The sequence below is a fragment of the Pelodiscus sinensis genome, chromosome 1 (assembly GCF_049634645.1).
Source record: "Pelodiscus sinensis isolate JC-2024 chromosome 1, ASM4963464v1, whole genome shotgun sequence".
Taxonomy (NCBI): Eukaryota; Metazoa; Chordata; order Testudines; family Trionychidae; genus Pelodiscus; species Pelodiscus sinensis.
In genome coordinates, this window is record NC_134711.1 from 218084335 (window position 1) to 218156423 (window position 72089).

The following is a 72089-nucleotide window of genomic DNA, read 5'->3' on the forward strand; positions in this document are numbered from 1 at the left end:
AGATCGCTTGCTCATTTTTTGTTCAGTTCACTCCTCTGGGACACCTGGCATTGGCCACTGTTGGTAGACAGGATACTGGGCTGGATGGACCTTTGGTCTGATCCAGTATGGCCATTCTTATGTTCTTATGGCATGCCCATAGGCAGAAACTTAGGGTACATCTACACTGCACACTTATTTCAAAATAAGCTATTCTGGAAGAAATACTCCAAAATAACTTATTTCTAAATGACATGTCTATACTACAGGGAAGCCTCAAAATTAGTCCAAGGCAGGCTTCACTAATGTGGACATGCTACCTCAATTCAGAGCCCCAAGAGACGCTGGGGAGTAATTACTCTGAATGGGGAGAAGCTATTTCAAAATAGCATCAGTGGAGCTACTGCTATTCCAAAATAGCTGTTGCAGAATAAACATTATTCCTTGTGGAATGAGGTTAACAAAAGTTGGAATAAGTTGTCCGTTATTTTGTATTTATTTTGAAATAATGGAATTGCTGTGTAGACGCTCACATTGTTATTCTGAAATAATGGATTTTATTCCAAAATAATGCTGCTGTGTAGATGCACCCTTCCTGAGTGATTTTAGGCACCTCCAGGGTTCAGCCAGGGTTTTGTGGATTTCAGTGGCATCTAAATTTGGGACTGAGGTGCCTAAACCCAGGGAGAAAACATCAAGCAATGACTCACCCGTTGCTATCACCACACTGTTCACGCTGCATCACTGTCACCCTGACTGCTATCATCATTCACTCCCCAGCCATTGGCTGTTGCACCTTCATTTTCTTGCTATCACTGGGCTTTCTACTGCAATCTCTGCTATGCCTTGATGTCTGACCCTTTTATAGAGCTCTTCAAGGAACCTTACAGTTTGTTCTGCCTGTCAGGTACTTTCACTGAAAACCACTATCCCCCAGCCACTCTAGGGGTTATCACTAAGACCTGCTCAGGCCCACTAATGGTGTGTATGTGTGTGTGGTTCCAGCTCTTAAGTACCTTCACAAACCCCACCCTTTGTAACTAATATGGAATGAAATGCAATGTTAGCATGGGGATAGCTTAGCTGACATCTGTGATAAGCCCCTGAGAATGACTAATATGCACAGGATGTTTTCAGAACCCAGAGTAGTCTTATCTTGAGCTGATCAATGTTAGATTAAAATAGAATAATGAAAATATCTAGTGCTGCTCTTATACAGCAGTACTGTGCCTTCTCTCCTGACACATTACATTTCTGATCAGAGTGCCTGCTCAATGTTACTGGCAATGGAATAGAAAATAGAGCAACTGAGATTGGGAAGATACATTAGAGGGAATATGAAGAGGTTTAATTCTACATTCTCCTACCCCTAACTATATTGGTTCTCAATTTTCCCCTCTCTCATAGCTGAGAGAGATAAACGGATGCATTCATTTATTAAACAAGTGCCCCTGGAAAGTGTTTAGTTATTCCTCAAACGATGCAATTTCCTAGTCTGGAAAGAATATATTAAAAATTAGATACCAAAAATGTCATTATGAACTTTTAGGCAGGGACTTACAGAGTACATTGAGAAACGCTGCCTCCCTCACCTCTTCCCCCACTGGCTGTGGCACAGGATCAACTTTTACCGCATATTCACCATACTGCCCTGCAGCTTACTATTGCTATAAGTGTGTCCTGGCTCTCTGGATAGACCATTTTGTGAAGTTCTGCCCCTTCTGGGGTCAGAATCCTTTACCAGAAGTTAACAAATGTAAACCATACTAAAGCATCAGCCTAGCTGGCTATCTACTTCACTTTCATCCAAATACCTTTTCTCCAGGTTCCTGTACCTTCAGCAACTCCCTTGCACAACAGCTAGCACATTCATACACTCAGTGGTGCAGATAACCCACACCTCCTCAAGGCCTCTGATGTTTGGTCAGGTTACCACCCCAGGCCCCGCGCTTCAAGAAGCCTCGCGCATGCACCGTGGCACCACCGCGCATGCGCTGTGGCAAAGGGGAGCCCCGCGAAATTGGGCTGTCCTGGGCCCTGCAAAATGGTCATCTGCCCCTGGGGGTAGGCAATCATTTTTGAAGGGGGGCCACTTCAGAAATTTTTCAAAGTGGTCATGAGCTGCCCCAGAAGGGGCAGGGTCTCAGGTGAAAGGGGCAAAGCCTTGGGTGGAAGGGGCGGAGCCTTTAAATAGCAAGATTTGAAAGGGCTGTGCTTGCCCAACAGCTCCCAGGCAAGGTGTTAGGGCAGTGGTTGTCAACTCGTTTCAGTCCATGGACCACCAGGCCAATCAAAAAATTTTCGTGGGCCACCTCCTTTCTGAGACATGATAAAAAAGAGCAGACAACAAATATTTCGGTTTGAAATTTATTTCTTACTAACAGATTTTTGGATTCTCTTCTCACTGACAAGCTTTTCAATGTTTGGAGTGGTACTTGATAATGCACAACAAATATCTCTTTCCACTGCAAGCCGATTCCTCTGTTTGGACTTAATGTGCAACAAACACAAAAATCTAGTCTCACACATATAAGTTGATACAAATGGCAAAAGAAATCTGACTGCATGTGCTGACAGATTCGGGTAACTCCCGGTCACGCTGGCCCAACATTTCTCTATGGTAGATTCTGGTACGCGTCTTGAGCCGCAAAATCATTTTTCAGAACAAAGAATTCCTCCTGCAGATCCTCTGGAACACTATTAACATCTGTTGTAAATGGATTTCTGATGAAAGATAATCCTTCCCTTGTCCTGTCCACCTCCAAAAAGTATCATTGGAATTCGTCTCGTAGATTCCGTAAATGATCAAGAATTTCTGTCCGAATGGCTTCCTTTTCCCCGAGCATGGCATCCACATATGGAAATTGAACCAAATTATTGCCTTCGACTCTTACAATCCAGAGTTCCAATTTGTCAAGAAAAGCCTTGATGATGCTTTGGTGAGACAACAGATTTGCACCTTTTCCTTGCAGCTGAAGGTTCAGTTTGTTCAAGATTCCAAAAATATCAACAAGATACGTAAGTTCTAAATTTGACTGCGTCAGCACATTTCAGAATTCCTCTTTCCTTTGAGAAATAAATCCAACTCCTCTCTCAATTGAAAAACTCTGTTGAGTATGTTTCCTGCTGACAACCACCATACAGAAGTGTAGAACAGCAACACATCAAAGTCAGAACACATGTTCAGGCAAAATCTTTTGAACAGCCTGGTGTTCAGAGCCGATGATTTGATGTGATTCACCACTTTCACCAACCGTTTGAAAACAGCGTTCAGTTGATCAGACAATGTTTTTGATGCCAAAGCTTCCCTACGAATGAAGCAATGAACTCCGCTTACCATTGGAGCGCACTGTTTCACCAGCGTTTGGAAGCCCGATCTTGAGCTCAGCATGGCAGGTGCACCATCAGTGGTGACACTCACAAGATTTACCCAATCCAGACCATGTACTTCAAAGAAATTGTTAACAATTTCCATCACATCCTGGGCCTTTGTGGTGGTATCAAGAGTCTTACGAAAAAGAAACTTGTCTTTGAAGTCTCCTTCAACCATGTATCGTGCAAACACCAATAGCTGAGAACACAATGCGACGTTGGTTGATTCAACCAATTGTATGACAAACAATGGAGACTTCTTTATTTCATCCACAACTTGTTCACTGATGTTCTATGATATCTCATTTATCAGTCTCAATACTGTGTCGTTAGAGACAGATATATCATTCAGCTTCCTTGCTGCTTCCTCGCCAAGAACAAGCCGCACCATCTCTTTTGCACAGGGGAGTACAAATTGCTCTACAATGGTATGAGGCTTCTTAGCTTGTGCAACTTTGTATGCAACTATGTAGGAAGCGTGCACTGCATTGCTTGTCTTATTGTAGAATGCACTTGTTGAGTCGAGGTGCTGCCATTTCAGACCTGATAACCGCCGCTCAAAATAATCTTCATCCTTTTGCAACAAGTTGGGGTGACCCTTTTTAAGATGGAGTTTCAGCTTAGCCAGCTTCATTGAGTCATTCCCCAAGACTTTGAAACAAATAACACATTGGGGCAAATCCATGCCTTCTTTTTCTTGACAAGTGAAGCCGAATTTGATGTAGTCCTCTGAATACTTGTGCTTGACATTTCTTCTTGTCATTGCCATTATAAACAAACTACACCATACCTGTAAAACAGTACATGTAGCACAGGACGAACGACACAGCAACCGCTCAGCATGACGGCGGCAGCTACACTGACACTCAGAGCCTCAGACTGGCAACACAACGCGGAAGTTACTGGCAACGCAACGCGGTTGCATCCTAGGTGATGCTATGGATGACACGCCACGTGCTTGTGAACACGGCGTAAAACAGCCTAATGGCAGTGCCTGCTCACGCCGTGTGACTTTGGACAATGTTCCTGTGGACCACCGAAAAAGTCACCATGGACCACTAGTGGTCCAAGGACCACCATTTGAGAACCACAGTGTTAGGAAGTGGGGCCGGGAGCCACTGTAGGCTGGATGAAAGGGCTAGGCATGCTGGATCTGGCCCACTGATAACTTCTTGACTAGCCCTGCAATATACTGTGATTCTCAGCCTTCTTTTAACTTGGTCCCCAAATGGAAAAAAAAGAGCTTTGTCTTCCAGGTCTTCTCTCCCCTACCTGGTTTCATCCAGTCTGGTATAGAAAGAAGCTGTGCTCTCTCGCAGCTGGACTTTATTTCTGATTAGGCCTGACCGACACTGCAGGTGGTTAAATGGCTTCTCAGGACAACATTATCCCTTTCCATGGATATATGGGATGAAAATCCCATTACAGACTATACTTGTCCTGAAAATCCTTATGTATCCACAGATTAGGAAGAACTGCAAAGTATGTGGTTCATTCCATATGGCTAGCTGGCTAGTTAGCCAAGGTGGGGAAGAAAGGAAATAACACCTTCTCTCCCAAGTGCACTTACCCACTGGCAGCTTCTTGCGCAAGAACAATAGTTCTTGCACAAAACCCTGCTTGCTACTACACTGCACGTGCGTTCTTATGCAAGTAAATTTACAGTATAGCGTTGTCAAACAGGCCTTCTTCTGGAAGAGTTATTCCTCTCCCCACAAGGAATAAGCCCTCTTGTGCAAGAGCTCTTCCAGAAGAGGGCAGTGTAGACAGGCAACATGAATTTCTTGTGCAAGAATCCCCTATGGTTAAAATGGCCATCAGAGCTTTCTTGCGCAAGAGAGCGTCTACACTGCCTTGGATGCTCTTGTGTAAAAGCACTTGCCAGTGTAGATGCGCTCTTGTGGAAGACTTTTTGCACAAGAACTCTTCTGCAAAACAGTTCTTGCGCAAGAAGCTGCCAGTGTAGATGTAGCCACTATGTCTGCTTGAGCTGAGCCAGATTTATAAAATGCATTTTTTTCTCATGTAGTTAACAACTACACAATAATAAGGTCTTAAAGTATGGAGAAACAGGGTAATGAGGAGAGTGGTAGGATAAGTACAACCACACTCCTTGGCTTGTTCTTACACAATTCCCCCTCCTTTTAGCCATGTATAACTTCTATATCTTGCTTGTAAATAATTGAAAATTGGGGTCTATACTCTCCCATGGGATTTTTTTTCTCATTTTATCACAATAGATTGGGGACAATATTTAATAACTTACAATATTTATAAATGAATTGCTACATATCAATATGTTCTTGTTTTCAAATTCCAGTATATGCATTTTATGGAGGAAGTCTGTTACCTCTGTTTACTGCAACTTCAATATAATTTTCTGTAAACAGGCAAGTATCCTTATGCACACCTTGTACTAGTAGACTTTATTCACTACTCAGTTAAGCAAAGTCAAACCTATTAAATAAATAGTCATTTTGTTCCTGAATTGAATGTTTTAACAATTTCCTTTCCCTGCAGATTTGTTTCTGTTTTCCAAGTTCTAAATTGCTTTCATGCATTTAAGTGGCTAAGCATCACTTTGTGTGGGAAGGCTCCATTATGGCCATAATAATCTCCAGTTAATTGCACATCAAATATTTATTTCTTACACATCAAATTAATGAAGCAAGTTCAGTGTGAGAAAAATAACATTAGCTTGGCGAACAACTATAAGTGCATTCAAGATTTCCAAGACATTATTTGTCAAGAGTCCTTTAATGCAGAATGGCATTGTTTCGTTGGGAATATTATTGTCAATGGGTCCCTTGGAGGCTCTGCCTCCTGCCCTCCCCATAAGTTTTTTTGATGGTTTCACAGGACTCTTTCCTTGGTCCCCTTCTCTTCTCCTGCCTTATCAATGGATAATCTTATCCACAAGCATCACTCCAACTATCATCGCTATACTGATAATTCACAGATCTGCCCTTCTGCTCCAGACTTCGCTGGTATAAGAAGGATTTAAATGAGCACTCCACTGACACCTAGTAATGAGCTGTGGAAGAGGACTTCAGGAACAGATCTCATTTGCATGAGAACACCCATTCTGCTTAGGTGTTCGTTATGATGGAATTGCTTGTCCAAATGATCACTTTTGGCTAGTAATGGAGACATAGTTTCCTTGTTATTGGGGCAGGAATCATAACAGGTTTTTAGCCTTGGTGTGCAAGTAAAGAGCAGAAAAAGCTATACCCTGATTGACGGACTCACTGTGAACTAAATGAAACTCACTAGGCAGGGGACATGGGCTCCAAAGCCATATGTGCTAAAGGAGATGGGATAAGTGTGTGTGTCTTAGGTATGAATAGAGTCTTGTTTTCTTCACTGTGTAAAAGAAAAGAAACTGGTAGTGATGGTCCCCTACTGACTGAAATGGTTGAGAGATACATTAATTAGTGGGATCTCAAGATGTCCTAGTCGATTGGTGATTGGGCAGTTGGATGAGAGGATTGTAGTGAGGATATTAGTAGACGGGAGTGGAGATTGGCCAGCAGGGTAATGAGTGGAGAGGCACAGCAATTGGCTGATAGGGCAGTCAGTGAAGAGGAATGGCAAGTGAATGCCCAGGGCAGTGATCCTATTAGAAACTGGGAGGTGGGTGGACATAAGCCTCCCTCCGCCACACACATCTAAAGGACCCTCCCCCACCCTACAGGGAGGATACACTGAACCCTGGAGTCCAAACAATTCCAGGAGACAAATAAAAAGAAAAACAGGGGTAGCTGTGAATGTCTATGAGCCAAAACAAGAGAACCGGAAGGGGACACCAAGCAGAGAACTCTGGACAGCATCCACTGCTCCCCAGTAGTAAGGAAGGAGCCAGTGGATGCTGCTCAGAGGAACTCTGCCCAGATATGTGAATGAGTGGAAGAATGGAAATAGGCCCCACGATCGCAATCCCCTCCTTTAGCCAACCTCTGCTCCCTGGTTTAGTCAGGAATAGGATGACAAGGCCATCCCATGACTTTGTGGGGCCATAGATGGGTTGTACATAAATCAATGGGTGAGTGGAAAAGTGCAGCCAGAACCTCAACAAGAGATTCTGGAGGAGTTGAAAGTTATTTGATCTGTAACTTAGCACACTCAAGGTAGATGTGCACCAGAGTCTTCTTCAAATCACAGAAGGGGCAAGTGTCAGGGACAGGGATAAACTGTGCCAGGTACATGCTTGTGCTCACAGCACCATGGAGGACCCTCCAATCAATCCCTCCCTCACCCCCCAGCCAGGGCAGTGGTGCTAGTAAGACACCTCTCTCCTCCTTTCCCCTCAGAAGGTGTGGACATGTTAAACTGACTTTTGGTTGCTGGACTTAAGAACCTGAGGCAAAAGGACACTGACCAATGTTCTGTGAGGTGGGGGTTGTGCTCATGGTTTTATGTTTATGAATCTTGCTTGTGGCATTTTCCCAAATTAATACAGTTACGTCCTTCCATTTATAAAAGAAATGTCTACACCCTCACTCTGTGCTTGCAAGAAATATTGCCTCTTAGATAGGCCCGGGGGTGATATGTAATTGATCATAGGGTGGAGGGTTGAGATGATTTTATGTTGTTGAAGAGGAACCCACCTCAGCTCTTGTTGCTATTAATTCCAATGGGAAGAAAGGTTACACTCTTATTCAAACTAAAAATTTTGACATGAGTCTGGCATTGCCTCATGGATATCTATCCACCAGCTTCAACTCCACAGGTCTAAAACAGAGCTCTTAACCCTCACTTCCACCTCAGCCCCCTGGCTACCTTTCTTTCTTGATCACTGTGGACAACACCACTATCCTATTACTTAGGTCTATAAATTGCATGTCATCTTCAGCTCAGCCTGGATGTAAGGACATAGAATCTCTTTCTGAACAGCAGCATTTCTACAATATGATCATTCTTATCCATCCACAAAACTAAAACTCTTAACCATTCTTTCATCATCTTGTATATCAGTTGCTATATCTCTCTCTTTGGCTGTGACAAATGGAATCATGCTCCATTCATATGCATTCAGAATGTTGCTAAACAGTTCATTCTACAAGCCCATGGCTTTGATCCTGTCACCCCTCACTTTGAATCATTCTACTAACTCTCTCTTCTTTTATATGGCATCAAATAAACTTCATGGTCAATCTCCATTCTATCAACTATCATTCAACTGTCATTGCTTGCCTCCCTCAGCCAATGATGCCACCATCTATCTCCCACTTGTTAAACAAACAAGCTCCTTTGTGCTTTCTCTTTTGCTATCTCCGTGCATGGGAGGCATTCCCTGTAAACATTTGTAAAGTTACTTTATGTTCCACCTTCAGATCCTACTTCAAAACAGTCCTTTGCTGTGATGCCTGAAAAATACTTGATAGCCATTGAGATGGTGGCATGCCCATAAACACACTATGCCTCCTAGGATGAGGTTTACCAGGGAGGTTGACAAATGCCTTTGATGTCGACCGTGGAGCATCCAGACTACTGCGCTGAGCTGACAAACAGCTGATCGGCTCAGCGCAGCAGCCATTTAAATTTAAATGAAGCGGCGATTATGTAAATTGCCGCTTCATTTTCCTATGCCGGGTTAACCTAATCTACATGCCTCTGTCGCCAGAGGCATGTAGTCTAGATGTACCCTTAATGTCACAGGCATGTTATAAAAGTCAAATTATGCAAACCTCATCTTGATTATTGAATATGAATTATCATCTACATCTTAATCCACTGAATATTGTTAATTATTATTTAGGGTTACCATACTTGAACTTTCAAAAAAGAAGACGCACCGGAGAGGGAGTGTATCTGTATCAGTATCTACCAACTTACATTGTATTAACGTGTTATATACTATACTGATACTGATATACTGCCTCTCAAGTGTGTCCTCTTTTCTGAAAGTTCAAATACGGTTACATTATTATTATTATTATTATTATTATTATTATTATTATTATTATTATTATGTTATTGTAGTAGTGCATGGGAACCCCAGTCAGGCCCAGAACCCCATTGTGCTGACTTCTGTACAAACACAGAGCCAAAAGATGGTCATGGCCCTGAAAATCTTATGCTCTCATAAGAATTAGTTTTTCAAATCCATCTTTTAATCTCCTGCTTGCAAAGGTAGGGCAAATTCTAGTAATTTTAACAACAAACTAGGATAGGTAAGTGAAATTATGAATGCTAGTTCCTCACGTGTATGTACTCTAACATCCTTTACCTGCAATCAAGATAAACTTTAAAATTGTGTGCAATGAGCTGAAGAAGACCTATTTGTAGCTCAAAAGCTTTTCCTTCCACCAGCAGAAGTTGGTCCAAACAATGTTACCTAACATCTCACTCTAAAAACATAAAATTGTGATTACCTCTCTCTCCTCCCATCACTGTTTACTTTAGCAAACTACAAGGAAAATAAGTGTCAACTAATCTGTCAACTAATCTGTAGATGGACAACCACCAAGAAGTCACATATTTACGCAGCTCTCTATTTCATTCTTCTTCTTCGGGTAGTGTCCCCGTGGGTGTTCCACTGTAGGTGTCAGGCTTGTCCCGGTGCCGCAGATGGGAGATCTTCAAGCTGTTGTCTGCCAGACTGTACATACGTGGTGGCCATCTTGTGGCTTTTCGCGCCGTTTTCGGTCGCACAGTCCGGCCCTACCAGTTCCTCCTAACCGTCTTTAAGACAGCGCTTCAAAATGGTGACACTAGCAACCATCATACCAGCACTGGAGCAACACGACTGGTTTGCATCCCTCAATCTACAGGATGCCTACTTCCATATTACCATTCACCCGTCCCACAGGAGATTCCTGCGCTTTCTAGTAGGCAACAGGCATTACCAATACAATGTCCTTCCATTCGGACTATCATCTGCTCCGAGAGTTTTCTCAAAGACTCTTGCTATAGTAGTGGCATTTCTTCGTCGGCTAGGAATCATCATTTTTCCATATCTGGACGACTGCCTCCTCAGAGCTCCTTCTTTCGAAGAAGCCTTACGAGCCGTCACTAATACGAGGTCCCTGTTTGATATCTTGGAACTCATAATCAACACTCAAAAGTCCTCCCTTCTCCCACAGCAGTCCATAGAGTTTATAGCAGCCCGCCTCAATTCTACCACGGTGCACACCTGCCTGCCTGCTGCCAGATTTTGGGCCATTCAAGATCTTGCACAGGTCATTATGGCAAGTCCCACCGTCACCATTCTTACATGCCTGCAACTCTTGGGGCATATGGCAGCAACTTCATACGCCGTGGCCAATGCAAGACTCCACCTTTGCTGTCTTCAGCACTGGGTATCCAAAATATACTCCCCTGGCAGACACGACGTGCACAGGACAGTGACAGTACCCACCCTGGTCAGGCAATCCCTCATCTGGTGGACTATTCTTCACAACATGTTAACAGGTACCCCTTTTCACAAACCTCAGCCCACGGTTCAGCTCACGACAGATGCCTCCCTCTTGGGATGGGGAGCGCACATACAACACAGTCAAGCTCAAGGCTGCTGGTCACCTCAGGAGTTCCTTCTCAAGTTACGGGTGGTCTTCAATGCTTGCAGACACTTCCTCCCCATTATTAGCAACCAAGTTGTGCGGATACTAATGGACAATATTACAACCGTTTATTATATAAACAGACAGGGAGGAGCTCATTCCCACTCCCTCTGCAGGAAAGTGGTCCAACTGCGGAATTTCTGCAACCAACACAATGTGACCCTCACAGCAACTTACCTCCCAGGAGAGGACAACATTACAGTGATGCACTGAGCATGCAATTTGCCCAACAACAACACCAATGGAAAATACATCAGCACATTCTGCATACTATCTTTGACAAGTGGAGTCACCCAACAGTCGACCTCTTTGCCACCCAGCACAACACCAAATGCGTACACTATTGTTCAAGAGCAGGCATCGGCTTAGCATCCAGAGGTGATGCCTTCCTCTACAATTGGGGCCATCATCTAATGTACTCATTCCCCCCCATTCCACTAATCCCCAGTGTCGTGGAGAAGATTATCAGGGTCAGGGTGTGACGGCGCGTTGCGGTTTTCCCGTCTCCTGCACCCCCGAAATGGCACGAACAGACTCCACCAGCCAGTAGAATAGAGGGAGTTTATTGCTTCTCCAGGATTCAGCACAACATCTGTCATCTGGTTACAGGAACTGCAGCTAAGAGGCCTCAGTGCCCCCCTTTGCAATGGGGGGTGGCTGGGCCCTACAATCCCAGCCACTCCCCAGCTCCTTCCCTAAGCTGTCTCCTCCATGCTCCCAGACAGAAACTAACTAACTCTCTTCCAGCCCTGCCCCCCAGCCAGGGGCGGCATTCCACCTTCCTTTGTTTCTCTCCCTGGGGGGTAGCTGGTCAGACAGGTTTGGAGCCCCCTTTGCATAATGACTCACTGCCTGCCCTGCTGGGTCGTGCTACAGATAGCAGAGGTCGCCCACAGCCCTAGCAAGTTACCCCCACTACGTCACACAGGGCGATGGTGATTTTAATAGTATCATTTAGGCTGCACCCCAGACTTGGTTTCATTACCTGTCCTGAATGTCTCATCTTCTGTTCTGTCTTCCCAATTGACCCGATCGTCTCACTCAGGTTCATGGGCAAACACTCCATCCGCAACCACACCACCTCACTCTCTCCCAGGAAGTAAAAAATGTTCTCCTGCATAGCAGAAAATCTTTGACACGCACTACTTACCTGCACAAATGGCACAGATTCCAACAGTGGTGCTCCTCTTGTAACCTGGATCCCATTGGAAGTCCACTACAAGAAATATTGGGGTATATCTTGCACCTTAAACAAGCTGGACTCACTCTCTCTTCGTTGAAGGTGCACTTAGCTGCCATTACAGCCTTTCAACAGCCTATGGAAGGATTCACTGCCTTCTCTCATCCAACTACAAAAAGATTCTTTAAAGGCCTTACCAACTTTTTTCCTGAACATAGATGGCCTCTGGACACGTGGAATTTAGAGTTACTACTAGATATGCTAATGTGGCCACCGTTTGAGCCGTTGGCTACATGTGACCTCAATATGTTGACTATGAAAGTTGTATTTCTCCTGGCTATCTCTTCCGCCCAGAGAGTAGGGGAATTGGTGGCCCTTGCAGCTAATTCCCCCTACACTATCTTTACACCACAAGTGGTTATCCTGTATTCTCAACCATCATTTCTATCGAAGGTTAATTCCGCCTTTCATATAAATTAACCAATTGTATTACCAGTATTCTATCCTAAACCTCACATCTCAGAGCGCCCTGGACATCCTCAGAGCCCTGACCTTTTACACTGAAAGGACTCGCGAGTTGCGCAAGTCACAGCATTTGCTGATACCCTTGGACTATCAGTCCAAGGGTAGCCCACTTTCCTTGCAACGAACTTCTAAAATAATCATCTCCTGCATAAGTCTGTGTTATGACATACGGCAGATACCACTTCCACACGCCCTCACGGCTCATTCCACTAGAGCAATGGCCTCCTCAGCAGCTTTCCTCAAGGGAGTTCCCCTGAAGGACATTTGCTGAGCGGTCCCCTGGTCGTTGGATTTTACATTCGCAAAACACTATGCGTTACAAAACATTCTTATGACTGACGCAGCCATAGCCACCGCAGTGCTACCCATGGTGGCAACCCACTGACTCCGAACCCGCTACCTTATTACGGCTACTGCTGTGAAGTCACCCACAGTGGAGCCTCCATGGGGACACTACCCAAAGAAGTTACTCACCTTGTGCAGTAACGATGGTTCTTCAAGGTGTGTGTCCCCATGGGTGCTCTACTACCCACCCTCCTCCCCTCTTCGGAGTCTGTTCTTTCTGTCTTTCAGACCCTGATGATGAGGAGGAACTGGAGGGACTGGACTGTGCTACCGAAAATGGCGCAAAAAGCCACAAGATGGCCGCCATGCATGCGCGGTGTGGTAGACAACAGCTTGAAGATCTCTGATCTACAGAGCCAGGACGAGCCTGACACCCGCAGTGGAGTACCAATGGGGACACACACCTCGAAGAACCATCGTTACTGCACAAGGTGAGTAACTTCTTGCAGAACAAAGTTTCTAAGTGATGCTTTGAGACAATGGTGCTTTGGATAGCGGTTTGCAGCCGTGGAGATGAAAGTAGTTGGCAGACAGTGATATGGTTGCTTGTGCAGAGCACGCAGGAGTGTTATTTCTATCTCTCACCAGTAATGGCTTCTTTCATACCTACTTAAGAATTTATGAACCCCTCCTTGCCATAGTATCTGAGCATTTATCCTCACATGTACAAACCTTTGCTTCCCATCCTATTTGCTTCTGCTATGAGTACAGCTTGGCAAGACCAGAATATCTGTCCCAGAAGTATTCTAGGTAACACACAATGCCAAATATAAAAGTTTTCTGCTCTGTAATTTAAAATGGCACCTTAATAGTTAGAAGTATAACATTATTATTTAATGAAATTTGTTGCTAGCCATATTGAGCCAATTTTACCATATATGTCTGTGTAGCCCCTCATTTGGGATGACACTTTTTTTTCTTTGCACTTGAACAACTTTAAAAAAAGTCAGTAGTTGTCCAGGAAATGACTTTGCTCTCATTGTTTGGAAACATTCAGCTAATACTTATAAAGCCTGATAAGAGCTTATTCCACTTGATCCTTAGATGAAATCTATAGATTTCTTCTGAAATACTGTTTGTTCACCTACTTGCTAAGTGAATATAAGAATGATTATACGCAGTCAGACCAAAGGTCCAGATAGCCCAGTATCCAGTCTTCTAAATGTATTAGAGATTCTCAAAAAGAGGTTGCAAGAATCATTTATAACAGCAAGTAGTAGGGAAGCTAGAGATAGAGGTCACTACCAGTTGCTCCTATAATACATAGCATTATGCATTTCTCAGATTTCCAAATAGTGGAAAGTACTTTATCACTGTATTTAGAAACTTCTGAATAGCCATAATATTACCTGAATGGGAGGTTGATACTGACATCTTCTGCAACAATTTAATTACATTACAATAGGCTCTTCAGTGCATGAACATTAAAAAGGGGAAACTCTGGCAGAAAGATGCCTAGCGGCTAGAAAAAAGTCTTGAGAAATTATAGTCAAGTTAAAATCTCCCACAGGCAATGGAACTGTTCGGGACTCAAATTAAGAAAAACATCTAACTTTGCAGCAATATTCAAGTCATCATCCTTTACTGTATACCACAACAACAAAAATCTACCTTAAAAACATTAAGGTTGCCAAGTCAAATACTCACACATTAGGAAATGCCAGTATTAAAGAACTTGTACATCCTTAATTTGGTCCCTTTTTACATATGCATTGAGATTATGATCATACTTTTTCCAAGAGTGCTAAAAGTTCCTATAATTAAAATCACAGTTAAATTGCGGCAAGCTATACATAAGGACAATAACGCTAGTCTTGTAAACAAAACCAAGGAAATTTAATGGATGTTGGGCCAAGTCCTACTCCCATTGAATTCAATGGCAAGTGTCCTTTAGACTTCAATGAGGCAGACTCAGACCATGGATAAAATTTCTAAAAGAACCTAAGTAATTGAAGTGCCTAAGTGTTTATCAAGTATCAGAGGGGTAGCCATGTTAGTCTGAATCTGCAAAAGCGGTGAGGAGTCCTGTGGCACCTTATAGACTAACTGAAGTGTTGGAGCATAAGCTTTCGTGGGCAAAGACCCACTTCATTAGATGCATGTAATGGAAATTTCCAGCGGCAGGTATAAATATGCAGGCCAGAATCAGGCTGCAGAGTGTTTATCAATACTGTGCACACTAGCTGTCCATGAGGAGGACTGGGCAGGATGGAAGCAGCATACAACCTGGAACAAAGAAGAATTTACATCTCAGGATTGAGTAGACAAGACTTTTTTTCGCACATGGTTTAGGCTCTTATGGCTAGTTTTTTAAAGATGCCTAAATATGTAGACAGGAGCCTAGTGGTTTTTCTAAAGAATCTAGGTGCTGACAGTGGGATTCACAAGAGGGACTTACATGCCAGCCTGACTCATATTTAATTATTTAATACATATATCTTTAATGAGTGATAGAGAGATACTCAGTCCCTCAGAATATCCCCTGGTCCAGTGGCTAGGGGATTCACCTGAAAGGTGAAGATTTGAAAAGGGGTGCCCACTCCTTCTCAGGCAGATGGGGAGGGTGATTGAAATGGGATCTCCTATGTCCTGGGCAATGTTCCCTCTAATCTTTTTCCACCCTTACTGAGGTGGCCCCCGACTGAGAAGGAGAAAGATACTCCCCACATTCTCCTTGCACACCAGAGCCTAGGGGTCCCAGGCTCAAGCCCCACAGGAGGTGGTGGTGGGACTAGAGCACCAGCCCAGGCTCCCCAATGATTAGAGGGAGCCTTGAGCCTCAGGGGCCAGATCCAAGCAAGCCACATCTGACCCCTGGGCCTTAGGTTCCCCACCACTGGTTTATAGTGATCCTGATCCTGAGTACGTAGTGTAGCCACTGAGTTAGCTAAAAAAATATGAAGGGGAAATACATGTTATGAAAAGGGAACATATGATGGTGGTTTGGTATGCAAATATTTAGCAGCATAAGTCTGGGAGGGTACAGGGATCCCACCTTTGTGGATCAACTTTGAAGTTTGGTACTAATCATTGTAACAGTTGGTAATGACTGGCTTCATATTTCTGTGTAAAACAGCATACTCAAGTACAGGCAGTCCCCGACTTATGCGGATCCGACTTACGTCGGATCCGCACTTACGAACGGGGCTTTCTCGCCCCGGAGGTCGAGGTGGCGGATTGCTACCTGCGAGCTCCGGGGCGAGAAAGCCCCGTTCGTAAGCTGCTCAGGTGCCCCTGGTCTACTGGAGACCATCTCCAGCAGACCAGGAGCACCGGGCGGGTTCCCGTGCTTCTGAGGCTTTGCCAGAGCAAAGCCTCAGAAGCACGGGAACCCGCCGCTGCTGCCGCTTGAGTCCCAGTGCCTGTGGTCTGCTGGGGACCGTCCCCAGCAGACCACAGGCACCAGGACTGAAGCCGCAGCCGCGGGGGGGAGGGGTCCCGCGCCTCTGAGACTTTGCCAGAGCAAAGCCTCAGAGGCGCGGCACCCCGCTGCTGCTGCGGCTCTGCTCCCCGTGTCCCTGGTCTGCTGTGTGTCCCCCCCAGCAGACCAGGCTTTTGTTTTGGACCCTGGAGCAGAGCAGCTGGGGCGCTGCGGATTGGTCCTGCAGCGCCCGCTCTGGGCACTACTGGACCAACCCGGCAGCACCCCAGCTGCTCTGCCCCAGGTCCTGATTCAGCTGCTGCTGGTCAGTTTCAGCAGTGGCTGAATCAGGACGCCTGGGGCAGAGCAGCTGGGGTGCTGCTGGGTTGGGCCAGTAGCGCCGAGGAGCGGTGCTACTGGAGCAACCCAGCAGCATCCCAGCTGCTCTGCCCCAGGCGTCCCCAAGTCAGCCGCTGCTGAAACTGACCAGCGCTGACTACAGGAAGCCCGAGGCAGAGTTGCTCTGCCCCAGGCTTCCTGGAATCAGCGCTGATCAGTTTCAGCAGCAGCTGACTTGGGGAAGCTTGGGGTTCTTAAGTTGAATCTGTATGTAAGTCAGAACTGGCGGTCAGTTTCAGCAGCGGCTGAATCTGGACGCCAGTTCCGACTTACATACAGATTCAACTTAAGAACAAACCTACAGTCCCTATCTTATACGTAACCCGGGGACTGCCTGTACATGAAAAACGTTCCCTCCATAGGCTCCTCAAATAGCCCATAAGCTACTGTAAAATGAAATGTAAACAATAAGAGAATAAATAACAATAAACAATAGATAAGATTGTTTAGAGGTGCATCAGATCTGTATCCCTTTTCCCATTCAACTCTCCTACCCCGTGAAAACCTAATTGTATGTATCTAAGTGCAAGGACGTATGTTCTGTAACAAATCAATGTGCATAATATATAAAACAAACAATGGGAAGAAAACATCCAATAAAAGGACCTTCTTGTTTGAAATACTTTAAAAATATAATTAACAGCATGAAGAGATACTTACTATTATTTTAGAGACCTAATATGCAAAAAAGTAATCCATGAGAATCCTTCAGTTTAACACAGAAATTCTTCATTCTATCATAATCAGTGCACCACTCAGCACTTTGCAAATGATAAATAATTCTGAAAAAAAATCCCTGGTTTGCCTTACCATGTAAAAATCAACATTTTATTGAGCTATCAACCACCAAACAATGCCATCTGTACTTCAGGCATAGCAATGAAACTTAATTTTCTTGTCAACCAGGTGCATGTTGACTCTTCCAGTACATTTGTGATTTTAGGCAAAACTTTAATTTACAGCAGTGTGTGTCAAAACTAGTTCCACTGAAGTGAGCGCAGTTACCTCAGTGCAAAATTATATTGAGAGACTTTGTTTTCTGACATCTTTAGAAATTGTCTTCCTTGTATACTGTGTACTTTATACACAGTGAGCAAGCATCTAACTATAATCTATATATTTCTTAATCCTAGTAAGTATGATCTGATACAACTGGTCAGGGGGGAACAGCAGCTTATGGTACACACACCCACACACGTTCTCCTGCCCCCAATGTGGAATGATATCTCTGATAAGTTATTTATCTCATGTCTATTCAATTAATTTCATTTACTTTGGTCCCATTACTAGTTTCATATTTATTCATTTTGCTTTTTAGGATATATTTATTAATTTCAAATCCTGGAGAATGTAAAATATCTCTCATTTCTTTGTATCACTCTGTCAGACTCAGGAATCCTTCTTCTCTCTCTCTCCTTCCCCTCCAAAAATGGAATTCTACATCCCTACCCACCTTGTGGTCAGGCAAGATTTAATCAAGAAGTGCAGGATTTAGCTAGGCCTGGCAAGACATAACACTGTGGCAGTGACAGGTTTGCTATACACGAAAATGTCATAACTTTAAAGACTGAGATCTTGCACTCCTATACTGGTAAATGCTTAAGGCAAAAATGGGTAATTTCCAGCTTTCTATGGGAGTTACCTGATACTCCGAAGCTTCTCAGGCATTAGTACTGGCTGAAGAGACACCCAAACTCATACTGATCAAAGTTTTCTGTTATACCTTCATGTGTTTCATAGATAAGATATACAGTACATGATACAAATAGCTAGATGATTTATAGCATATGTCTGAGTATTTATTTGTATGTATGGGATGGAGGATATTCCTCCCTCCTCCCCTCCCCCCTCCCCCCAGGCTGGACAGAGACTATTTTATATTAAAATAAATGTTTATAATATATTACTTATGAATCTCAATAAGATCATTAACTGTGCTGCTGTTGTCATGGTGACATATCCATGATGGCTATGATAAAATTCAAATAGGTGAGGGAACAACATAAAAATGACTGAGTTTCTCCAGAAAAACAAGAACCAATGGTCTGGTAGCACTTTATAGACTAACAAAACATGTAGCTGGTATCATGAGCTTTTGTGGGTATCATGAGCTTCAGATGACCGGAGGGTTTGGGTTTTTTTTTTTTTCTTTAGTTTCTCCAGAAACTCTGCAACATTAACAGTTCAGCTTAGATCACTATCCTTGCTGCCATGGATGTCATCTTTCTTTATACCAACATCCCTCGCAACAGCAGCTAACATCTTTCTTGATGTGTTTGGGGTAGTTGCTGGAAACTTGAAGACAGATGTAGGGGGCATCTATGGGATATTTGTGTCTGAAGAGTTCCACGATGAATCTGACTGTGATGTCCAGGAACTGAATGCTAGAGTGGGAGTGTTTTAGAGAGAGTTTAATGGATGAACATACAGAAAAATGATAAAGATATCTGACCTCTCAATCCTCATTCTCAAGAGAAATCTGTATATTTTCATCTTGGAAAGACAAGCCTGGAAACTCAATTCATAACTTTGCTAGATACTAAAAATCACAGTGAGAATAAAGACCCTGGATTTATGGCTTAATACAATAATAGATAACCCATGGAATCCCCTCTCATCTCCCAAACATTCTTTTCCCCCTCTTTTCTCTCCTGTGACTGGAGAGGTGTTAGCTGGCTATTTCACATTGAAATATAAGTTAACTACCTAGTGAAACAGTCTATTCCACATTGCATTTAGCTATGGCAATCTAAGGACTGGTCTACACTATGAAGTTAGATTGACTCAGCTACACAGCTTAGTGTTGTTAAAAATCGATAACCCTCAATGGTATAATTAAGCTGACATAACCCGTGCTGTAGATAATTCTAGGTAGACTAAAGAATTCTTCCTTCTGCCTACCTGCCACCTATTAGAAAGGTGACTTATCTACACTGTTGGGAAAACCTCTCCTGTCAGTGTCAGTAGTGCCCATATTTAAATGATACAATGGCATAGCTGAATTACTATGGCTGTGCAGCTCAGAAGCCTCTCTCTCTCACCAGCAGAAGTTGGTCCAACCTAATTTGTCTCTCTAATAATGCAGGAAGGCATGAGTGGAAATTTAAACAGTATATAAAGCAAATCAACTATAAATGAATGTCTAAATATTTTGGAGTAGATTTCTCCTCTTAATTTCCCACCAGTTTTGATATTTGTGCAGCTTTAAGAGTGATAGCAATGATTAGATCCCCACAGTAAACAGTGACAAGATCTGTTGGTTTTGTTGCATCATCCTACTCGCAGCAAGTCTAGATAATTCAGTAGTAAAAATATCTGTCAGTACTGTATTTGAACTAGCTTTCTCACCATTGCCACCACTTGTGGAGCTCTATCTGTTTTGACAATTGTGGCAAAATGGCTACTGTAGACAAAGCCAATCCAGAGTTGTAGCTGGAAGGTTTTCTCCTCCTTCCTCAGTCTCTGGCTTGCAGGTGGCAAGTTGCTATATTGCAATGGGGAGTATCAGTGACCCCTCTCCCCTGTGCATTGAGTTGTATCTCAGTTGCCAGTGGCAAAATGCAGGTGTACTGTTTTGCAGTATGGGGCTGGAGGGCCTCCCTCCTTAGGGCACCAATTTGTCCCCTTCCCTCCCGCTGTCTCTGTTGTCTTCTCCATTGCAAGCTACACATAGTGTCAGGATAGAACTTGAAGCTGCTTAGCAGGAGCATCGTCAGCTTCTTCCCAGCCACTGCCTTTGCTCAGCTGTTTTGCTGCCTGGAGGATCCACTGTGAATCCCTCCCACCGCACCAATGCCATCTCCCACCACCACTGTAGCTGCCCTAACCCTTCCGATACAGTCTTAACTCTTTGTGAGCCTTTAGTCAGATGATATTTCCCATAACAGCAACAGTATCTTAGGAGCAACACAGCAAAAGGTCACTAATATCTTGTGCTCATAAGCATTTACTTTACTTTAACTTATTATTGTTGAGTGATGTAAATGTTCTCAACCCACATACTGATAAGAATGTATACTTTAATGGGGCATTCAGTTAAAATAAATGTCAGAATGTTAAAATAAAAATCTAAAGATGATGTTCTGCCCCCATTGAAGTCAATGAGAGTTTTGTCATTGCTTACAATTGCACCCTTAGCTCCCAATAACTCTTTATATATAAATTATTTAGGAAACATTAATTAATATGAATTTAGACATCAATGATGAATATCTCATGCAAAGTGAGAGTTGTACAAAGTCTTGTGAGATGCAAAATGTTTGCTTTTAAAGGAGTGTTTAAAATATATTTTTGTGACTTTATTGCTGTGAAAGATGCTAGATCAATAGCCCTGGAGAATTACCATGTAAATCATAATCAATGGCAATACAAGATTCTCCAGCAATACCCTGCCAGTCTCTTTAAAACATAACCCGGTGAGGTGATGGTTAAGGTTCTGATTTTGCAGTAAATATGATAAAACAAAGCAAAGAAGGTAGAGTTTTTTTCTATGTACTTTCATTCCTGTCCCTTTCTCTGTGACTACCAATTAGTGCTACTACCAATGGTGTTTTTGTGAGCTGGACATTTGTTCAAAGGAAGTTAGACTAAAGACTACCAAACACATTCCACATAGGCAAACTGGGACAATGTCCTGTTAGCTACTCTAAACAGAACTTTGAGGAACCCCAACATGCTATTCACTTAGTTACGTCTATACTGTGAGAAAAACCTGCGGCACCAAGTGCAGGGCTATAAAATGCCAGAGTAAACATTTAGGCTCAAGACCCTACAACCAAAGAGGTGCTCAGAGCCCAGGCTGCAGCCAAAGTCCAAAGCCAATATTTTATAGCTCCACAGCCTAACCCCATTTGGCTGAGGCAGGCCAGTTATGGCCATGCCATAGATCTTTTATTGCAGTGTAAACACACCTGTAGGCATCCAGCCAAGGGTGTCATTTCAGGAGGGTAAGGGGGGCAGCAGCCATGTGCTCAGGGATGCAGCTTGCTTTTCATCCCATTCCCTGGCCCCTAAGGGATTGAGGGGAAAATGCTTGCAATCTGTGCATGCCTCTCCCACCTGGCTGGTGAGCTCTCTTCACCAGTCAGGTGTGAGAGGCATGTACAGATTGCAATCACTTTCCCCTCGATCCCTTAGCACCCAGAGAATGGGTTGAAAAGTAAGCCGCATCCCAGAGCTCATGGCTGCTGTCCCTTTTACCATCCCAAAAAGGCACCTTTGCATCCAAGCTACCATGGTGTTATAATAGGAAGGTGTGACGGGGCACCGAGGCCCCACACTGGGCCATGGGGGGTAAGTGCCCTGTTGTCGTTGCCGGGGCCTGCTTACCGGCGGTGCCCCAGCTGTTCCTGCGCCGCTGCACAGCTAGGGGAGCTCCGGTGCGATTGCCAAAAGAGGGAGGCGCCGAGCCCACGGCAAGATGGCACGGGGGCGGGCTAGACCAATGACATCAGGATGACGTCCAGCCTGATGTCTGGGGCGGCAGGAGATATAAAAGCCGCCTAGATGGAGCAGAAGAGAGGCAGGAGCGCAGGAGAAGAGGGTCCTCGAGAGGGGTGGAAGGCGCCGGTGGAGACGGAACCAGACACCATCAGTAAGGCCAGAGGGGCTGACCTGACGAGGAGCTGAGAGAATAAGGATTCTCAGCAGGGGGCAGAGCAGGGGGGGAGAGAGGAAGTGACCCAGGGGGGAGGGGGGAGAGAGGAAGTGACCCAGGGCAGGGCGGTGAACCAAGCCTGTGGGCTAATGTGTTTAGGGTCTCTACACCGTTAGCCGGACTAGGACTGCAGCGTGGTCTAAGTCCTTAGGGCCCTGGGCTGGGCCCCATGAGTGAGGGCAGGCCCGGGCCCCCCTCTCTCTCCCGCCTCGGGCGGAGGCAAACCATAGCAAGATGCCAGTCAAACGAATTACGCTGCCAGCCAAGAAGGGACTGTTCGGCCAGGCTTAAAGAGACAGTGTCGGACTCGGGGTTTCGGGCGCACCTGCTCCAGGGAACAGTCACAGAAGGGTGTGGTCATTTCAATAGATTTGGAAAGGTAGCAGGGATGACTTGCACCTGCAGTAAACCTGATGAGGTAATTAGCTCACCAGCTGAAGAGCAGAGTGAAGAAGTTAAGTGATGTAAAAAGCTGAGCTAAGGAGTAGGAAAGTGAGCTCTTTTCAGCTATTGCTGATCTCACATAAGTGCTACAACTAGAGTGCTGCAGCATCCCCTTGCTTGATGTGGTTTCCATTACATACAGGGTTCATTATTTGGTTCAATGATTCTCAGCACTGCCCCCCAGTACAGAATGTTGCAGCACTCCTGTATACTCATGGTGTACATGTAGAATAAAGGAGAAAGAATAATAGAGATACTTAGCATACTCTGATGTATAGCGTGTGTTGTTTAATTCACCAGGGTTGGGAGATGAGGAGGCTTTTAGAACAGGAAGTGAAGGGGAAGTGTGTGGGGGGGGGAGGGGCAGCCAGCAGTTGCTCCCCAGGGCTTACCAGGACAGGAGCTGCACTGCCCGTTTAGTGGCTGCGCCACAGCTTGTTATGGTGGCAGGGGCATGCTTGCTTGCTGCCTCCTGTGGTCATTCTGCAGTATAACTGTCCCTGTTATCACAGTCCTACCTTTCCATCTGATGAGACACAGTTGCATTCCATGCACATCCCATTATCCTGGCACAACCAAACTCCAGGCTTGCTTTAAGTTAGGACAAGAGAAAGTGCTGATCCTAGTTCTTACCATTTTGGAGGAGTTCTTAAACAAACTGACTCAAAGACAGACAGACCTGATGTCTCTCAAATTTATAGTAAATAAAAAAACCTCACAAAACATTTAGTTATAATTTAAAATAGGTATTATGATTATATTTTATACAGGTATAGTACATTTGTTTTATAGGCATAATGGTTAATATTGTATGACCATAGGATGGTACCATCTCCCTCAGTAATCTGCTTTTCTCCAAAAGATGTGGAAGCTAATTGCTGTTATGTACATATCATATATCTTCTTTGACATCTAGCCTGGTAGCTTTCACTAATAATTGATCCCTTGCTTCCCAAATGGCTTTATTTCTGTTGTTCTATTAAGTGTTTTTAATGTATGTGATTACTACTAGTTGCTAATAGCTTAACCTATTAGGCTATTGCTTTAGGTTTTATGGCTGAATACTATAATAATTCTTCAAAAAAACAGCAAAATGTTGATCTGATTGCAGGACTGTCTTTTATGGTATGTTTGTAAAACATCCAATATAATGGGGTCTGACTCTGGGGCTTTGAATGGTACCCTAAAGAAAATAACAAACAACAATTAGAGATGATCAGAAAATGGGGGAAATTCTTTCCTTTTTGCCAATGCTCAAGATTTGTTTAAAATCAAAAATCAAAACATTTTGAATAACAAAAACAGCCAGAACTGGGCCTATCTTGTTCACCAAGGTAAGGGATTAAGGGGTTGTAACACATCCTGTTGTTCTCTTGAACACACTGCTATCTATATTAAGAATAGTTAAGAGAAGAACCACTGCATCCTTCTCCCTCTGTGTAGGTGAAGAAGAGGGCATAGGGGGAAACACCTGATAAAGTCTGAGATGAGCAGAATCAAATGCATCAGCCAGCCCTTTCTCTAGAACAGTGGGGAACCAGGAGGGAGACTGCCTCAGTGTAACAATGTCCCTCTTTGCTGCACTGTCCCTGGAGTAGCCACGTATTTCCCCCTACACTGTACAGAAATCTATTCTGTAGTATCCCTGCTATTGCTAGCTCTCACTCTAAATGTCCCCTACTCTTTAGGAAAGTCATATTGAATGAAGAAGATGCCCTAGATGAAAAGTCCGTAGCACTAATCCCGTGTATGCTCCACAGATTTCCAGAATTTCATCAACTCGCTGCCTCTTCCCTAATTGATAGTTTCTCATTTTTTCAGGAACTCCATGTGACTGATTATGTGGAGTTTTCTGTACTAACTGTTCCCCCTGAGTTTGACAAACATGTGTGCAGTTAGGGTACTTCTTCAGCAGCGTTATTTCAGAATAACTGACATTATCCCGAAATAACATAGTACGCATCTACCCTACAAGCCTTTATTTCAAAATAATGGTGAGCTGGAGGACTTCTTATTTCAGCTCATGGTAACCCTCCTTTCATGAGGAGTAAGAGAAGTCAAAGGGAGAGTGTTCTTCCTTCAACTTCCTGTTGTAGACAGCACCAAAAGCTGAATTAAGCTATTTCGACTTCAGCTTCGCAACTGACATAGCTGAAATTGCATAGCTTAATTTGACTTTAGCCCTGCTGTGTAGACGTACCCCTAGATAATTTCTGCTAGTAGAGTGAATAATGAGTCTCAATTAGCAACCCTACATTTGCACTGCCCAGAGACTTCGGCTACCTCATGCCAGAATACAGCTGTTTTCTGTGCTCACTGTGCCATTTTTTCATTGTGCCATTTAACTGATTGCTCTAAATGTACTGTATAACTGGGTTATGTACTGTACAACTGGGTTATAATTTCCTTTTTCCCCATTATTATCAATTTTATTATTTGCATAGAAGCAACAGTGTTCTTTATTCAGTCTCTGATGCTATGGATTAAAAATATGAATTACCATTCACTTTAAATGATATTGGAGCATTTATTTACAGAAAGAATACAGTGGGAAATAAATCTAAACCCTCAGGGAACAGAGCTTTGTAAACATTTTCACTTTACAAAATTGTGTGGATAATTCATTGTTAAAAGTAGCAGTATGAAACATAAATCCTGTCAAAGTGTAGGAAAGTGATATAATTATCACAAAAAAGAGGCTGATACAGGAGTTTTCTAATGGAATGAGGGAGAGGGGAGTAGAAAGCTGGTAGAGAAACAAAACAGTTTATGGGTCAGATTCTACTTTCAGTTCCACCGATGAAAACTAACTTAACTGGAGTTGCTCAGCATTTCAACCTATCCCAGAACAGCATTTCCTCTTCTTCCTGGAATGTAGCAGTTCAGTTCAACATACAACAACTCCCAAAGGCACCAAAGCAAGATTTGTATAGTCAAGATAACTTTTTGACCAGGAAGAAATAATCCTGGCAAACATCTGTGTTCTAAGTATTCAATCAACACTGCCATTTAGATGGGCCAAAATAGAAATCCCTAACTGTATGTCTACATTGGGAAGGTTTGTCTACAAAAAATGCTGTCAATATGAAAATATGTAACATTTGCCAAAAGTCAAAACCAGTCAAACCAGTTTTTCTGCCTTCCATTGTTGACATTTCATGACCACATTGCTAGCACCCTGTACACAGATAAAGCAAAGCAATGTGGGTATGTGCAGTGTTATGAGAAGGCAGAGCTGATCCTTGCACTTCTTGGGATTCCCTCATAGCTCTGCAAGCTCTCTATGCTGAGAAATGTCAAAGAAGCATAGCAATCTCTCCAGCCTTCCCCCTGTAGCAGGAATATGCCTGTGGCTGTGTTTCTAGTGTAGAATAGAACAGGATCATTTCAAGGATTTGTTCTTTTTTCCCCAAAGGAAGCAGCTCACTCAGATGTCAGATACTTCCCAGAGCTTTGAAACGGGAGGAGTGCATGCCTGCAGGGCAGCAGAGATCACAAAGCACTGAGTACAACCATCAGAATAGGCATTGTGGAATACTGGCAGAAACCAGCTCTCTTGACAAAAACAGAGTTCACACTTGCTCTTTGTCAACAATAAAGGGAGAGGAAAAGACAAAAGTCTTTCACACGGCTGGAAGGTTTTTGCCACCAAAACTGGGTGTTTTCCTGACAAATGTTGCATTGTAGTGTAAACGCTCTCACTGTTTTGTTACCAAAAGGCAGTTTTTGGTGACAAAATGTGTCAGAGTAGACAAGACGCAAGTATCTACTGTTGCTTATCCGCACAAAGAGGTTGGAAAATCTTCCATCCTATTTTGTATCCCTTCTCAATTAGGCTTTGGGCAATAATCAGGGAGTATGGTATAGATCCAGCTGGTGTTCAGTTGGACAATACCTTGGATACTGTTCTCAGTTGGCATATGTTAGAATAGCCACCAAGCTGCTTTAGCCACAGCTGCAAGTGGGCAGAGAATCAGAAACCACCTGCACAATAGATTTTCACTGCCTTTCCAAGTATTTGCACAGCAAAGATCTTAGCCTGGGTTTAAAAAAATGAAAATTACATTAAATGTATTCAGAAATAAAGGTTGTTATCCTCTTCCTCCAGAGTGCTGGTGGGGCATTTCTTGATAATATTCAGGTTTCACTTTATGCCTAACAAGACACCTGAGCCATGCCCCAATAACATGCTAACAGGCACCTTGCTGAGGCTTACTTCCATAAAAAAGCTGGATTGAAAAAAAAGAAAAGAAGAGACAAAAATTTCATACTGTAATATTGATTTGTATTCCAACACATATTTTGATTTGACCTCATTGAGGACTACAGCAGGGCGAGGAATGAAACAATGAGAAAAAATATGTTGAGTACAGTATTTGATTAATCATATTGGTTGGTCTCTAGTAAATGATGCTATTCAAGGGTTTTAGAGTGGCAATGCTTTCTTCTTAGTAACAGTGAATAACTGTTAAATTTAGACCAAATTTTTTCAAGTTTGACCGATGTCCCTCTTCTCTGAAACAATACTCTTTAGTTGCCAGATCAGCCATCACAGAAACAAACTTTTGTTCTTGGAGGCACTTAGCTCTCCCATCTTAGCAATAATGAGTGTTTGGCTTCAAGTACTACTCTAGAAAAATAAAGCTCTCTGTAAATTTGAGAGTATTCAGGATGACTGGGTATTCCCAAAACAGCTCTGAGAAGAAATTTTTACCGAGGTGATCCTTAGTATTGTTAAGAAGCTGTGATGGATAGGAGGAGAGCTAACCAGCACTCAGTGACTAAACAATTAAACTCAGGTAGCTAAATGTGTTGGTGGAAAGCCAGAAAAACCAATGTGATATAGTACTAAATTTAAATTGTAAATATATACCTTGCCATCTCTCTTTTTGTGGGAGTTCTAAGGTAGCAACTGGAAGAAGCAAGATGAAATAATCAATTACCATGCCTATAAGAAATACTTGGCATGGGAATGGACTGGACCTTGGAGTATGTATGAGTATGGATTGTGAGTAGAGGGGAAATGTATACTTAGTTGTGATCTGATTATTTTGTCTTTGTTTTGCTGTTTGGTTAAACTTCTCTGTGTGAAGTCCATGTGCTTCCCTCACCCATTCACAATATTTAAGCTACAGCCCAAAGACACTGTATTTCTTTGGCTGTCTCTAGACTGGCAAGTGTTTCCACAAAAGCAGCTGCTTTGATTGACTATATTAACCACCCTAGTTCGAACTAGGGTGGTAGTTGTAGTAAATTGAGGGTCAGTAACATGGAGTCAGCAGGCCTAAATAGAAGCCTGTAACATGAAAACAGCAACAGGCCTGCAATCTAGTGAGCAAGACTTTGGTTCAGTAACAGGAGCCAAGAAAGAGGCCCTATTGATAATTGTGTGAGTGTGTAAGTTAGGTCGAGCATGGAAGGACACAGGGAGGTACTGGGTACAGACTGTGAGCCAAAGGGAAGTAATGGAACATCTTAATAAGAAATGTTTTGGTACAAAAACTCCCTAAAAACTAATGCTCATACCGACCTAGGTTCAGGACTGGGTCGGAATTGACAGCATGAAGGATAGTAAGTAAGCCCCCCTTCCATAAGGTGAGGGGTGGTAACTAGGCAACAGAGGGTGGTAACCTGGTACATAAAGAAATGATGTAAGTTGTTTGTACCTGTCTATAAAAGGACACTGCAGAGGGTGCTTTCCGGCCGACCTTGGGGGGGGGGGGCGCACTAAGCGCCTGAACGGCAGGTGTCATTGTCTAAACTTACAGAATGCACAGTAGCTTAACTTTGACTAACTGCTGTTAATATTTGTTATATGGCAATAGGCCTGCCCAGTGTTGGTACCTTGTCAACACGGGCCATAGTGCCCAGTGGTGTAACATTGTACTGATCTCTGTTACCAACTGGTAGAGCTTCGCATTTGACAATAAACCTGCTCGATTGATTTCAAACCTTGCCTGCATCTGTTGTTTCCGGAGCCTCTCAGAGATCTCTTGTGTTGACCCAAGTGCACGGGGTCTAACACTCTAGATAAAGGGAGTACTGACTGTTACGCACGCAGCCGAAAGTTTAACAACGGAGTAGAGGTCCTGTCAGGAGCGCGCCAGGACAACCCTGACCAGACGACGCTGACACTGACAGTCCAGACCACCGAAGGTACCGAGGTATGAAAACACCGAGGTACGACAGTAGTGTAGACATACCCTGTGTGTGCCTGCCTAGCCTGAGAGGTCAGCTATCAGGGACACAGTTTGTTTTCTATGTCCTTTTTTTTTTCCTTTCAAAGCTTTCTTGTGGCAAAAGAGCTTGGGGTACCCTTGGGAAGAATTTCAAGTGTTTCTTCCTGGTTTTCAGGGTTTACTTAATTCACTTAATGGTGGCAGCCTATCTCCCAGGGGCAGTAAATCTGTGACACTGGGAAGTTTTTGTAAGCAGAACTTATAGAGGCAAAGCATTTTTAAAGTCTCTTGCAGGCCCTCATCTCCTGCACTCAGAGTGCCAGAGTGGAGAACAGCCTTCACAGAAACCTTTAATTAATTCCTAGCAGATGGAAATTAAGATATCACTCTTCTTTCCCTCTCAATTCCTTTACTTTTTGTTGTTGTTGTTTTTATCTTTTTTTCTGTTCTACCCTTAATTTCTTGGACAAATGAAAAACCCATTAGTGAATAACTTTGCAAATCCACCTTTTTATGCAAAACTGTGGGTACCTAGTTTTGACGGCTAAATCTTGTATTTGTTAAACATATCATAGATCTAGTCTGCTACAGACCTTTTATTGCATGCATTGATTTTTATCCTCTTTCTTTCATTTCAGTATATTCAGCAATAGTAGATTTGACCAAGATTTATTCTGTGCATACCCATCAGGACTAACATATCAGGTTCACATTCTTCTTTTGTAGTTACTAAGGAACAAGATGTATTTAATGAAAAGTGCTTATCTGTATTACCTGACTCTATGTGTGACGTGCATTTAGATTTAACACCTCTTAAGGGGTTAGTCATAAAATACAAGCAGTTATCTGGAAATCATATGCAAAATACTAAATGAAAAAAATGCTATAATCACAGAGACAGCAACAATATGGGATTGAAATGACGCTGTACATAGCAGATCAGTAGCAGATTGAATTTAATGATAGTGTTGTTTTTCTGTACATTTGTATGTGGTGTTTCAGTCACATACTTAAGGATTTAGTATGGCTGTATATATTCACTTTCTAACGTAAATACTCAACAGCCTTGACATTCTTGCAGAATATGTTCAAAATAGGTGAGATCATTTCTAAAGAATAAGCACTTACAATCCAGGCCCCCACCTTTCTGCATTGTCACCTGGAGGAGCACAAGTGGTGCTTCATCCTTCTTTAATGAAGTTTCTGACTAACTCTTACAAATCATTGTATTTGTTAACTGTATCATAGATCTAGTATGCTACATTAGCATTTGTACTTGATCAGTACAATAGTGCATTTATCCTTGCTGTTAGCTCTGCCATTTTAATATTATATTCAGCTCCATTAAAATTACAGGTTGAACCTCTCTAGACAGGCATCCTTGGGGCCTGAACGCTTTTGAACAAGAGAATTTTCTGGACCATGGGAGGTAAATATTCTCTAGGAGCATTACCAACACTTCCACTGCTTACTGGGCTATTAGAGGACATTTAGAGCTAAATAACAGCACATAACACTGATAGCTAGGACTGGTTACTATAAACAAACTTTATGGGACCACATACATGAAAAGTGGACATGTATGTGGATTTTAGTGAGCTTCCACATTTGGCTCACTAAAATTATTCCAGATGTTTCTGAACCAGGCAGTTCTGGACTAGAGAAGTTCAACCTGTATTACTACAATAGTTGCACTTCTTTACTGCAAACCTTCCCTCTGCCCTTGCAGATGGAGGCACACATATAAAAACACTAATAATGTTTTCAGGACTTTTTAAACATCAGGATCTTTTACAAACATTTGCTAGTGGCATCCAGTAGACATAGTGTACTCAGATTTCCACAAAGCCTTTGACAAGGTCCCTCACCAAAGGCTCTTAAGTAGTAAAGTAAGTTGACATGGGAAAAGAGGGAAGGGCCTCATGGATTGAAAACTAGTTAAAAGACAGGAAACAAAGTATAGGGATAAATGGTAAATTTTCAGAATGAAGAGAGGTAACTAGTAGTGTCCCCCAAAGGTCCGTACTGGGAACAATCCTCTTAAATGATCTGGAAAAAGGGATGAACAGTGAGGTGGCAAAATTTGCAGATTATATTAAACTGCTTAAGAGAGTTAAGACCAAATCAGACTGTGAAGAGCTTCAAAAAGCTCTCACCAAACTAAGTGATTGGGCAGCAAAATGGCAAATGAAATTTAGTGTTGATAAATGTAAACTAATGCACATTGGAAAAAATAATCCCAACTAGACATACAATATGATGGGAACTAATTTAGCTACAATTACTCAAGAGAGATTTTGGAGTCATTGTAGATAGTTCTCTGAAAACATCCAGGCTACGGCTACACTGGCATGATTTTCCGGAAATGCTTTTAACAGAAAAGATTTCCGTTAAAAGCATTTTCGGAAAAGCGCATCTAGATTGGCAGAATAGTGATAGAAATGTAGCCGTGTTAGTCTGGGGAATCTGAAGCAAAATGCAGGACAATGTACTTTTTGCAGAAAAGAGTCCATGGCCAATCTCTGCTATCTATACTGGCCCTTTTGCACAAAAGTTTTTTGGAAAAAGACTTTTGCCCAAACGGGAGCAGCATAGTATTTCCGCAAAAGCACTGACAAACTTACATGAGATCGTCAGTGCTTTTGCGGAAATACAAGCAGCCAGTGTAGACAGCTGGCAAGTTTTTCCAGAAAATCGGCTGCTTTTCCGGAAAAAGTGGCCAGTCTAGACACAGCCCCAGTGTGCAGCGGCAGTCAAAAAAGTAAACAGAATGTTAAGAATCATTTTAAAAGGGATAGAGTATAAGGCAGAGACTATCTTATTGCCTCTGTATAAAATCATGGTATGCCCACATCTTGAATACTGTGTATAAAAAAGATATCATGGCATTGGACAAGGTTAAGAAAAGGGCAACAAAAATGATTAGGGGTCTGGAATAGATCCCATATGAAGAAAGATTAAAAAGATTTGAACTTTTCAGCTTAGAAAAGAGGAGACTAAGTGGGGATATGATAGAGGTCTATAAAATCATGAGTGATGTAGAAAAAGTGACAACCCCCTAACCACAAACAAATTATTTCCAGTAACCACACAACACACCTCCTGAAACCTACCCCTGCAATCAGCCCCAGTGCCAACTCTGTCCACACATCTACACAAGCAATTTAATCACTGGACCCAACAACATCAGACACTACATCAGAGGCTCATTTAACTGCACAACTACTAATGTGATCTATGCTATCAAATGCCAGCAAAGCCCCACTGCCATGTATATTGGCCAAACTGGACAGTCTCTACAGGAAAGAATTAATGAACACAAATCAGATATTCATAAAGGCAACACATAGAAATCTGTTGGAGAACACTTTAACTGGCTTGGGCACTCACTAATGGAGCTCCAAGTTACCTTGTTATTTCAGGCCAAGTCCACAAGCCAAATACACAGGGAAGGGTTGAAAGTTAACTTCATTTACAAGTTTAATTCTTATGCTGATGAAATGAACAGAGCCATCAGCTGGCTCACAAAATACCTTCCACAACCAACCAAACAATAGAGGTGCCAATTGTTCTTATCAGCCTCTTGTAACTACTTGAAAAATCTATTCACTGTCTCTTATTTTTCCCTTTTCTCTCTTTTTTCCCCCTTCCCTTATTTATTCTTGGATCTGGACTTCTAATACTCCAGTTTTCTGAAGAAGTGGGGTTGTGCCCACAAAAGCTCATGATACCATCTACATGTTTCATTAGTCTTTAAGGGTACGTCTACACTGCATCCCTAGTTCGAACTAGGGATGCAAATGGAGACAATCAAAGTAGTTAATGAAGCGGGGATTTAAATATCCTGTGCTCCATTAACATGATCTCGCCGGCGCGCTAGTTCGAATCACAGCTGATTCGAACCAGGAAGTGCGCGCCGGGACGCGTTAGTTCGGACTAAAGCCCTTAGTCTGAACTAATGTTACTCCTCAAAAAATGAGGTCTCATGGCGCCACCCCAGATCCAGTCACTGGCATCAACTCGACCTTGTACTAGTCCGCAGAAAACATCTCAACTCCATTAAATTTACACATGCGTATCACAGTGCAGATTGTGACACTGATAACTCATTGATTATCAGTAGAGTGAAAATTGCTCCAAAGAAACTCCATACGTCAAAGGACTGCAGAAAACCAAAGGTTAACATCCTCAGTACTAGAGATACACTGAAATGCTCTGTCTTTGCTCTGTCTTTGCAGAAGAAATCACTCACAAAATGGAAGACAAACCTGTCCAGCAGTCTGTTGATGAGACATGGTCTATGCTGAGTGCTGCAATATATGAATGTGACACATCTGCCTTTGGAACACAGATAACTAAGCTAATTCGAACTAACGCGTCTAGAACTAAAAACTAGTTCGAATTAGCGTTTTGATAATTCGAACTAGCGCGTCCACACTGATTGGACGCAGGGGGGCATTTAAGGGCAGCTGAAACCGGTTCTGGCAGGGCATCAGGTCAGTAGTTGCTTTGTGTGGCTGCTGTTTGAGGCTATCTGAGGCTCGTGCTTAAAGGGACCCCCCTGGACAGCCGGTTCTCAGCTTTTCCTGCTTGCTTGCCAACCTCGCCGAGGGACAGCAAAGCGTCGGTCTCTGTGCCCGTCTGTGTCAGTGCTTCCCTTCGGGGGGGCCGCCGCCGGTGGCAACATGGAGCCACGGCTCGCCCTGCACCTTCTGGTGCACGTTCTGGACTTGCTGCTGCAAGCCTGCCAGCAATGGCTCGAGGCTGCCTGGCACCACTTGGTGCACGTCAGCCCCCTGCCTCTCCGCCTGGCCGCCCTGGGGGCCGTGGAGGAGCCGCGGCGGCGCCCCGGCACCGGCGTGCCCCGCCGCGTCTGGCGTCTGAACACCAGCAGCGACTGGTGGGGCCGCATCGTCCTGGAGCGCTGGGACGACCGACAGTGGACCCAGAACTTTAGGATGAGGAGGGACACCTTCCTGGAGCTCTGCGAGTGGCTCGCCCCTGCCCTGCAAAGAAGGGACACTCGCATGAGACCCGCCATCCCCCTCCAGAAGCGGGTGGCCATCGCCCTCTGGAAGCTCTCCACGCCGGACAGCTACCGATCCGTTGGGAACCAGTTCAGTGTGGGGAGATCCACCGTTGGAGCGGTGCTCATGCAGGTAAGGCGCTTGTAGGCCACCGAGCCGGGGGGGAGGGGGGCTGCGAGGAGGGGATGGGCCGCCCCAGGGACAAAGGGGGGGGCGGGAGGAGGTGAAAGCGCCCCACACCGGAGGGGTCGGGCTGTCCCGGCCGTATTACACGCCGCCAGGGGGGTTGCTTCCGGGAGTGGGGTGTGGGGCACTGCCAGGACACGCACGCTCCCAGCCACCCGGGCGCCCCACTGATTGGCGCTTTGCTGTGTCTCTCTCCGCAGGTGGTCAAGGCCATCAACTGGGTGCTGCTCCGCAGGGTGGTCCGCCTCGCCGACCCGGACGCCGTCATCCGGGGATTCGGCGCCCTTGGCTTCCCCAACTGCGGGGGGGCCATCGACGGGACGCACATCCCCATCCGTGCCCCGGAACACCAGGCGTCCCGGTACGTCAACAGAAAGGGGTACTTCTCTGTGATCCTGCAGGCCGTGTGTGACCACCGGGGACAGCTCACGGACATTAATGTGGGCTGGTCCGGCAAAGCACACGACGCACGGGTGTACCGCAACTCCTCCGTGTGCCAGCGGCTGCAGGACGGGACCTTCTTCCCCGACCGCCACATCAGGGTCGGGGACGTGGACATGCCTGTGTGCCTGGTGGGGGATGCCGCCTACCCACTGCAGCCCTGGCTCATGAAGCCCTACACGGGGCACCTCAATCCCTCCCGCCAGGCCTTCAATGCCAGGCTGACCAGGGCCCGCATCGTGGTGGAGGGAGCCTTCGGACAACTGAAAGCCCGCTTTCGATGCCTCCTCACCCGTCTGGACCTGGCCGAGCACAACATCCCTCCCGTGGTGGCGGCATGTTGTGTGCTCCACAATTTGTGTGAGTGGAAGGGGGAGGCTTTCCTGCCAGCCTGGATGGCTGAGGCTGACCGCATGGCTGGACACTACGGTCAGCCCCGCACCGCCGCCGTCCGGGAAGCCCAGCGGGGGGCCGTCCGGATCCGGGAAGCCCTGCGGGAGAGCTTCCAGGTGGAGGAGGAGGAGGACTGACCTCTCCCTTGCATGCCCCACTGGGGCCTTCTTCCACCCTACCCCCCTTCCTTCCCCTTTCCCCTCCCTCCCTACTGTCAAATAAAGACACCTGTTTTTCAAACAAAAACGTCTGTTTATTTCACAGAACTGGGGTGGGGGGAGGGAGGAATGAAGGTGGGAGAAGGGAGGGGGAAACCTGGGACGAGGGAGCTGGAAGGGGAGGGGAGGGAAGGGAGGAAGGGAAAGGAAAGCTCAGGGGTGGGAGTCCGGCTGCCTCTCCCGTCTCGCCACACTGCGGGTCCGGGGGCGTTGGTGGGGAATGGTTGTGGAGGGTGGGGCAGGAGGGACGGGGGGTGTGGAGGAAGCAGGAGCAGAAGCAGGAGTGGGAGCAGGGGGAGCAGGGGGAGCATGAGGGGGAGCAGGGGGAGCAAGAGGGAGAGCAGGGGGAGGAGGAAATGGGAAGCAGTCCAGCAGGCTCTGGAGGTGGCCTCACAGAGCATGGCCCTGCTCCTCCAGGGCCTCCAGACTCCTCCGGCGCAGCCTCAAGTCCTCCTGGACCCAGTGGTCCTGGACACGGAGCTGGCGATCCAGGAACCGGAGGTGCCGCCTCTGGTAGTCCTCCTGGTTCCTGGCTGTCCTGCTTGCCCGGGCGCGGGCAGCTGCTGCAGGCGGGGTGGTGCGCTTTGCAGGCCAGGTGCTGCAGCTGTGGTGCAAGAAGACCAGCGGTCAATTACCCCAGGGGCCCAGGTGTGTGAAACCCAGCTCCCCTCTGCAATGCCAGGGCCCCTGCAGGATCCCCAGCTGGTGCTCCGTGGTGGGCAAGGCCCAGACGCACGGTCCCAGGGCTCCCTCTCGCCCCAGCCCCCCGTACACATAAGGGGAACACGAGGGTACTCACGGGTGGACGCCTCCCCGGCCTCAGACGATGCAGGCGAGCGGCTCTGTGGCGTGCCTCGGGGGTCCTGGATCCTGGGCAGGCTGGCGGCAGGCTCCTGGCTCTCAGAGCCCTCTTCCTCCTCCTCTGTGTCCAGGAGCGGTCCCTCTGCCCCGGGGTCAATCACGTCCCGGGGGGCAGGGACGGCATGAGGCCCCAGGATGCGGTCCAGGGCATGGAAGTGGGGGCAGGCCTCCGGATCGGCCTCTGGCAGGCAAGCCCGGTAGTAGGACTGCCGCAAGTCCTTAATTTTGCAGCGCACCTGCTCCCGGCTGCGCTGGTGGCCCCTGGCGGCCAGGCTGGCAGCCATGCGTCCGTAGACGGCCGCGTTCCGGTGGCTAGTGCGGAGATCGTGGACATTGGAGGCTTCCCCCCAAACCTCGATGAGGTCCACGATCTCCGCACTTGACCAGGCGGGCGCCCGCCTTTTGCGCCCCCGGGCAGGCTCCTGGGAGCCGCCAGGCTGGTCCTGGGGAGCAGTGGAGGGCTGGGAGCCCTCGGATGGCTGGCTCATCCTGTGGCAGGTGCAGGCTGTGCAGGCACGGGTGCTTGCAGCCTTGCAACTGGCACAAAGTGAGCAGCCAGCCCGTGGCCCTTTAAGGGCTCCGGGGCCGGGAGGGGGGCAATAGAGTTTCCCTGGTGTTGGCCAGAGTGGCCACCAGGGAAACCTGGGAAGCCTTAGCCTCCCACTAGTTCGAATTAAGGGTCTACACAGCCCTTAATTCGAACTAGCTAGTTTGAACTAGGCGTTAGTCCTCGTAAAATGAGGTTTACCTAGTTCGAACTAAGCGCTCCGTTAGTTCGAATTAAGTTTGAACTAATGGAGCGCTAGTGTAGCGCCTAGGAAAGTTAGTTCGAACTAATGTCCGTTAGTTCGAACTAACTTTTCAGTGTAGACATACCCTCAGTGTCAGGGCCCTGAGTCGGGGTCCGGAGAGAGGTTGGGCCCGGACCCCCCACTCCGCCAGGAGATTCGGAACCAGGTGGTGCATTGAGTGCAGCCTAGGTGCAAGCGGGAAGGGCGGCGGCCTGGGCCGGCTACCCCATCACACATACCTAGTCTCATAGTGATCCTTAATAACAGAAGACTCCGGTGACTTGGTCATGTGAGGAGAATGAGTGATAAACGAATTCCCAAAGAAATCCTCTTTGGAGAACTAACAAGTGGAACAAGGGCAAGAGGAAGGCCAAAGTTAAGATTCAAGTATATATGTAAAAACACTATGAGAAGGTTTAACATCAATCCAAACTCTTCGGAATCTATGTCTTCAGATCGCAACACCTGGTGACAATTATTATAACAGGGCAGATCATTTTTCAATAGGACCTGTGCAAGTCATGCAAAAGAAGGAAAAATTCTCAGACTCATGAAAACGGAAGTAGACTGGCATGTAAGTATTGTAATCGATTGTGCAAATCCAATATTGGAGGCATAAGCCATGAAAGAAGTTGCAGATCCAGGCACAACTCATAGATTGTCACTGCCGCTGCTTACCTCTGTCTCTCGAGACTAAAGGGCCATATATATATATATATTCTAAAGAGACTTCTCCCATAAGAATTACTCCTCTTTTTGCATATGGAAATCCTAACACCTCTGAACAAGAAAAGTAATAAGTAGTCCAAGGAGGTATGAAGGAGTTATTGATTAGAGTTTAATAAACTATTCTGTTGATGATGTAAAAGATAAAAAAGAATTCAATTCACTTTACAGCATTAACAGGAGCAAAAAGCAATTATTATTTTATAACAGCACTTATGTCAGCAGATCGGAGTCTGAATATGCAAAAGGGTCTGTTAAGTAAGATGAAGCTATTTTCACATAGCTATTTCTCAGAGTAAAACTGCACTGAAAGTATCAAAGTAATTAATGCACAAATTATTAAGAAAGTTATTCCAGACAATTAGTTTTCAAGATGTGTGTAACAAAGTTAGGGCTTAACTATGCAAAGTTAGAGTCACTGACCATGGTGATCTCTGAGAAAATGTGCAGTTTACATTTATAACATACAGACAGCTTTTCACATGATTTTGAGTCAGTATCATTTAGGAATATAACTACAAACACTTCGGCAGACATTTCCAGTTTGTGTAGAACTTGGAAAAAGAATTAAAATTACTGTTCATGTTTCAGTGAATCTCCTTCTGTTTACAGGTCACTGCACTAATCCTCCCATATCAGTTTTTGCTGCACTAATTATTCATCTTTCTAACTTTTACTTACGATTGGAAAGTAATGCTCCAGGTAGAGAAAACCACGAATTAGTCTATTCAGCTCAGCTAATAGATTAAATATGCATAAGTGTTGTTTCTAATGGCATTTGTAGAAGAACTATTTTGAGGAGAAGACTGTCTGGTTAAAAAATATGCTGGAGGGTTAACACATAATTCCTAGTGCTCTCAAGGGCTGTCATTTGAGCCTTAGTTATGCGGAGTTGTGCAACTATGCCAGGGGATACGTTTTCAAATGTTTGTGCTTGAGGCAATGAGGAAATTCTGAAAGTGGAAAGGAAAGAAGACTGTGTTTCAGTGATCTTCTTGAGGGCCAATATAACACATCATGTTACAGGACAGACTGGAGGTTGGAGTGAAAAGAGGGCTGACAAACACATCTGATAAAAAGAATCAGTTTTTTCCCCATGTTGTTGGTCTCTTTCCCCTTCTTCCTCCCTTCAATCAGTATCACAAAAGCTCAAGTACAAAATAAAATATCCACTTCAGCTAGTAAAGATGATCAAAGAGAAAAGGATGAAAAAAAACCCTACAAAAAACAGAATATAATAGGAACAGAGGAAAGTTTGGTCTCCAAAGGACATCCTGATTCAAAATAATCATAAAGTCTCTGGTTACATACCTTTAGTGAAACAAATTAATTCGGAGATAATTTAAATAAATGATAAATGCTATGTTGACAATGGTGAATATTTAAGTAATATTTGTAGACTAAAAATCAGTAGCTAATGGTCTGTGTTTTTAAGCTAACCCGTGGCAAAGTTGTTAATCGTTACTGTAATAATGGACTGGGTACAAATTATTGCTATTAATGAGTCTAAATATTGCTGCAAATATACTTGGAATTATTTTAAAATTTAAGTCAGGTTTTTCACTTAGAAGAGAAGACATGACTGAGTTATTAGTTATAAATTATGATCACCATAAATATTATATTAATGCTGAAATCCTACATTAGAAATTCATTCCGCTTCCAAAAGATGTATTTAATGATTACCAACTCTAAACTCAGCTTCTAATGGAAATTACCAGAGCAATTCATTACTTTCTTCTTTATTCATTAAGAGCTACAAAAGATTATGCCTACCCTTTAGAGACCTTTACATTTGCCATTTAGTAATAAAAGTTATGCTATAAATTTTGTGTAGGCTTTTTATACCTGTTGACAAAGAATCAAATTCTGTCTTTGATAAGGATCACATCACTGCTTCCAGAGCTTTGCCTGATGTGAGGATATTTTTCCAGGCTGATATGCACAGCAATTTTTCCTGAGAATTTGGAATGTGCTAAGGGCTCATGTATTCTATTTCAGAGATGAGAAAAACGAATCCTATACTTTCGAAATTGTCTCTGGTGCTGAATCTGGTGATTGGGATTGTGAGAAACAGAAGTACGCAAAACAATTCAAAGAAAAAAAAAGTTGTATCTCATCTTGTACGATCTCCATTTTTGTTGTTTCTCATTCCTAAAATCCCTCTTTAAAATAATGTTTTATCGGGATTCCTTCTTGATGTGTTCTCCTCACCAATAATCCCAATGTATGGCCTCTTTCCTGAATTGTCCTGTGTTTCATCCATCTTTTAAATCTTGAGTAAAATTTTCAAAAATGCTTAAATGATTTTGGAGTCTGAGTGAAGTTTTTATTATAGAATCATAGAATCCTAGGGCTGGAAGAGACCTCATGAGTGACCCAAGAATTTAGGAGTCTAAATCCCATTAACTTGAAGGCTATGAGTTATTTAGACAGTTTGAAAATGTTACTCTTTGTCAGGGTTAGGGTTTTAGCTACCAAAGTAGGTAAGTGCACTGATTAAAACCCCGAGTGCACATACACTGCAGCAGTGTGAAATCCATTTCAAATTGGCTCAAGTCACAGTTTACCTAAGGGCAGCACATCTATGCTAAGAGATTGCACTAGTGCATGTAAACTTCCAGCTAGCTCCTCCCTTTCACCCACTAGCAGAAAACCTTTTATACTGTAAGATCTTGTATAGCTGGGAATACATCTTTATATCTTAAATTCTATAGTTGGATCCTTTAACACAGCATTTTTCAAACTTGGGTCACAGGGCCATCAGGATAAACCACTTGTGGGCCCGCACAACTTTGTTTGTTTAACATGTCTCTAGCCCCGGAACCTCACAACTCCCATTGGTTGTGGTTTGATGTTTCCAGCCAGTGGGAGCTACAAAGGTGACCCTGCAACCCAAGTTTGAAAAAATGCTGTTTCAGTGCAGCTTTCTGCTGCATGTGAATAACCCGCAGAAAACTATTCAGTGATCTATGGGTCTTTAGTCATTTAGTTATTAAACCTAGGACATTGTCATGCACAAAAACTCATGAACTTGAGCTAAGGTCACTCAAATGTATAGCAAGCAAGAATATTGTATCCAACAAAATGCAAATCTTCAAGCATCGGTCTGCTATTATTATGATATTCCACCAACTCTAACACATTTACATACATTCCACAGTGCTTTCAATCCCTATACAGTAATCCAAGACCTCAAAATTATATTGCAACAACTGACTGTCACGCTAAGCTGTGACTCAGTTACTATGTCTATAGCAGAATCAAAACCCACATTATGTATACTTGATGACACATATCTTTCCGAATTGTACACAGTGTTATGTTTTCTGTAGTTTTGACCTAAATTGAGGTAATACTGGATTAGATCTAAACCACAGTACAGAGTAATTTAGAGTAGCAACTCGGAGGAATAAGCTGGTTAGTAAAGAGACAACTTTCTTTTAAACACACACATTTCTTGATACCCAGCACTGATGGAAAATAAAATGCAGATCAAGCATTTAATTTATCGAAGTTTAGTAAGGTTTTGGGGGGTATGTGTTCATACTACATTTACTTCAATGTGGCAGTAATTTTTAGAGCTGTTGTGTCAACTCTAACTTCTAAACCAAGACACATTTTGTGGGCTAAATCTTCTAAAGCTTTGAACTGCTAACGTAGGCCCTTCCATGGCAGGTGCAAATAATGTCTGGTGAACAGTCTCAAAAGTTATTCCTGCCACTGTGAAAGTTTGGTTGCAAAAAAAGCCTCATCTGAAGAACTTTTCACACATTACATTGAATGCAAGTGGATACTGCGATGCAAATCCTGTGTGTCAGATGTTGTGGCCATAGCAATCTGTAGACAACAAGTAGCCCACAGTCCAGCTTTGTGTATACAATAAAGCATACACACACTTTCTCCTCTGATATAGGGTTTGATGGAGTTTCTGTAGGACAAGTTGCCAATAAACACGTTTATACAGAATGAGAGAAGATGAGGTGGAGCAGCTCAGGGATGTTATAAATCCTAACTATATTCTGAATACAAAGGTGGAATCCCCACCATCTTGTGATTTAATTAGTCACTAGTTCTTGGGTAAAGGAAGAAAAATGCTGCTACTGGTGTAAAAATTTGCTCTAAAACAAGTGTGGAAAATCACGATTTGGTGGAGTTTTATATCAACTGTAACCTCTTTTCATACAGGTGGAGGAGGGGACATCTAGTTTTATGTATTTACTTGGTGAGTTGGATAAAATTTCCATTATATTACACTGTAAGGAGCAACAAGGAGATCTGAAAAGTCAGACACATAGAGGTCAAGGTAGTCTGTCATCACCTTTCTGAAACAAAAGGAAAAACTATGATGCACTTTAAAGACTAACAAGATGGTTTAATAGGTGATGAACTTTCATGGGCCAGACCCACTTTCTCAGATCATATTCTGACAGGGAATTGGCACGACCATATATACCAAAGGAATACAATGAAGAAAGTGAATACATTATTAAACTGACAAATCAGATTTAGAACAGAAGGTGGGGGGAAGGAGAGGGAGGGAGGAAATAGGGTATGTCTACACTACAACATTAATTCGAACTAACTTAGTTCGAATTAGTTAATTCGAATTAAGCTAATTCGAACTAACGGATTCAGACTAAAAAACTAGTTCGAATTAGCATTTTGCTAATTCGAACTAGCATGTCCACATTAAGTGGACCCTGAACCAGGCATAAGGATGGCCGGAAGCAGTGCCGGCAGGGCATCAGAGGAGGACTTAGAGTGTGGAGATGCTGTCTCAAGCTAGCCGAGGGCTGTGCTTAAAGGGTCCCGACCCCCACCCCGGACAGACAGTTCTCAGGGGTGCCCCGCTTCCAAACCAGTCCTGGCTTGGAGTGCCCGGAGTACCCACACTGGGCACATCACTCAGCCATCAGACCGGCTGCACTTGCTGCAGGCTGCCATCTGGGGAGAGGGGACAATTGGAGGGCTGAAGGAGAACTTCCACCCCCAGAAGCCAGCAGAGCCAGCCCAGTCCTCCCCATCGGGGGCGCGTACCCCATTCCTCCCTCACCTCCTTCCACTTACCCTTCCCTAGCCCCTCTTCTTGATGTACAAAATAAAGGACAATTGTGTTAAAAAATGGAATCTGTCTTTACTGAACAAAACTGGGGGAGACTGGGAAAAGGAGGTGGGAGAGGGGAAGAGAGAGGCTGGGAGAGGGGAGGGCAACTAAAATGATCAGGGGTTGGGAACAGGTCCCATATGAAGAGAGGCTAAAGAGACTGGGACTTTTCAGCTTAGAAAAGAGGAGACGGAGGGGGGACAGGATAGAGGTCTCTAAAAGCAGGAGTTGGGTGGAGTGGGTGCATCAAAAAAGGTTCTTCATTAGTTCCCATAAAGAAGGACTAGAGGACACCAAAGGAAAGGAATGGGTAGCAGGCTTCAAACTAGTAACAGAAAGTTGTTCTTCACAAAGCAAAGAGTCAACCTGTGGAACTCCTTGCTGCAGGAGGCTGTGAAGGCTACAACTAGAACAGAGTTTAAAGGGAAGTGAGATCAAGTCATGGAGGTTGGGTCCATGGAGTGCTATTAGCCAGAGGGTGGAAGTGGTGTCCCTGTCCAAGGTTTGTGGAAGGCTGGAGAGGGATGGCACGAGACAAATGGCTTGGTCACTGTCTTCGGTCCATCCCCTCCAGGGTCCCTAATGTTGGCCACTGTTGGCAGACAGGCTACTGGGCTAGATGGACCTTTGGTCTGACCCAGGACGGCCATTGTAAGCTCAGGGCTCAGGGTCGGGAGTCTCAGTGGACCACCTTGATTTTCATGCACACCTGCTCCTGGGTGGCCAGGCTGGCAGCTCTCCTGCCCTAGTCGGCCACTTTCGTGTGCCTAGTGCAGAGGTCGTGGACGAGGTCCACGATGTCCCTACTAGCTCAGGTGGGTGCCCGCCTCTTGCGGGAAGAGGGGGAGGGCTGGAGGGCATCGGGTGGGTGGCTCGATCCGTGCCAGGTGCAGGGTCTGCTAGCTGGGTGCTGGCAGGCTTGCACCTGGCACGGGCACCGTAGCTAGCCCGTGCCCCTTTCAGGGGTCCGTGGCTGGGAGTGGGACAGACGAGTTTCCCTGGTGTTGGCCAGAGTGGCCACCAGGGAAACCTGGGGAGGGCTAGCCTCCCACTAGTTCGAATTAAGGGGCTACACACCCCTTAATTCGAACTAGCTAGTTTGAACTAGGCTTAATCCTCGTAAAATGAGGTTTTCCTAGTTCGAACTAAGCGCTCCGCTAGTTCGAATTAAATTCGAACTAGCGGAGCGCTAGTGTAGCGCCTATTAAAGTTAGTTCAAACTAACTTTGTAGTGTAGACATACCCATAACTATTTATAAGTCAATGAATAGCTAATCGGGGGTGTTAAGTACTAACAATAGGTGGGGAAGCTGTTTTGTAATGTGTAAGGTAATTATCATCTTTGTGGAAGCCCATTCTTAACGTGTCAAATTTAAGCATGAATGAAAGTTCTGAAGTTTCTCTCTGGAATCTGGTGTTAAAGTCTCTTTGAAGTAAGATGAATGTAATAAGGACGTTAAGACTATGTCCAGGTAGGCTGAAATGCAAACTGACAGGTGTTTCCTTGTGAAGATGTCTGGTTTGGTACACAGGGGTACTGGTGAACTGGATGAGGGGTTTGTACTCCTCCTGCAGAAGAAATGAACTGGAGGAGAAGGAGGAAGAGGAGGAGTCCTGTTCAGCTGTACCTTAAACTTTCTGGGGCTTCTCAGCTATTACCTGGAGCTTGGCATCGCACATTGTTTTCAATTGTGATTTTGCCACTGTTCTTTTATTGTACCCTTAGAGAATTCTCAGTAAGAGCAGATCGCACATTCCCCTGCCTGAGTAACACTCAGTAACCAGAATACCATACTCTACAGGTCAGTCCCTCCAGACCAGAGATCATATTTTCTTTACACACATTGGACAGTCTTCTCAGTTATTATAATGAACTATGATTATCTGAGGTAAATGGATTCTCATAGTGGCTTAAATTCTACAGGGCAAACAAAAGAAATAGAGAACAAACTGTAATGATTATATTTAAGTATATATTGTAGTTAATGCTTAAATCCTAGACTTTGTGGTGAATTGAGTGAATTAGTGCTCTCCTGTAAGCAAGACAGCTTCACAATTTAATTATTACAAATACTAAATTAAAAAAAATAAAAATGAATTACTGATATATCAATTTGTAACAAAAACCGGAAGCAGAGTTGCTCTTGCACTTGCTAGAGCTTGCCCAGGACATTTAACAAAGGTTATATTCAAACAAGAGGATACTATATGACATTGCCAGGTGTAATGCATAGAAAATGGAATATTTAAGAAAAATGTTTCCAACGCAGTTCATGGGAATTACATACACATAGATTCTATTTATTTAACAAGTTTAGAATGCAGGACTCTTGCACATAGCTTAAATAATAGCTCCCTGGCTTAAAAGTTACTATAGAATAGTTACAAAATGGCACGACCTGCATGTAAAGTAGAAAAATTCACCAGCTTCCACCAGAGCTATTTATTTATAATTTACAAATTTATAAATATTTATGAATTTGGGTGATAGTCATTTACTGATGACATAATTGCCATTTAACACTCACATTTTCCCTATTTCTTTTTAAACTGTAAAATGCATGTGATAGTCAAGATGGACAGTTATTTACTTACCCCCTACATGCTTTTAATTGCAAGGGTCATGTTTTCTAGTTAAATATCTGCCTACATTTCAAAAGCACCCATCATCATAGCATCTCTAAGTCTGTCTGTGTATGTTTACACTACAGCGTTATTTTGAAATATCTAATTTTGAAATAGTTATTTCGAATTAAAATATTTCAAAATAACATGTCTAGACACAAAATGCATTTCGAAATTTATATTTAATTTTGAAATAGAGGTTTGACTGTATAGATGCTGGTAAACTTATTTTGAAATAACGGCTGTTATTTTGAAATAATTTTGCTGTGTAGACATACCCTCTGTGACCATGGTAATGTCCAGTCCTGCTCCCCCCCTCCCAACACATCTTCCCTTATTTACTCTTGGATCTAGATTTCTAATACTCCAATCATCTGAAGAGGTGGGTTGTACCCACCAAAGCTCATGATACCATCTACATGTTTTGTTAGTCTTTAAGGTGCTGCTAGACTATTCGTTGTTTTTTAAGTTTTTCCATGGTAAAGAGAAACAGTTTTGTGCTTCTATTTTTGTCCGTGCCTCTATCTGTCATTTCAAATAGCCATATATGTCAGAGATTTACGCTTTGTCCTCACTACTTTTGCCACAGTTTGTCAAACTGCCTTTTGGTGACCAAATAGTGAGAGTGTACACACATCAATGTGACTTTTGTCAGGAAAAATGTCCAGTTTAAGTAGCAAAAAAATTCAACCCCTACAAGAGACTTTTTTTTTTCTTTCCCCTCCCTTTATAGTTGGGACTGGTCCACAGCAATGTGGACTCTGCTGTTTGTTTTATCTACAGAACTGGCTTCCACCAGTGTTCCAAAATGCCTGCCCTGTTACTCTGCTCAGTGTTTTGAGCTCTGCTGGGTTCAGTGTCACTTGGGGCCGGTTTCTCAATCCCATCATTTCATGGGCATCCTACCAGTTTTCTAGCCGTTCTTCAACTGTTCTGGCAACCTCAGAGCCAGTCATCTCTGTTAGAAAGCAAAGGTTTTTGCTGTGTGTTATGAACACAAGGCTATAAGAGGAGATTAATGAGAGAAGTTATTCAGCTGAAGGGGCCTGGCACTGTTTGAATCATGCTATGGACCTTCCGATGATTGCTGTGTGTATCTGACTGTAACAATGCACATGCCTCTATTATTATTATCTTGAATATTAGAAGCACCCACCATATGGTGGAGAACAATAAAGATAAATTCAACTTCCATAAGTAGATTTTTATTCTACACCCATACAAACATACCTATGGAATGCTGAGTTAAATATCATACATGCAGAGAAAAGTATTTGTAAAGGTGATAGAACAGGGAATTCATCAGCAAACACACTGTCAGCCGACGGTTAGGGCAGTGTGTGTGTGTGTGTTTCTGAGAAAAGGTTTAACGTCCGTGTCTTTACTGCTAGGACCGGGGTCCCATCGCAGAGGGTAGCCAGCAGGACAACAGATGCCTTTTATGACCGGCTGAAGTTCTTTTAAATTGTGCTTGGTTCTGTTACAGCAACTGAAGGAGTCAGGTTAAAACTTAAACAGTTACAGGTTTATTAAAAAGACTTATAAATCATATGGTTACAATGGCTATTGCTCTCTTTCTTAACTGTTAGCAAATACAGATTTTAAAAATGGTTACAAAGAAAGTAAAGATAGAAAATAGAAATAATGGTACCAAGTGACAGCTTAATCTTTAAAGAGCTCTAAGTCTATGTGTACACTTAAGACAAAGGACCACATCCAGGTACAATTTTTACCCCTTTCTGTGCCTCTCGACTCCAGCGTGTCAGGCCAGGGCCGGTCTCTCAATTCCTAGGAAAGACGAATACGAGGTGGGCGTCCCCTTGGAACCTCGGGAGATCAAACACCTAACCCTACCAGCAGATAGATGGTAGATTGACACTCAGAGTAAATGTGCTGCTGGACCCATCTTTATACCCCTGGGGGCCCGTATCCTCTTTCTTATCTTAAGATGCCAAATTGTACTGGTCTGTTTTGTGGCGCCAGTTCTTACAATCAAGTTTCAAGTTAATTTACACTTGCAAGAGAGATAACTAAATTGTGAATACTAGACATTTTTTTACTGGGCGAGAGATTCCTCCCCCTGCGGACGGCTGAGTGTTCGTATCAATATGGGTTAAGTCAAGGGCACTCTTTGGCAGCCTCTTGGTCAGCAATTGGCGTATCTCTGTTTACAGCCATTCATGGTCACAGCAGCCTGGGCCTTCTGCTCTGTGTGCCCTGTATGCTCCAGGCAAGCAAAAATGGATGTTATAGGGGGATTCCTGTCTGGCTACACACACCCAGAAGGCTCTCACGACTGCCAGGTGTATGTGCAGCTGACATTGTATTTAATTTCCCACAAGGTGGAGAGCTTTTGATACCGCTGAGGCCCTTGAAGAAACATACAATTGGGCTAGAGAGTATAGGAAGGTCCTGGTGATTGTATTCACCTGCCTTCCTACAATGATTGCTTCACACAGACCTGGCCACAGTCCCCACAGCCTCCTCTCCTCTCAGACCCAGATCCACCACCTCCCATGTACTCCAGGCCACAGTATGTTTGCAACATGGCTCCAGAATGCTCAGCTGAGCAGTACTACGTAAGTTCTGCACACCCAGCACAAGACCAATTTCAGAACTTCCTAGGGCTTTAAAAGAGGAGGGACATATTCTTATTTAACTCACTGCAGGGCAGCCGAGTTAAAAAATGTGACCCAAGTAGTTATGGACAGTGTTGCCTGTAAGCTGTGTTCTTCTGTGGCCACTCAGGGGAGATTCACATGCTTCCCAGCTGATTAGCAGAGTGCCCACAGCTAGGTTTTGTTTCTACAGGGACTCTAAAATCTGGGACTCTCTGGCCAGGTTCAGAATCATAACCTGGCTGGGCTGGCAGTGAGGAGCCTAGCCCCAGTGGGGCTAGCACAGGGGAAAACACAGACTTGTTCAGGGCTGGCAGCAAGGCGTGCAGCCCCAGCCAGGGCTGAGGTAGTGGGCCCAGTGTTGAGGAACACAGTCCTGGTTGGGGCTGGCGCTGTGAGAAGCAGTCTCAGTCAGAGCTAGCACACTGCAGAAGTGCAGATCCCAGCTAGGGCTAGAGGCACTGTGTGGGGGGGGGGGGGCAGCCACTACTGGAGCTGGAGGCAGCATGGCTAGCATGGTGGGGGATGCAGCCCCGGCCTGGCACAGTGGGGGGCTGGAGGCAGCAGAAGATGGCAGGGAGTACAGCCCCACCCAGAAGCAGAGCTACAGCTGGGTAGGGAGCTTTGACCTCATCTCATCCAGCAAACTCCATTGTTCAGGACCATTCAGGTCCCAAGGGTACTGGACAAGGGAGGTCCAATGTGTAGTAATGGTGCACTTTGGTTCATGCCTTGGGGCACAAAATTTATTCTGCACATGTATGGAAAATATTAGAGGGAACATTAGTCATGGTGAGTATTGTGGGACACCTCCTTGAAGCTGCTTAGGGTGACATAAAAAATATTGTGTCTATCCTGACACTGCATCACTCCAACTACATCGCTTCTCTTTGCGGTGGTTTTATTATGTCAGCATAGTAAGTAGAGCGGCAGGAAGAGCATTGCAGTGTGTACACCTTCATCATAAGGTTGCTATAAGCTGATAAGCTCTTAGTTATGACATTTCCCTGACTATGTGCACTATTTTTTTGTAAATGTAACATTATTTTAATATGTGCAAGACTTGAGGGGAATTATTTGTTTGTAATGCCATTATATATGCATGTGTGTATTGCAATAACAAAAACACAAAAGTGGCAAATATTGCAAAGAGAATTTAAGCCTTGAATGTTATTACGTTGCTGGGACCGAATGTTACCATTTTTATATTTAAGACCCATGTCATGTAATTTTGAAGTGACAGTCCTCAAAGTGGAAAAAGGATAAATCCTTGCAAAAAGACAGTAATATAAAGCTTGTCTACACAACAGAGAAGATTGATGCTGCCACATTCAATGTTCTGGGATTTGAATTAGTGGGTCTAGTCAAGACCTGCTAATTTGAACTGAGAGGGTCTTCCATCAGCTCCGGTAGCCCTACTCCACATGAGGAGTAAGAAAAGCTGATGGGAGCGTTTGCTCTCGACATCCTTTGCCATGTGAATGGCGCCAAAATGCAATTTAAGATACTTCAGCTCCAGCTACGTAATTAACATAGCTGGAGTTGCATATCTTAATTCGACTTTCCCTTTTAGTGTAGACCAGGGCATATTTTTTGGGATTGGTCGACTGCTGTACAGTATTGGCAAGAGTCACGAGAAAGAGGACATTGTGATTCATTGAAACAACTGGCAGCTTATAGCAGGCATATGTGATGGGAATATATGTTTTTAAGGCCTGCTTTATATAAAATAACATTTACATCTAGAATAACTTCAAAATGTAAGTGACGAGGGAAGAAGCTACATATTAACAATTAGGATGCACTTTTATGTATATGTCTTCTCAGCCGAGGATTTGTACTGCTACATTTATACTGTAATGAAATTGCAAAGAAAAATAAAGACTATTGTACAAATACTGCAGTTTTATGAAAACTAGCAATACCTGAATTTCACATAACCTCCATGGACAATTACTTTTTTTACAATGTCCTATACTTAAAAAACAGGCTGGGCTTCTTTCCAAAGTGCCTGTAGTGCTGAAATTGTACTAGATGGCATAGCTTGAAGTTGAACTTGGGGTTGATTCCATCATACATAAATTGCTTTGAAAAAAAGAAAACTATAGGTTACTGCAAAAGAAACCAAAACAAACCCTTGTGATATTATTTTTTGTACTTGTGTTACTGCTTTGCAAACATAGCTATGAAATGGAGGGTCTGATTCCTTTCTCACATATATATAGCATATTCTGCTGAAACAAACAAAGTGTATGTACTGCATCTAGCACATCTGCCCTATTCACTTTTTAAAGGAAATACTGTCTGTACTGAAGTTCAGAATAAGCCTAGCTGCTAAAATATTAACATGGAAATAAAATATTGTGTTCCTATTGGTCTGCCTAATTAGTTGGGTATCTTTAGACTATATCAGAATTTGGTTTTAGTGATTAATCTTAGCTATTCAGAAGCTATTCCATGCATAAATCTGGATGTTATAGATGCAGTCCTTGACTCCCAAACCTATGTAGCCATCTATGTTGGAAGAGGTCCATTCTGCTGTAAAGAAACTGTGTCACAGGCATGATGCTGGACTTGATGGCATAACCCAGGAACTTCTAATTTGTGATTCAGTAAGACCAGATGAAAGCATTTATGGGTGAATCATAACAATTTAAAAATAGCTTATTTCTCATTTGGATTATTAGCCAATGGAACTAATCATCACTTGATATGAAATAGTTGTTGCTTGAGCTGCACTGTTTACCTATGATTGGTTAGATAAGTAGTGTTCTTTTCCCTGACTGCACAAGTGCACACACATTTTTAGTGTGGAGCTTTGAATACATTCATTCAATATTTAGTTTCGACAAATGCTCATATTTGCCCATTGCCCAGATTTCTCTATCTGTGAACTTGATTGCAAGTTCAAAGTGAACATAGCGGGGCCTCAAAATAGCCAAAATGAACTCATTTAAGGTATGTCTACACAACAGAGCTAAACTTGAAATAAGCTATGCAATATCAGCGTCACTACTAGTGTATTAAAAGTCAAAATAGTTTATTTCAAATTTGGGCACATCTACAAAGCCCTTATTTCAAAATAGAGCACTCCTCCTTCGACTTCCCTTCATCCTTGTAAAATGAGGGTCAGAGGAGTCAGAGCAAGAAGTCCTCCGGCTGGACATTATTTCAACGTGTCAAAATAATGGCTTATGTGTAGACGCGCACTTTGTTATTTCTGAAATAACGCTGCTGTGTAGATGTACCCTAAATGAGTACATTATTGTTAATAGGCAAGTTATTTTAATCAGTTTCTACCATCCTAATTGTATTTTTTACATCAGATTGTGTTTACTATATAGTAAACAACTGGGCTACGTCTACACTGGCCCCTTCTTCGGAAGAGGCATGCTAATTTCTAACTTTGGAATAGGGAAATCCATGCGGGTTTTAAATAAACATGGCTGCCGCTTTTTTCCCGGCTTGGGGAAAAGCCGGAAAAGAGTGTCCAGACTGGCGCGATCCTCTGGAATAAAGCCCTTTTCCGGAGGATCTCTTATTCCTACTTGAAAGTAGACTTGAAAGTAGACTTTCAAGTAGGAATAAGAGATCCTCTGGAAAAGGGCTTTATTCCGGAGGATCGCGCCAGTCTGGACTCTCTTTTCCGGCTTTTCCCCAAGCCATGTTTATTTAAATCCCGCGGGGGATATTTAAATCCCCCGCGGATTTCCCTATTCCAAAGTTAGAAATTAGCATGCCTCTTCCGAAGAAGGGGCCAGTGTAGACGTAGCCCTGGTTTCCATTTGTGGAGCAGAAAGAAAGAGTTAATCACAAAACTCTGTAAGTAGCTATGTACAACAAGCATTGATGCAAAATGTCATTGCACTCTTTACTATCATCAAGAGCCTCATTTAGCAATGGAGGGAAGATTTTCAGCCACCCTGCTCTAAGCTGCTATTGAAAGGAGAAAGGTCAATTTCAATTTCCCCGCACATCTTACAGTAATACCATTTAACAGCAAGCTGGAAGATAGCCCAGTCCAGGTGTCTTGGCATTAGAGCCTTTCCCTTCTGATGTGAGATTCAGACAAACACTTCAAATCCTTGATTGTGGAATTGAAAGATTTTGGATTGAGACAAGTAACAGACACATTCACTGTGGCACAGGAAGATTCAACAATTCCACATTCCTATAATCACCCATGTTTTGTATATTTCCTAGTACATTTTCAGTATTTGTATATTAATAATGCCCATTTTTTTATCCCAGCAGCTATTTAATGTTCAAGGCCCTGGGTAACTTTGAGTTGGAAGTACATATTGATGGAGTCTTGTATTTTCTTTGATATAATCTTGTTTATTTACAAGGAAGGTACAAAGTCCTGTGTCTCTGAAATCAGAAGGACCCAAGAACAAATGATGCAGTTTTTGAGATTAAAGCTCCAAAGCCTCTCTAGCCAATGCCAGACTCAAAAACTCTTTCTCACTATGGTTATAATGTGCTCAACTGGTCACAGTCTTTCTTTCTTTCTATTTGTTTTTTCTCAGGCTATGCCTACACTGGTAACTGAATGGAAAAAGCTTTGTCTTTCAGAAGTGTTAAACCCTCCCCCAAAGACAAAAACTTTGCTGATGAGTAGCATTGGTGTGAATTGCACTTTGTCAGCTGAAGTGCTCTACTGCTGGCAGAGCTAATGCCGTGAATTGTGGGTGAAAGGTTTTTTGTCAGCTGCAGAGTCAGCAAACAGCCACTGCACTATGTGACTTTTAGCGGCATGCCTGTAGCAACATGGGTTGCTGTAGCAAAGGCTGGGAAGCGTAGACAAAGCCTTGGTTTCTGTGAGATCTATTTCCTATTATTAATCCCATTCCTAGACACAATACTCAGACAATAGCCCTGAGTAAGTTCATACACACCTTTTGTCTTAGGCTGTGTCTACACTGGTATGTTTCGTCACCAAAACCTGCCTTTTATGAGAGCATACACACTACAATGCAACTTTTGTCCGGAAAAACATCCAGTTTTGGTGACAAAAAACTACCCAAGCGGGAGACTTGCCTTTCCCCCTCCCTTTATTTTTGACACTGTTCGTTTTGTCGAGAGAACTGGCTTCTGCCAGCATCACACAATGCATGCCTTGATGGCTGTGCTCAGTGTTTTGTGATCTGTGCTATCCTGAAGGCATGCACTCCTCCCTTTTCAAAGCTCTGAGAAATATCTGGTAGCTGAGTGAGCTGCTCCATTTGGGGAACAAACGAAAACAGCAAATCATTGGATGCTCCCATTCTGCCTTGTTAGAAACACAGTGGCAGACAGACTACTGCTGCAGGGGGAAACTGAAGAAACTGCTGTGCTGCTTCGACATTCCTCAGCACAGATAGCTCATAGAGCTATTTATGATGATGCTCCCAGCAGCTGTGAATGCTGTGGGAGAATTCAGAGAGAATCACAAGAAGCGCCAGGATCAGCTCTGCCTTCCCACAACACTTCACTATGCAATGCTTACCCACATTGATTTGCTCTGTCGACAGGGGAGCTAGCACTGTGGCCATGAAATGTTAACTATGGGAGACAGAAAAATATTGGGAGGCAGAGGTAGTTTGACCAGTTTTCACTTTTGCTGAAATTTGCATGTTGACAGCACTTTTGTTGCCAACCCTACTCACTGTAGATATAGCCTTAGTTGAGGAGGTGGTGGCTAATCTAGATTTACAGTGATGTGAATTGAAGAGTTAGTTCGCACCTACCAATTTCAATGGGGTTTTAATTTGATCCATTAACAAGGTATCACGCAGCTCATTACAAGAACAAGAGCATGCAGTCCTCCCCATTGAACTCTGCTAAATAACTTCTAAGTATCGATATTTTGGTCTTTGAGTCTTGTGATAGTTGATGTTTTGTAGCAAACTTTACATCACAAGAGGGCTGTGCCCCCTGCTTGCTATGCTCACCAACCCCCCTCTCACTGGTGGTAGACGAACCCAGGTTTCCCCCCGGCCACCTGGGAGGGCCAGGCTGTGGCTGTGCCAGCCCAGGCCCCTTCTCCCTCCCCTGGCCATGCCAGCAGGGGCTCTTTCTCCCTTCCCACCTGCCTCCCACACCAGCCCAGGCCCTTTCTCTCCCCCGAACACACACATCCCAGCCACAGCCTAACCCTAAGGCTAACCCGCTCTCACCTGGCCAAGGCCGTGCCAGGTCTGGCTCCACTCCTGGTATCCAGGGAAAGCCGGGCTGCAGTACACCAGGCCTAGCTCTGCCTCTGGTGGTGGGGAAGGCTGGGCCATGGCATGCCAGGCCAAGCTCTCTATGTGGCTGCTGCAGAGGGCCGGGCTGGCAGTCGGTGGGGTTTCGCTCTAGGGACGGGGCCTAGAGTGGAAGGGGCAGCACTTGGGGATGGGCTTATTCCGCCCATGCCAACCCTCCCCCCCCCAGCCTCTGGATGCTGTGATGTGATGATGTATCATAGAATCATAGACTCCTAGGACTGGACGAGACCTCAGGAAGTCATCAAGTTCAGCCCCTGCCAAAAACAGACCCAGCCCTAAATAATTCATCCCAACCAGGACTTTATCAAGCTGGGACTTACAGACCTCTAGCAATGGAGATGCTACCACCTCCCTAGGTAAGCCATTCCAGTGCTTCACCACCCACTTAGTGAAATAGTTTTTCCTAATATCCAACCTAAAACTCCGCCACAGTAACTTGAGCCCATTGCTCCTTGTTCAGGAAGTTGAAGGCTGCTATCAAATTTCCCCTCACTCTTCTCTTCTGCAGACTAAATAAGACCAAATCCCTCAATCTCATCTTGTAGTTCATGTGGTTCAGCCCCCTGAACATTTTGGTTGCCCTCCACTGGACCCTCTCCACATGCTTTCTATAAGTGGGGAGCCCAGAACTGGACACAATACTTCAGATGTGGCCTCACCAAAGTGCCAAATAAAGGGGAATAATCACTTATCTGTATCTGCTTGCAATGCTTCTCCTAATGCATTCTAATATGCCATTAGCCTTCTTGGCTACAAGGGCACACTGTTGACTCATAGCCAGCTTCTCATCCACTGTAATCCCCAGGTCCTTTTCTGCTGAACTGCTGTCTAGCCAATTGGTCCCCAGACTGTAACTATGCTTGGGATTCTTCCATCCCAAATGCAGGATTTGGCACTTGTCCCTGTTGAACCTCATCAGATTTCTTTTGATCCAATCCTCCAGTTTGTCTAGGTCACTGTGGACCCTATTTCTACCCTCCAATGTATCTCCCTCTCCTCCTAGCTTAGTGTCATCTGCAAACTTGCTGAGGGTTTAATCCATCCAGGTCATTAATAAAGATGTTAAACAAAACCGACCCTTGAACCTATGTTTGGGGGACTCCTCTTGAAACCAACAGTCAACCTGACATGAGCTGTTGATCACTACCTGTTGACCCTGACAATCTAGACAGCTTTCCAGACACCTTATCATCCATTTATCCACCTTACAGTCCATACTTCCTTAACTTGCTGGTAAAAATTCTGTGGGAAATCATAACGAAACCTTTGCTAAAATCAAGGTATATCACATCCACCCACTTCCCCATGTCCCCAGACTCAGTTACCTCATCATAGAAGCTAATCAGTTGGCCAAGCATGACTGGTCCTTGGTGAATTCATGTTGACTATTCCTGATCACTTTTCCCTCTTCCAAGTGCTTCAAAATGGATTATTTGAGGATCCCCTCCATGATTTTTCCTTGGACTGAGGTGAGGCTGGCTGGTCTATAGTTTCCTGGATTGTCCTTCTTCCCTTTCTTAAAGATGGATACTACATTTGCCTTTTTCCAATCATCTGGGACCTCTCCTGATATCCACAAGTTTTCAAAGATAACCAAAGGCTATACAATAACATCTGCCAACTCCCTCAGTATCCTCGGATGCATTAAATCCAGACCCATGGATTTGTTTATGTGTAGCTTTTCTAAATAATTCTTAACCTGTTCTTTCTCCACTGAGGGCTGCCCACCTCCTTCCCATACTGTGTTGCTTAGTGCAGTAGTCTGGGAGCTGATCTTGTCTGTGAAGACAGAGGCAAAAATGCATTGAGTACTTCAGCTTTTCCCACATCATCTGTCACTACTGGTTACTTCCCTTATCCAGTAAGTGCCCCTCACCCTCTCTGATTACCCTCTTATTGCTATCATACCTGTATAAACCTTTCTTATTAAGCTTCACATCCCTTGCTAGCTGCAATTTCAAGTGCGCTTTCGCCTTCCTGATTACTCCCCTGTATTCTCAAGCAATATATTTGTATTCCTCCCTGATCATCTGTCCAAGTTTCCACTTGTAGGCTTCCCTTTTATGTTTAAGTTCACCAAGAATTTCACTGTTAAGCCAAGCTGTTCACCTACCACGTTTGCTTTTCTTACTGTGCATTGGGATGGTTTGTTCCTGTTACTTTCTTATCTCAGAGGAATTTTTTTTTTATAGAGAGAGAAAGATGTGGTGGTTTTGTGATATAATCAAATGTCCACAGTGACATACAGTGAAGCTCAAATCATTATTTTTCCTCTGTGATTTGAAATGAGGTCTGCAAGCTAACCTGCTGTGTCACCTAATTTGCAGAAACATAATGGCTACGTCTACACAGGCCCCTTTTCCGGAAGGGGCATGTAAATTTCACCAGTCGTCGTAGGGAAATCCGCGGGGAATTTAAATATCCCCCGCGGCATTTAAATAAAAATGTCCGCCGCTTTTTTCTGGCTTTTAAAAAGGGCACTTTTAAAATAGGGCACTTTTTCTGGAGGATCGGGGCCAGTGTAGACGCTCTTTTCCGGCTTTTTTAAAAGCCGGAAAAAAGCGGCGGACATTTTTATTTAAATGCCGCGGGGGATATTTAAATCCCCCGCGGATTTCCCTACGACGACTGGTGAAATTTACATGCCCCTTCCGGAAAAGGGGCCAGTGTAGACGTAGCCCACGTGAATCAGACATAACATTTCTTTTGTGGGAGTGGGAGTTTACAGGGGCAGATAATACTTTTATTATAATTTTAATTGATTAATTTATTGTTAAAGAATCTGTTAACTTGATGGTTTGATTGTCCAGACCATTTCACTTGCTTTGTGCTCTGCTGGAACAAAAGGAGCAGAAACTGGTGCTAATAGATGATTCATCAGTTGCTGAAGGAGCTAGGATAGCCTCTTTTTCTAGTACCCCTCTCCCCGGTTCCAGTGCAGGGAAGGGCAGTATGTGTTGGGATGGGGTTACAATATTGTGCACTCTGTCTGCTCCTAGATGGAAGATATAGGGGATGGTTACCAAATGGTGGAGTTTAGAAACATAATTAACTCCCTACATGATACCCCATCCATCTCTGCTACACTTACTGAGAACTGAATTGATACCTGAGACCAATATTTTACACTGAATTTATGGACAGTGGGAGAAACTGCTCCTAGGGGAGGCAAGCTCCCCATCCTGTGGCCCTGCCCATACACCACCCCGCTCCACCCAGTCCCCTCCTCACTGTCCCCCTCGTCTCTGTGCTCCTGCATTCCAGCCAAAGCCTTGACCCCAAATGTAGCAAATGACTTTGCACAAAAATCTTCTAAATGTTCTTTCTAAAGAAAATGGAGCATGTTTTCTACTGCGTGCCAGATTGTGAAGACTGAACATGCAGAAGGCACATAATTAAAAACACTAAATTTGGGAATAAAAAGTGTTAGTGACAGGTTTTTTGATATACCCTGAAGTTTGTCAGAGATTTATTTGCAAAAACTTTGTAGTAAGGGCAAGTCAGCTGTCTGGTGGAATACAACATGAAATATTATGGAATACACGATGCAGCCCTTCTCTGTTTTATGTTTTCTTCATAAGTATTTTTAAGCTAACTTTACATTTTAAATGTACTCTTAAGACTTCCTAAAGTAATCAGTCCAGATTACTACATACTTAAACTCACCGAAACAGACGTTATTTTAAATTAATGAGTCAGAGTGGTTCAGTGTGTTTATAACAAAGTACATTGCTTTTAGAGAAAGGGAACACTAATTTATGTTATGTGGTTTTCATAACAAGACATGTTTATGAAATTTCACTATATGTTTATGTTAAAAATATGTTTCCAAATATATTAAGCATATAAAAGGATTATATATCTTAGTAAGGTACTGACTTGGGTGGAATGTTCATTAAATTGTCAGAAGTAAAAGGAAAACTCATTTGTCTAGCTATCTGGAAGAAAAGGAATGTCATCCCTTTACAGACTCTATTCAACAGGGTGTGTGCATGGAAGGAGAGTAGGGATGGATTGGACAGGAAGATTTTGGAAGCAAGTTTGTGTACTCTAGTAATTAAAATTAAAATGTGCATTTTAGATAAGGGTGATATTTTGGAAGAATGTATTTAAAATGATATGTCTGAAGATTCAAGCTTTTAAGGCTAAAGATGAATACTCAGATTGTGCATTTAATAATCTATGCAAGGATTTTTTAGAGATATGATTTTATAATCTTCAGCAACAAACTAATGAAACTAAGATCCTGTAAATATAGTAACAAACAACTGGTTTTGTCCGTAAATTCAGGGTTGGCACGTGCCTATTAAATGGTTTCATTACTGCTTAAATGGCTCTTTCAAAATTTCAGTGTTATGCTGATATGTCTGCCAAAGTTTTAAGTTAACAGATCCACTTCCAGGGAAGAATCACCAGTCTGCAAGCTGAAACAGTCTCCTGTGGAAGCCTTCAGGAATAGTCAGACTAGGGATAGGATGAGGGGAGAGGTTGAACACTAAGACCAGAGGCCGCTCTTTGCCTCTTATATCCGCTGCCCATGAGTGAATTTATTCCTCTGATTTGACGGAGATGGGATTTTGCCACACTAAGGGAAGCTGTTGAACAAAACAGCAAAAGATATTGTTAATAAAACAAACACATTCATGTATTCTGATTCCTAGGCTGTTCTGTTCTTCTTCCCCCTTATACAGCCTTCACAGTAGGTTTTTGCCCAAGGCTAGCTGTAGGGCAGAAGCATAAGCAGCTTTCTTAAACCCCTTAAAGAATACCAAGGGATGAGGAACAGCTGCCCAGTTTCTGGTCCTGAGTGAGAAAAGATTATTGGGATATAGGTATGTATCACGAGGTCATCTGTCTCCTGTGTATAGCACTGGCTTTGACTATTCTTGGATTGACAATTTGATTTCTCCCAAGTAAAGGAAAGTCATGTCATGTGTGGCTCTGGTCAGAAAAACTTAGAACCATTTTCAATCAAAGAATACAGTTCCATCAAAACCCAAACAGTTTGCAAAATTGTATCAATTTTGCTGAGATGCATTTCTGAAAAAAAAGCTTTGACAATGTTGAAACAGCCCATTTTGAAATTTTCATCATGAATCATTGTGATTCTTTCTTTTGGGACAAATTTTATCTTGTACTACGTAATAAAAAGTAAAAAAAAATATGTTGGTTCAAAGGATTATTTTATTTTATTTTATTTTATTTTATTTTATTTTATTTTATGTTTTCAAATTTTTCAAAATCTTGAAATCTTCCTTGCTGTTGAATTTTCCTTCTCTACACAGCTCTAGTTATGTGTATTAATTGTTCATGTTATGAAAGCTTCTTAAGCTTCACCAAGTCCAGTTTATCTGTTGGCAAGATGGACTAGGAAGTGTAAAGGGGCTGTCTGTGACTCCCATGGCAATAGTATTATTGTGATACCAGAGTTCACATTTACTGGGTTGGTGATTTCTAATTAAAGAACCAGTTTGGTGCGTCTGCTCTCTTTTTGACAATCTGCCCTGAGATAGGTGTATATGGCCAAGGGCTACTCCAGGCAGTGTGACACAAGTCCCATAAGGATCTCGTTTCTAAAGAGAGAGAGGCTGGTAGTAGTACATGCTCATAAGCAATTATGATATATCATAATGTCTAAAAGAAATACCTTGGATTTCCTAAAGCATAGGGTTATAACAAAAATGGAATTCACAAATGAATGACTTGACTCTAGCTGACTCCAAAATATATTGGCTAATGTTGTTGTTATCATCATATCATGGGGCATCTCTGGAAACACCATCTGACTAAAAGATCTATCTGTTGACATACAAAGTAGCCCCTTTCTGAGTGATTCAGGTTCTCTTGTTTTATGTCTTAGAAACCTATAATCTCTGCAAGGTTGGCACAATTTAGAATTGATTTTCTGTAGTAGTAGCATTAGCGTCTCAGATAGATTGGGGATGCTGCAACGCTCTCTGAAGAGACCACTCTAAATGGCTGGCTTTGTCAAGCTCTTTATTAAATGTCAAATTGTCTATTTCTGACAAAAGACCCTTCCTGGCCTGGGGAGTTTATTTTCTCTCTAAACTGATATTTGTTCATGTTTTCTAAGCATGAAACTGAATGACCATAATATAGTCCATCTTGGCCTTTGAGTGCAGACACGTTATAGAGCAAAAATTCAATCACTGGAGATGTAGTTCTGAAATTAGAGCAGGGCCTGCAATTTCCTGGAATGGTAAGTATTTCCTGTCCACTGTACATTAAAAGGAAAGCTCCACTGGGACCTGTCACAGATTCTATAACTTTTCACAATTCCATGACTTCTGCAGCAGCCAGTGTAGCTGACCGCATGGTTTCCCAAGCAGCTAGCCCCAGGGATTCACAGGGTCAGCACATTGGCTGCTGCTTGTAGCCATGCTTGGCTACTGCTCTGTCAGCCATGGGAAGCTGGCTCCAAGGACTGCTTGAGCAATCGCTGGGGCACCTGAATAGTGCCTAGTGCTGCCGGTCCTGCAGATGGCCCAAGCAGATGGCCCAAGTAGTGGCTGGTGGGGCTGGTCACCCTTCCCTGAGCAGCAGCTTAGTGCCTCCCAGCCAAGATTTGTTGGAGGTATTTATAGGAAAGGTCTTCAGGTAACAGGCCATGAATTTTTTTTCATTTCCTGTGACTTGTCCTTGATTACTACTAATCATAACCATGACTAAATTGTAACCTTAATAATGAGCACCTGCATGATAAACACCATGTAAGAGGAAGGAAGAGGAGGCAAGTGGAGGAGGGGCTCTGAAGGTAACTATTGGCTGAGGAATGAAGGCTGCAAGCCTGCAGTACTCTGCTGCACTTGGAAATGAAAGAATAAATAAACACATGATAAAAAAGCAACACCATGGCGACTGTGAGGCTACGCAAAGTGACCAAACAGTGAAATATATTGGGTAGAGATAGAGTCTTCCTGTGACACACTAGAACTTACCAGAGTGCATTCACCCTCTCAGCTGAGAGAAGGAGACTTGAGGAGGGCCTGTTGCGGTAGGAGATCTGGGCACTGTGGATGAGGTGGTGAAAGAGATGCAGAAAACCCTTCAGGAGAGCAAACAAAGTGGCAAGCATTTCTGCATTGTCAGATGGAAGAGCAGCAACTGCTACAAGAACTCATCAAGAAGCAAGATCAGATTCAGCAACTGCTCATGAAGCAGACAGTGAATTTCAGTGAGGGTCTGGCTAGCGAATGGTGGGCCTAGAACTATGTAAATTGGCCCTGTGGGATAATCCCAATGCCTTTTTACTAACCTTGGAATGGGTGGTGTAGGAGAAAGACAGAAGCATGAACCTGCTGCTTGAACCAAAGTAAGAGTTATACTATGAGTAATGGACAGGCCATGTTAAAAGCAAATGTTTTTCTGCAAGTCAGTGTCTCTCGGCACTAGAACTTCTAGCACTGATAAAAGTACATGAAGTATGTAAATAAATTCCATCAGGATAGTACAGGGGACACCAATCTGAGTACATAATAAAATAGTTTAAAACAAGAGTGAAAGCATAACAATGGGCAGTGTATGCTTTCGAGGAAAGTACAAGAGGAGGTACCAAATGTGTCATTAATGCATCAGATGATATGTACGTTGTGTATCTTAGATTGCTCATTTCTGTCTATAAATATTGGAGTACCTCACTTAACTCTTTGGCCGGCCTACGGGGTGATGGTGAAATCCATACTATCGATTGAGCTGTGTCCATTGTTCTGCATACAAATACATAGGGGCTCAAAGGCCATCTGGCTACGAACAACAATTAATGTACTTCATTCAACAATAAATCTGACTTGGGTGCCTTCATATCTTATCTGTGTCTTTGGTGGCTCTTGTGAAGTCTGTTATGCTACTTACCTGTGCTTGTACAGAGCTGGCACGATGTACTAAGGAAGCATGCAAAAATGCACAAAACTGAACATTTACCATCACTGATGGAGCAGGAAATCTGTCAGGATGCCATACCAGTGAATCCTGAATTTACTATATTGCTGTCCTGAACTACTACGGGTGGCTACTAGCACGTGATGGCCAAGGCTGCACTAGGAGTTTGGCCAGCATCTTATATAGCCAGTGAGTCTCACAGGTGGACTATATGGCCCCGCAGAAGCACCAAGCTAAAGATGATGATACACCAAAAGCTATTATTTTAGACAAGGTGGGCTCGAGAACAGAAATCTCACCAAAAATTCAGGGTAGCCAAATGGAATGGCAGGACATGTCCTAGGACATTTGTGCTGAAATTGTCAGGCTGGACCATGTGTTGGCTGCAGGGAGACAGACAGAACATTGATGTCCTAATGGAATTCATTATTCTAGAACAATTTACTCAATACCTCCCTGAAACAAGGGTCTGTTTCTGAGGCTTCAGAATTATTAGAGGCAGTGGTCAAATTCACAGAGGAGTTCGTTAAGCTGGACTTTCCATAGAAAGAGGTCCAAACCGCTGCAGTCAAAAATGGGGAAAGGAAAATTGAAGAACCTCATGCAGCAAAGTCCAGAAAAAGAATGCAATGGACAAACAAGGGTTCCTCAGCTGTTCATGCTGTAGTTTGCTACCACTGCAGGGGCAGGTGACACAAAGAGAGACTGGACTGTGGATTTGTGGAATTTTGTGGTTGGACAGGCATAAAAGAGGAAGCAGGGATAAGTATGATTCCTTTTAAAGCAAGCCAGAGAATGAAAAGGGTCACTGTGAATAGTGCAGCAGCATGTTCTCTTCTTCAAAGTATCCGGAGATTATTCTGGAGTGATTATCTATTGTATACATGTGAAAGTGACCACTTATCCCATGATGATTATCCCCTGGGAAGCACAAGGGAAATAGAGGTGGTAGAGAGTAGGGATAGTAAAGTTGCTTGCTGAGTAATGACAGGAACTGAAAAGTGGTAGACAATGAGGGAACAGACCCTCGCTGGTACCACGTTTAGAAAGATATGATGCACAGAAGGACTTGGCAGGAGGAGGAAAATGTGAGAAGGGGGCAGTGGAACATGAAGTGCTAGATCAGAGACATTTAGAGGAGGAGAGCTGAGCCTTTGCTGAATCCTAAGAGGAGCAAACCCTTGCCAAAGTACTGGATGGAAGAAAGAAAGTGGGATCCTGGGACAAAACCTTTTGGGAGTTAATCTAAACTGATAGTTGTGATCCCAATGTAAGATAAGTCGGGGTAACCAAGACTGTGGCTTTAGAGGGACAATTCACACTGAAAATATAAATCAGGAGCAAAGTAAAGTGGAAGAATGGTGTATGGGAGGTTATTGTTGTGATGACCAATGGGCTGAGATGGAATTCTGCAGAGTAAAATATATATGGGCTATGTCTAGACTGGCATGATTTTCCGCAAATGCTTTTAACGGAAAAGTTTTCCGTTAAAAGCATTTGTGGAAAAGAGCATCTAGATTGGCACGGACGCTTTTCCGCAAAAGCACTTTTTGTGGAAAAGTGCCCGTGCCAACATAAATGCGCTTTTGCGAAAAAAAGCCCCAATCGCCATTTTTGCGATCGGGGCTTTTTTGCGCAAAACAAATCTGAGCTCTCCACACTGGCCCTTTTGCACAAAAGCTTTTTGCGCAAAAGGACTTTTGTCCGAACGGGAGCAGCATAGTATTTCCGCAAGAAGCACTGATTTCTTACATGAGATCGTCAGTGTTCTTGCGGAAATTCAAGCGGCCAGTGTAGACAGCTGGCAAGTTTTTCCGCAAAAGCAGTTGCCAGTCTAGACACAGCCATGAGTTTAGGGAGCTAGCCTATATGTGTGAAAGCAATTTTTTCTCCTGACCTGTGCTTCTGAAACTAGCATATATGATACATTTTTGATCCAGACACCCACAGCATAACAAATTTAGAGAGACAAGATTATAAATTGCTCTTTTGGGGTGAAAGCACAGTAGCTTTGAAACTGTCTTTACAGTGATGACACTTAAGATACCATTACTGAGAATCTGTCATTCTGAAAGCTATTTAACCTAGCTTAACCATTGGTTTCAAGCTAATATTTCCACTGACAAATGCAGGATGAAATGATGAATGCTGATGCTTAGCACAATCACCCTACTAATTGTACAGGGGTTTGTGTGAGTCTAGGAGATAATGATTTTGTTACTCTGTGCTTGGAGCCTACGTGGGGGAACATAATAAAATAATAAAAATAAAAATTAATAATAAATGTAGTTACCCAACTTTTGTTCAAAACATTAAATCAAAAGTGACTCCCTGGATAAGTGGCTATTAGTCTTGTAAATGAGGGGTTAAAATCATAGCTAGTAGCCAGAGGCCCTCTGGCTGCTGTTAGCAATTGAGCTTGTCAACATCTTTTCCCTTTCCCCCCTTAACTCCTGATGTCTTGTGGAGGCTCATTAATATATGGTGAGGCTATAAATCACTAGGAAGGAAAAGCAGTGATGAACGTGGGGGAAGTTGGAAGTAGTTAGATGTGTTAGAGATCTAAACCATTCCTATGTTTGGTGCTTAACTGTAGGAATTGCTTGACTTTGTATAGTGTGTCACTGATGTAAGCCTTTTTATGTTTGGAAGGTAGGAAATAGAAGTAGTTATAACACTAGATTGAGGCTAATGGTGTTTGTGGAGTTCCTTTATTTCTATGTTGTGACTAAGAGTATGTCTACATTACAGAGATTTGTCGGAAAAACGACTGTTTTTCCGACAAAACCTGAGTAACATCCACACTGTAATTGCATTCTTTTGAAAGTAAATCAAGAGAACAGAGGGGTTTTTCTGGCATTGGTAATTCTCTTTCTACGAGGAAGAAGCCTTTTTTCCAACAGAGCTCTTTCGGAAAAAGCCGTGTGTGGACAGGGAAGAAGGAGTTTTTTTGCAAAAAGAGGGAAGAGGAAAAAGCACTGGTGGTCTGGTGGCCACTCCACCAATAGTAATCACAGCTGACATGCAAGATAGCGTCCATTCATTATGGACACTATCTGTTGAAAAATCAGATCACTTTTTCGATGCGCTTTTGCAGTGTGGACACTCTCTTTCAGAAGAAGTTTTTTTGAAGATCTCTTCTGGAAAAACTTCTTCCAAAAGAAGCCTACAGTCTAGATATAGTCTAGGTATTGCATCGATCCCCTCAGTATAAATGAAATAAATCAAAATGAGGGCTCTAATAAGACCTATATAAAGTCACAGCAGCGATTTTATTTAAATTTAAATAAATCACTGTAGACATTAAAATACCTGTTCCCATGAAGTGTCTTTTATAAATAACTCATCCTATGGCTTGCACTACGAGGCTGTGCAGGCAAGAAAACTAAATTCTTAACAACGCATTTAGTTCTTCTTTGTCATTTCACTGACTTCAGTGGGGCTTAAAAGCTGTAACAGTAGAGTGAAGCCTAATATGTTTATAGTTATCTAAGTACAGAATATACATACTATTATATCCACCACATGAAACATTTGCAGACCAAAGAGTATCTGCATGTTTGGATGAGAAGAAAGGAATTCAAAAAAAAAGATGGAGAAAAGGTATATATCAAAATACAGTCTTGGTACTGTGGGAAACAGTCACATTGTCTAGCTTAAAGATATGTTTGCAGTGAAAGTGTAATTACATCATTATCTGCAGACGTCTATACACAGTATTTATCACAAACATCTTATTTTCTTTTCCTCTGTTTGAAAACAATGGTCTAGCTCACTCCCACTGCTGAGAATGATGATTCTGGAATGCATTACTTCAAGATGAGAGCGAAAACTGGGTCCAGTCAGGTAAACAGAAGGATGGAGCTAGGTACTGAAACTGGTAGAAATAAACATTATCTGTTAAAAAAGTGTTACATAATGAGGACAAAAATGACTGAACATGATTCTAGAATTAATCTTTCTAGTGTTAGGCAGATAATATAGGGTTCTGAGAACCTTAACAGACCTATTATGTATTTGTGTGAGAGGGAGGATACACATAGCAACATCATGAAATCAAAAGGACACTTTCTTGCAATTCTTCACTCAAATAAAGACAGTGTTGATGGTTACTGGTGGTATGGGAAGACTGATTTGTCCTTATTGGACATGGCTATACACAAAGTAAAATTTCAGTATAGGATGATTGATTATCATAATTAATCTGTACCAGTGATGTTTTTCTGGAGTGTGGGGGAAGGTCATATAATGAGGATTAAGTAAAGGTTCACTGAGGGAATGTCTACACTATACTAAAAGTCAGCACATGTGAATGCTTTTTATTAGCACTTTTGCTGACAAAATACTTTCACCTCCCAGCAAGTGCAATCCTGTTGACAAAGGAGTATTCACATGTGCACTTGCCACAGCAAAATTTTGTGGTTGATGGGGAGCGATCTGTGAATGACAAAAGTTTTGTCAAGCAAGTGCAAGTCTAGACATAGCCTGAGAAGTGAATATATATAAGAGAGTGTGTAACTTCTAGGATTCAGAATAGCTGAGAAGAACTTGGAGAAAATCTGGGTTAGCATGCTAGAGGGCTCCGTCTTTTGCTTTTGGGAGGCCCCAGATGAACACACACACAAAAAAGAGGGTATTAATCTTTAACAGTGGGAAAAGAGCTGACCTACTAAATAATACCCTGATAAAATAGGTAGCAATAGAGGGGGTTTGGTTCCATGTTTGCACAGCACATTCCACAAAAGGGCTCCTCAGTCCATGACACAAGCTCCTACGTACTCTGGTACTATAAATAATAATTGGGAAAATGTATATACTCCAAATAGGTAATAACAAAATATTGTTACTGCAATAATTTCTCACAGTAAGTATTCTATTCAGTAAGCATAAGTCATGGTCTGGTAAACCCTGTTCTGTATGCTCTCAAAGTTCAGTGGGAAAGGTTGGATTGGGTGCGGGCTCAGTTCTAGAAAAGCAAATCTTGTTAGAGAAATCTAATTTTTGTCTTTTTTTTTTTACTCTTACAGAATTAGATGAAGGAAATGCTGTTGGCTTAGCATTCCAGGACTGCAGCAATATTATTGCAATTCAGGATTTGATAGAGCACCTTACTATAAAAATTAACTGAAATTGGCTTGGACATATGGCACTGTGTCATAGATTTCAGTATAGCTGAAAGATGGAAAGGGCAATGATAAAAGGCAATGTATTAGACTAGAGAAGATATACACTTGTATAATACTGGGATCGGGGTTAAGATCTGTTTTTAGTCTGCATCTCAGGCTATGTCTACACTGCACTCTTATTTCAAAATAAGCTATTTTGGGGAAAAACCCTCTGAAATAGCTTATTTTGAAATAGCATGTCTACACTATGAATGCCCATCAAAATAGCGCTGAGGTATTTTGAAATAGAGTGTCCACTCTGATTGGACCCTGAATCACATTTAAAGCCCCCCTGGAACCACTTCATAAAGGACAGCAGGACAGCAGTCACTTCCCTGAGCTGCTAACTGAGGCTATCTGAGGCTGGTGCTTAGAGGGATCCTCTTGTACCATTGTCTCAGGCTCTTCACCTTTCCCTGTCTCCTTGAGGGACATTAAAATCTTCCCATTGCACGTTCTGGTTGCCCTTGTGGACACCACAGTACTTCAGCCAAGGAGCCAGATCTGCTGGAAAGCGGTCACCAGCTCTTGGACCATGGGTGGGGCTGGGGGGGGAGAAGTCAGAGGGGCAGAAGCAGGAGCAGGAGTGAGTGCCGGGATGTGGGAAGCAGCAGGTGTGGAGGGCGACTGCTAGACTGCTAAATTGTGGCAACCATGTGGTTGGCGGTGGTGCTGTATGCTGTACACATACTCCAGGCCTCCTGGGACAACTCAAACCAGGTGGAATGATACAGCTCATGGTCTATATAGTGCTCCTCTAGGTCCATATCCAATCTCTGGTCCTGCCGGTCCAGAGACTGCTGGAAGGAAAGGAGGCAGGCGATGTGTTCCCACTGGAGGTCCTCACAGGGTCAGCGGTACCTACAGGTCTGACAGGGTTGGAAAACTGGCGTGGGTGATGTGACTCTCACCCCACTCACAGCTGGTTCAGCTGTGAAGAACAAAGAGAAGGGCAGTCATCCCAGGAGACAGGGTGCATGAAGCCTAGTCCTTATCTCTGCGCCAACACTGAAAGGAGGCCATCTATGGCAAAGCTAAACGCCTTTACCGCTGTACGGTCAGCATTTAATGGCATTGTTGTCTGCATCTGTAATAATATTTTCATGAAAGTAATGCTCAGAGTAATATTCTACAAAGCAGTGCATCTGCTTGGTGCAGTTGATTGTTTCCCCAGTTGTTGATTTCAATGGGACTGTCTTTGAAGCTGGACCCAAGGCATTCTTGATCTCATATACATGTTTCTGATGTTGTCTCTATCAACTGCTACTTGGATACTTGTGCATACATGCAACCAATAGTCCTTATGGCAGCAGTTTGTTGTACCTTAGCTCTTGACACTCAATGTGTGTAAGGCTTTTTATTTGAGTCTTTCTTGTAGTTGGTTTTGGCTGTATATTTGGGCTCTCTGGCTGGTTTCAACACACTGGAATATGTATCAAACCAGTCATTAGTCTTGTTTTTCTTCTTCCAAAAGACTGACAGAGCTGCATTCTAAAATTGCTGTCACACTTCCATCTCTGTATCCTTTCTTTCTTTCCATCTTTCTTCTTCTCTTCAGCATCTGAGGAAGTGAGTTGTAGCTCATAAAAGCTTATGCTCTAATAACCTAATAAATGTGTTAGTCTTTAAAGTGCCACCGGACTCTTTGTTGTTTCTGTTGAAACAGACTAACTTGGGTACTTTGCTGAACATTGTAAAATTGTATTCTTCAGTTGCTCCCACTTCAGGTGGGCACTTTTGGCACAATCACTGGGGTTGAGGGTTTGTAAGGTATTATTGTACTGCTGTGACTTTTATTTGTCTACTATGGCACTAATATTAATATGAGGATATTACTTTAGATCTCTGTGTATTTTTTAAGTGTGGGGGAGATAGTTGAGAGTACATTAGGAATCTGAAAAAATGATTTAGTAGTAAAAAATGTCAGAGGGAATGATTCCTAAAGAAAGCAGAAAAGATATAATTGACATGCTGAACTAAATGAAAGGAAAATTTAGAATATCAGGAATAATGTATTCATAGATAGATTGTGGTATATTCACTGTCAGGAAGTGGGAGAAGCCCACAATTATTTGACTGCCAGTTCAGTTTTAGATGATCAAATACAATTTGACCTGGCATAAGAACCCAGATACATTATAATGTAGGGAATACTTCATTGTCAGGAGCAAGAACTAGATAATGTAACAGATCTCTTCCACCTCTACTTTTTGTGGTTCCATATGCATACACCGTACATTAGCTAAAACTTTGGAAAGATTAAAAGGTGAGGAGGTCATTTCACTCTGTCAGTATCTGAGATGTATTACTACTGTTTATTTCCTGTTCATGGCTGCTAGTTTGCTTTGCTTTCATGGATAGCCTTTAAGAGCTCTTTGCCACTTAATATAATCAAGAAGTCATGACTCTCTGAGGAAAGCAGTCCCATTTTAACTGTCCAGATTGCTAATGCTCTAGATGGTGTTGACAACTTATCTAGTGTCAAAGATACAGTACACGGCTCAAAGCTTTGAAGCCATTTCCTCTAATAAATGGCAAAATTATAGTTGTTAAGGTTATGTCAGCCTCTCATGAAATAACCTATATTCTCCCAAGCATTCAAATGAAAGGTAGACGAAGCATTATTCACCTAGCATAAAAAGATTTATATCAATACTGTACACCAAAGGGTGGCACTTGGCAACCATGTTTATTTTTCCTCAAAGGGTATTAACAGCAGCTGGGTGAATGATTTTTTTAATGAATTGCTTATTCGACTCCTTTTGCCACTTTGTATTCGTGAATCATGTATTAACAGATTGGTTTTTCTCAAATTTATTCAGTGCTTGAAATTATACACCCAATAACATAACAAATGTAATTTAAATTGAGGAGATTACTAAGTGGGATGGATAGCATGCTTAACTGGAATATTGTGATAGTGCTGAGGGCTGATGTTTCTAGAACAGGCAGAGTAGTCAGCAAGAGAACAATAAAAGTGAGGTAGGAAAAATAAGACCTGCGGGAAAATTACATCAGAAAGTGGTGAAGAAAATACATCTCAGGTGGAGAAGAGTTATTTACGTTAAGGACAAATGTTGGCACAACAACAAATGGACATAAATTGGCCCATGAAAAGATTCTGGATTTACTGTGGACTGATCTCTAATGTAATCTAGAGAAGACTGAGGTTTGTTCTAACTCATGCTCATCTGAAATAGCTTCAGTTGTCAATTTTGGAAGCAAGGTATATCTGCTGTACAGGTGGCAAAGCACTATGTCTTTGACACTAGCCACAATGGCAACTGTGAGAATGGTACACTAACCAAAGGAGCATGGATGACTTCCATAGCCAGGAAAAATGGAAAAGCTGAGGGTATATAATTTTGAAAAATGATGATTAAGACAATAATGGAAATGGACAAATAACAATCTGTATCAGGTAGGCTGATTGACCATTCATGTTTATTTTTCCTCGTATCATAAAAACAAGGAGATGTTCAATGAAAACTAAAGATAAAACATTTAAATCTGTTCAAAGAAAATGTTTTTCCTACATAACACAATTGTTTATTGCTAGGTATAACAGAGGACAAGAGTTGGAGGAGAATATAAAAAAGACCAAACATGTATATGATTTATGAAAACATCAACAATTACTTAAACTAACATGTGAGAAATGATGCTCTTTACTCATGTTCCAAAGCATAAACCAGTCTCTAGCATGGTTTGAAAAGGAGAAGCTATTCCATAATTACCAATTGAAGATGCATCTTCCTTTGTAACATTTTGTTCTGGAGGTCTCATAGTTAGATACCAGACTAGATGCCTACTAGTCTAATCTGGCATAGTAATTTCTGTATTCTCATCCTTTCCAATGACACATCCTGTAAATGTTCTACATTCCACTATTTCTCACCACTATCTTCCAAGCTACTTCAATCTAATTTTATTTTACAATTAAACAACTCTGAGATCTGTTATATAGATTCACTAATCCTGAGACCCAGTTAACATTAATTATTGTATGTCTTGCTGTTGAGGAAAAGCTAACCAATTTCTATAATAAGTAATCTGCAACAGTGTCAACTGTCATTTTTGGTAGTCAGAGAATAGCTACAATACAGACTGATCTGGCCATATGTCCTCATTTCTGTTCGCACTGGACATTTGAAAGAGGGTGTATGAAAGTTTCTTATGAAGACTACAAGAGATTGTGTATGGTGAACATGAATGTTAAGTGTTATTTGAAACAAAATACTTTCTTCACTGCTATGCAAAAGAGTTCTTTAACTGAGCTGGACAAATTAAACTCTTAAAATTTGATCTTCTGCCCATTGAGATACATGTCAATGCTCTCATTTATTTTCATGATATGAGATCAGATTCAAAGAAAGCTGATGATAAAAAAGGTGTTATCATTTCATATGGGGATATGTTCCCACTGGATTATAAATTACCATGGTAGAAATGGCTTTGTATTTTGTTGGAGTTATTACAAATGAATATAATATTTTTAGAGATGAACTATACATAGTCCTATTCTAGTTGGTTGGATGAGCTTTGGGGAGGCTAAGAGGTAAATACAGGTTGAATCTCTTTGGCCTGGAAACATCTGTGGTCCGGCATGATTTTAGTTAGCTGCATGTTCACCTATCATGGGTGTGGTCAAGTTTCCCACAGTCCCATAAAGTTTGTTTACAGCCATCAGTCCTGTTCCCAGTGTTATATGTTGTTATTTAGCTCTAAGGGGATGTCTATACTAGAGCACTAATTCGAACTAAGCTAATTCGAATTAGTGCT